Source organism: Dendronephthya gigantea, unplaced genomic scaffold (assembly GCF_004324835.1).
Source record: "Dendronephthya gigantea isolate DGI-Jeju-01 unplaced genomic scaffold, DenGig_1.0 000015F, whole genome shotgun sequence".
NCBI classification, from domain to species: domain Eukaryota; kingdom Metazoa; phylum Cnidaria; class Anthozoa; order Malacalcyonacea; family Nephtheidae; genus Dendronephthya; species Dendronephthya gigantea.
Window position 1 is genome coordinate 1,446,082 of NW_021163025.1, and position 67,692 is coordinate 1,513,773.

At 39.0% G+C, this 67,692-nt stretch overlaps 10 protein-coding genes and 1 non-coding gene across 16 annotated transcripts in view; 8 read left to right on the top strand and 3 right to left on the bottom strand.

The window, feature by feature from the left end:
* The window catches only part of LOC114519947 (eukaryotic translation initiation factor 5-like), a 4,401-nt gene extending 848 nt beyond the window's left edge, over positions 1-3,553 (bottom strand). The window contains exons 1-9 of the mRNA XM_028540133.1: positions 3,503-3,553; positions 3,277-3,382; positions 1,921-2,182; positions 1,722-1,803; positions 1,387-1,559; positions 1,074-1,216; positions 805-937; positions 284-445; positions 2-157 (exon numbers count right to left, since the gene is read on the bottom strand). Coding sequence (XP_028395934.1) covers positions 2-157; positions 284-445; positions 805-937; positions 1,074-1,216; positions 1,387-1,559; positions 1,722-1,803; positions 1,921-1,995 — 924 coding nt within the window. The 5' untranslated portion in view covers positions 1,996-2,182; positions 3,277-3,382; positions 3,503-3,553. The remainder of the gene's footprint in view (position 1; positions 158-283; positions 446-804; positions 938-1,073; positions 1,217-1,386; positions 1,560-1,721; positions 1,804-1,920; positions 2,183-3,276; positions 3,383-3,502) is intronic.
* Positions 3,554-4,145: 592 nt separating this feature from the next.
* LOC114520029 (protein FAM177A1-like) lies at positions 4,146-6,589 on the top strand. Of its 2 annotated transcripts, none has more exons than XM_028540226.1 (4): positions 4,146-4,590; positions 5,426-5,492; positions 5,566-5,663; positions 6,040-6,589. In XM_028540226.1, the coding sequence occupies exons 1-4, from the start codon at positions 4,222-4,224 to the stop codon at positions 6,187-6,189; spliced, it is 684 nt and encodes a 227-aa protein (XP_028396027.1). In that variant the 5' UTR covers positions 4,146-4,221; the 3' UTR covers positions 6,190-6,589. The 2 variants fall into 2 exon arrangements, with proteins under 2 accessions (XP_028396027.1, XP_028396028.1); XM_028540227.1 differs by having other exon boundaries at positions 4,146-4,581.
* A 17,105-nt stretch (positions 6,590-23,694) lies between these two features.
* Positions 23,695-28,356, top strand: LOC114520021 (dr1-associated corepressor-like). The gene is made up of 7 exons (XM_028540217.1): positions 23,695-23,791; positions 23,869-23,941; positions 25,066-25,159; positions 25,690-25,809; positions 26,157-26,274; positions 26,372-26,502; positions 27,446-28,356. The coding sequence occupies exons 1-7, from the start codon at positions 23,753-23,755 to the stop codon at positions 27,579-27,581; spliced, it is 711 nt and encodes a 236-aa protein (XP_028396018.1). The 5' UTR covers positions 23,695-23,752; the 3' UTR covers positions 27,582-28,356.
* A 256-nt stretch (positions 28,357-28,612) lies between these two features.
* On the top strand, positions 28,613-34,803 carry LOC114520175 (putative leucine-rich repeat-containing protein DDB_G0290503). Of its 2 annotated transcripts, XM_028540402.1 has the most exons (11): positions 28,613-28,699; positions 28,837-28,967; positions 29,139-29,278; positions 29,407-29,514; positions 29,777-29,993; positions 30,602-31,491; positions 31,857-32,744; positions 32,863-33,131; positions 33,323-33,559; positions 33,748-34,019; positions 34,098-34,803. In XM_028540402.1, exons 6-11 carry the CDS (start codon positions 31,053-31,055, stop codon positions 34,597-34,599), a joined length of 2,607 nt encoding a protein of 868 aa, XP_028396203.1. In that variant the 5' UTR covers positions 28,613-28,699; positions 28,837-28,967; positions 29,139-29,278; positions 29,407-29,514; positions 29,777-29,993; positions 30,602-31,052; the 3' UTR covers positions 34,600-34,803. The 2 variants fall into 2 exon arrangements, with proteins under 2 accessions (XP_028396203.1, XP_028396202.1); XM_028540401.1 differs by having other exon boundaries at positions 29,139-29,514.
* A 471-nt stretch (positions 34,804-35,274) lies between these two features.
* LOC114520189 (interaptin-like) lies at positions 35,275-37,171 on the bottom strand. The gene is made up of 2 exons (XM_028540416.1): positions 36,090-37,171; positions 35,275-35,673 (listed from the first exon to the last, which is right to left on the bottom strand). Exons 1-2 carry the CDS (start codon positions 37,077-37,079, stop codon positions 35,275-35,277), a joined length of 1,389 nt encoding a protein of 462 aa, XP_028396217.1. The 5' UTR covers positions 37,080-37,171.
* Positions 37,172-38,216: 1,045 nt separating this feature from the next.
* On the top strand, positions 38,217-41,696 carry LOC114520225 (polypeptide N-acetylgalactosaminyltransferase 2-like). Its single transcript, XM_028540452.1, has 6 exons — positions 38,217-38,416; positions 38,844-38,875; positions 39,917-40,117; positions 40,426-40,522; positions 40,677-40,793; positions 40,923-41,696. The coding sequence occupies exons 1-6, from the start codon at positions 38,306-38,308 to the stop codon at positions 41,061-41,063; spliced, it is 699 nt and encodes a 232-aa protein (XP_028396253.1). The 5' UTR covers positions 38,217-38,305; the 3' UTR covers positions 41,064-41,696.
* Positions 41,697-41,835: 139 nt separating this feature from the next.
* On the top strand, positions 41,836-44,674 carry LOC114520088. Its single transcript, XM_028540295.1, has 6 exons — positions 41,836-42,120; positions 42,340-42,371; positions 42,856-43,095; positions 43,375-43,471; positions 43,985-44,101; positions 44,432-44,674. The coding sequence occupies exons 1-6, from the start codon at positions 42,019-42,021 to the stop codon at positions 44,579-44,581; spliced, it is 738 nt and encodes a 245-aa protein (XP_028396096.1). The 5' UTR covers positions 41,836-42,018; the 3' UTR covers positions 44,582-44,674.
* Positions 44,675-44,800: 126 nt separating this feature from the next.
* LOC114520086 (zinc finger C2HC domain-containing protein 1C-like) lies at positions 44,801-49,160 on the bottom strand. Of its 3 annotated transcripts, none has more exons than XM_028540292.1 (4): positions 49,088-49,160; positions 47,135-47,511; positions 45,635-46,917; positions 44,801-45,097 (listed from the first exon to the last, which is right to left on the bottom strand). In XM_028540292.1, exons 2-4 carry the CDS (start codon positions 47,457-47,459, stop codon positions 44,882-44,884), a joined length of 1,824 nt encoding a protein of 607 aa, XP_028396093.1. In that variant the 5' UTR covers positions 47,460-47,511; positions 49,088-49,160; the 3' UTR covers positions 44,801-44,881. The 3 variants fall into 3 exon arrangements, with proteins under 3 accessions (XP_028396093.1, XP_028396094.1, XP_028396092.1); XM_028540293.1 differs by lacking the exon at positions 49,088-49,160 and adding an exon at positions 47,870-48,088; XM_028540291.1 differs by lacking the exon at positions 49,088-49,160 and adding an exon at positions 47,830-48,088.
* A 224-nt stretch (positions 49,161-49,384) lies between these two features.
* On the top strand, positions 49,385-50,674 carry LOC114520087 (cyclin-dependent kinase 2-interacting protein-like). The gene is made up of 4 exons (XM_028540294.1): positions 49,385-49,675; positions 49,823-49,946; positions 50,027-50,156; positions 50,235-50,674. Exons 1-4 carry the CDS (start codon positions 49,386-49,388, stop codon positions 50,444-50,446), a joined length of 756 nt encoding a protein of 251 aa, XP_028396095.1. The 5' UTR covers position 49,385; the 3' UTR covers positions 50,447-50,674.
* Positions 50,675-50,794: 120 nt separating this feature from the next.
* On the top strand, positions 50,795-50,881 carry Trnay-gua. The gene is given in 2 exon segments: positions 50,795-50,831; positions 50,846-50,881. It is a non-coding gene; the product is annotated as a tRNA-Tyr (tRNA).
* A 10,873-nt stretch (positions 50,882-61,754) lies between these two features.
* The window catches only part of LOC114520267 (TNF receptor-associated factor 5-like), a 7,955-nt gene continuing 2,017 nt past the window's right edge, over positions 61,755-67,692 (top strand). Inside the window, exons 1-6 of one of the 2 annotated variants that reach the window (XM_028540499.1) lie at positions 61,755-62,049; positions 64,740-64,794; positions 65,134-65,235; positions 66,086-66,250; positions 66,563-66,640; positions 67,025-67,102. In XM_028540499.1, the coding sequence (XP_028396300.1) occupies positions 61,853-62,049; positions 64,740-64,794; positions 65,134-65,235; positions 66,086-66,250; positions 66,563-66,640; positions 67,025-67,102 (675 nt within the window). In that variant the 5' untranslated portion in view covers positions 61,755-61,852. Of the gene's footprint in view, positions 62,050-64,739; positions 64,795-64,939; positions 65,027-65,133; positions 65,236-66,085; positions 66,251-66,562; positions 66,641-67,024; positions 67,103-67,692 lie in introns of those variants that run through there. The other variant, XM_028540500.1, reaches the window with a different exon arrangement.

The window sequence follows — 67,692 nt, forward strand, 5'->3', positions numbered from 1 at the left end:
CCTTCTTAAAAAGGACGGAATGTTGTGAGATTTGGTTAGCCATGTCCTCTGTAAACAGCAATTCAGCAAGAACCAGAACAGCTTTGTCCATCACTTCAAGGCGTTCTGCCTCGGCTACGATAGCTTTAGCAGCAAAATCATTCAATTTCTTTTTATTCTATACGCAAAATAAAGCAAACGAGTTCAGCCCAAACACAAGACTTTTGCATATCAAAATATCAGGGTGACTTGTTTATTGTAGAATATTTTCCTTTCGAAATTAACAACTCCATAAATTCCACACCTCAACAAAACTGTAAAATATTTGAAGTCGCTGTTGTTCGGTGAGTTCTAGATCTTCATTCATGGTCAGGCCTTTAGTTCTCATTGATAAACCTTCCAATTCTCGTTTCTTGACAGCAGCCTCGCTGGTATCTTCACTCCAGTCATCATCTCCAAAACCATCCTACACAATATGAAAACCGACATTCTTGGAAAATTACCTTCGATATGATGAGTTACAAAGGGAAATCCATTTTTGGGATTATCTTTATAGTTTTAACAGTTGAAGGGCAGAACATACAGATAATAAATTCATGCATGTCTTCTTTGATTTTTTTAAGACTGAGAAATTTCTCTAAATCTAGATTCACAAAATCTTATCAGACCAACAAAGAGTAGAAAATAAGGCTAACAAAACTCAATCTATACTCTAGATAGATTTGCCTCAGAGGTTTCTATTCCATATCCCTCATTTTTTGCACAGGACAATTTTGATATTAGCAAAAGTACAGTACCATTATGCAATGAAAATAAATATCTTACCGAATGGGCAGTTGGTGTGTCAACAACAGGCAACACATCAGCTTCATTCGAATCATGACTGGGACTTGTGCAGCCATTCTGTGTTGACTGTGCATTACTTTGTCCCTTTTTATCACGTCGATTCTTCTTGTCTCTAGACATGAGAATGTAAGACTCCAGTCATTGGTGCTAAACTTTAATCAACCTTAACTATATTCTTGCTGAATTCCAACTAAAACACAGCAATGACTACCAATACACAGCAATTGTTTCCTACGTAGCACACTTACTTCTTTGATGGTGTCACCGTATCCTCTTGTCCCGGGGGATTCTTGAGGATAAACGTGATGAGACGATGGGCAAGGCTTATTACCCCTGAATATCCACAGGCAATGCATGTTTGACCAATTCTTTCTTTCTTTATTTCAACATGCTTTAAAATTATAGCAGAAAAATATATGAACCACAACATAAACTTGTAAACTTAAATGTATGTTTTGAGTATAGCACTTCTATCTATGCATACACAATCATGGCCATATGATGCAACAGTTCAATGTTTTGCTATGTGATGTTTGAGTGTAGAGTATGAGAGAAGCTTACCAGCAAAGTCTCTGGATTTTCACACTCTGGGCACAGTACAAACTTCTGAATAAAATCATCCAAAATATCTTGCAATTTATCGCCATCGTGAGCACCATTCACAATGTAACGTTCGTTCTTGAGGTCAATTTGGGTCTGAGCACCCAACTCACAGCCGAAAAACTTTGTGGGATCTGCATAAGTATGTGAACAAACCTTCAAAATGCTGCCTACTTTTTCTCTATGTTCATGGCTTTAAAGCAAGCATCTCTAACTGGAGGGTACTTATGGAACATTGTCATAATGCTAAGATAGAGGTTCAACTTTGACTATCTTAGATTATTTTCTGAACTTACAAGCAGGAGGTCTTTTCAAAGACTTTCCAATATCCACCATGTTCACAATCACAGTCTTGATACCATTTCCCTTACCTTCAACCTAAAGATATTTGAATTCTTCAATGGAATGTTGTGGCAAAAGGCAACAGCATGTGAACTCTCGTTGGTCTTAAATAAACTCAAGCAAATATACTTGCATATGACATGTGCAACACACCTTAGCTAGGAGTTTGGGCATTTTGTATCTGTAAAATTGATCCGTGTTCTTGCGATTAACATTGACCATTGCCATGATGAGTCAGGTTTTGAATACGAACGACTAGTAGACAAACACAGTTTGTGATCGAAAGTTTGAAAACCACACTTTTTCTTGAACTTTTTCATACAACTTCTGTTCGCAAGCCTCTGTAATTTACAGTTCGCCTGTTGGACGCCTTGTAAGTATATCTTCCTTCTTCGTGGAATGACGATCCCTTTACCTTGATACAAGAATAATTGAAAATATGGCCCCCTTAATACTCCTATATAAGATTGCTGGATAATATAGAACAGTAAAGATTGCTGGATAATATAGAATAGTAAAGATTGCTGGATAATGTAGAATAGTAAAGATTGCTGGATAATAAAGATTACTAAAGATTGCTGGATTGGACAAAGCCTTAAATGTGTCCCTGGTTGTATGTACACATGCCAAGATTGTGTTTTGGCTTGGGCATGGTTTAAGATGTTTTTTGCCACTTTTAGAAACAAAAAATAACAGGAAACCTATTACAATTTAATACATTTCCAAATACATCCTCTTTGCAGACAAAATAACTTGTGTTTTTAACATGCCCAAAAGCAATGTATTCTGGAAATTTTAGGAATTTAGTACAGTTCACAAACTAGCTGAATGTTAAGGGGAAAGATTCTCTGAGTTTTTCAGAAATGTTTTGTGCAGAAAGTAGGCTGCATAATCTTGTCCAACTAGAACTCATATCAATCTGACATGATGTCATTGTAAGCTATCAGAAGAATTTTGAAGGCTGTCATCATTTTGCATGATGCAAGAGAGAATTTACCTACGAAAAACCTACATGAAAAACCTACTGGTATCAATAATTGGTCAAAGCATATTAAGTTATCACTGGAAAAGATAGAAGGTTGTTTAGAAATTCTTCAATGTTCAGCAAAATACTTTAGCCTAGGTTAAAAAACATATTCAGCCATAACTTTTTTCCATATTGACATTGTGAATACCTAATTTTTCCCCGTTCTATATATTGCGCTATGAATTTTCCAATGAAGGCAAAAAAAGAAATCTAAATGTGAGGTCAAAATGCTTTTAAGAAAAGACCTTGGGTGTCAGCAATTTCATATTTGGATATCAATCAACTTGTCCGACATATTAACCTTTAAATCCTATCAATATAGTAAATCTCTTTGTTGTAATTTTGTATAATTAACAAGATGGCGCAATAAACCAAATATTTTTGCCTAATTTTCCGCTTCAAAAAGCCAAAATACTGTTGAAATTTAACAATCAAATGAGACAAACACTTTATATTTCCTCAAAACCTGAAACTTGACTCACCTTTAGTGCACAACAACGTCATAAAAAACTTCTGAAGTGGTCGAAATTTCTGATGTAATAAACGCTTGTGTCCCACGCTTGTATCCCTCGCGAAATATCGCTAAAACTAAAGAAAAATAGAAACAAGTTTACGTCAAGTATATATCTGAAACTACCTTGAAAACTTGCTGCACAATTTGAATGAATAAAAGTAAAAAAAAGTCTTTAAAATGTGTATTAAGTTTACCTTTCTTTGCCGAGCAAAGACAAATATGGTAACAATGGCGAATTTATTTTGTCATGCCTTAAAATCGGGTTCGTTCGCACGGGCGTGTGCAGGTCGAGTTTGTGGACATTGTGGAAGTATGTGGATATTGTGGGAGTATGGGAGCAAATGTTGACAAATTCTCCGAAATTACCTTTCCTTTCCCTTAATATCCTTAGTATCATCGACGAAATTGGCGATGGGCTATAAGTACAAAACTGGACTAGTAAAAACCATATTCCGGTATCATACTCCTGTATATCCGACCATCGTCGAGCATACCATATTCCGGCATATTGGATCATAGTCAAGTATACCATATTCCGGTATATTCGACCATGGTCAAGTATATCATATTCCGGTTTATCCGACCATGGTCAAGTATACCATATTCCGAAATATAGACCCCATAGAGGTGTTGACGTATGGTTCAAAATCTTGCACCACTCCCAAAATACCAAAATGCTGGATCCGTCCCTGGTTAGGGACTGGGTTTAAGAAGAAATCTTTCGTGCGCCTATAAACACGATGAGAATCATAGATATCTTAGACTATAGATATCTATGATGACAGCATAAAGATTATTGTATGGATGACAGTCCCAACAGTCCCTATAATGGTAGTCATGTAAGTTAGGGAAATTGGCCATGTAAAGTGGAAGTTTGTAGCAGGTAAAAATAAAATATTGCTTGTCAACAGTCATGGCGGAGCCTGAAGATGACAAACTTCAAAGCATAGCTGTTGTTTCAGATGGTAAGCCTCCTAGTGTAGCTACGGTCAGGTCAGACGGAGAGCTTGATGATCGGGAAAACAAGCAAGCCGTCAATCCCGAAGGTTTTGTACAAGAAAACGAAAAAAGAGTAAAATTTGACTCGGTGGATTTGGACGATTTTAGTGCGAGTGAATATACAGACGATGATGGTGACGACGAAGGTGACGATGATAGCATTTTTAAGGACAGTAAACAGAGAAGAAAAAGATTAAAAAAGAAGAAACCAAAGCATGTTGTGATCGAGGACGATAGCAGCTCCGATGATGATAAACAGGCTGTTAATACGAATGTAAATCCGGTAGAGTTTGATAATTTCTCTGGAATGTTCGTTCCTTCCCCCTGAGTTAGCATGGAAGATTCTAAGTCCAAAAATGATCAATTTAAATTTGTCGCATTAGTCTGCTACCCGGTTATTCTCCAAATAGCAATGGCAGATTTAGGGGTACACTTCCAGTAACAATGACAGAATTAGGGGGGTTACAACTCCCAGTAACAATGACAAAATTAGGGGGGTACAACTCCCAGTAACGATGACAGAATTAGGGGGGGTACAACTCCCAGTAACGATGACAGAATTAGGGGGGTTACAACTCCCAGTAACGATGACAGAATTAGGGGGGTACAACTCCCAGTAACGATGACAGAATTAGGGGGGTACAACTCCCAGTAACGATGACAGAATTAGGGGGGTTACAACTCCCAGTAACAATGACAGAATTAGGGGGGTACAACTCCCAGTAACAATGACAGAATTAGGGGGGGTACAACTCCCAGTAACAATGACAGAATTAGGGGGGCTCAGCTCCCAGCAACAATGACAGAATTAGGGGGGTACAACTCCCAGTAACAATGACAGAATTAGGGGGGTACAACTCCCAGTAACAATGACAGAATTAGGGGGGTACAACTCCCAGTAACAATGACAGAATTAGGGGGGTACAACTCCCAGTAACAATGACAGAATTAGGGGGGCTCAACTCCCAGCAACAATGACAGAATTAGGGGGGTTACAACTCCCAGAATTAGGGGGGTACAACTCCCAGTAACAGTGACAGAATTAGGGGGGTACAACTCGCAATAACAATGACAGAATTAGGGTACACCTTGCAGTGAATTAAATATTTCTATTTCAGTCTGATTTGACATGGCTGTTGTGGATGTGGTATTATGTTAGAGCTGTCTCAAGTGGAGCACTGAAAGGTATCATTGACTTCAATGACTTGTATTACATATTATTTGTCACTAACACAAGCAACAATTTTTCAATCTTCAGCTGCAGAATTTCTTGGTGAAAAGTTAGCATCATTCTTCGGCATTACAACACCAAAATATCAGTATGTTATTGATGAATACTACAGGCTGAAAGAACTTGTAAGTTTTAAAACTGAAACTTGGTACTTACTTTCAACATTACAGAGCAAAATTTAATGAAACCACACTAATTTTCGTTTATTGATTAATTAGTCATATTTTCCAAGCAATGTTTGCCTATAATACTTTAATATCTTCAAGTGTTTTCCAAATTGTCACACATTGAACTGTCTTGACCTAGTAGCTCAGTTGGAAGAGAATTCGACTAACATGTTGTAATACATGCTAATACATGTTCAAGCTAATTTTTCAGCTTGCCCAGTTGGTAACTCAAAATAGCAGTAGCACAATCATAATATTAGTTCACTTGAATCATATTCTACAATTATGCACTATCAAAGTCAGTTCTATTTGTGAAACTCAATATCTCCTTCAGGAACGAGAAGAAGAAGAGAAGGAATTGAAAGAACAGGAATTTGTTACCCAAAGAAAAATGGAAGAACTTTCCAAAATGGAGGGAGGGGATCCAGAACTTGTTTACGATGAAGTATCCTCCGCAACAGCTCCCCATGCTGCTGTTTCATAATAATTCTCAATCATACACATTTGTAAATACAGTTTTGATGACATATGATGCAGTAGAATGCTAGCTGTCAGGGTATATTCAAAGATATGTTCGCACTGCATTTTGTACGGCAGGTCCATCGCAGATCAGTGACAGTGTTCGTATGTCAGACAAGATTATTTTAAAACGTTTTCTTGAAGAAAAATGTGTCTAGGAAAGTTTTTGAAGAGATACAGGGATTAATCATGCGAAAGACTTTGAAGAAACAGTTGATGTGGTTGACTTGTTGGAGAATAAGAGTTTATATTAGTCTGAACTATTAGACAAGGACCGTTCAGCGCAAAATAGCGAATGATATCACACAATTATAAATTCATTCAAATGTCAACGAATATATTTTTAATTATATGTCAAGCTAAATTCTCACAAAAACACCCTGATTATTGAAGCAGGTGGCCAACTAAAAAAAGTTTTAAAATGTTTTAAAAAGTTTTTGTTAATAATAGCTTAACTGCTTAATAATTAAGGGCTGTTTTCGACTGTCTCGTTTTTTGCACGTACGTACACGCTACACGCACGTAAAAGTTCAAAACCTTCCTAGTTATTATATAATTTATTCTATTGCGGAAAAAAACAACAACCAAATCCTCAACAGGATCCAACCCTATGCGTCTATTCAAATGTAGATTTTATAAGCATGATTTAAATTATTTCAAACTTTACGTGCGTGTACGTACTTATGACCATATTTTGACTTCAGCTGCTATATGGAGATCAGTGGCTGAGCCGCGCGGTGATGCTGGGGGAGGGAGAGTGGCAATTTCGTTGTTTCGGAGTGCGCCGGTAGCGAGCATGCGCGTGTATGTTGTCTCAGAAATACGTGCCAAAGTTGAGTTTAATAAATTTAATAGGATTATACTGGATGTGGTTAAGACTGGGATAAGATACGGGATTAGAATTAGATTCGCACCAGCCTGTTGGTTGGGGTTTCCAGATTTGTATATAAATGAACTCCACCGTCGGTTTGAACATTTTTCGAAGTTTCCCGTTCATTCCAATTGTGAACGAAATAAATTCAGAAAACTTTCATCGCCAACACAATCCGGCTGTACGTAATATTCAATAAATTTTTCAAAAAAGATCTTTAAATGTCTGGAATGTTTCGCTTATGTGATCCTTTTGTGATTCAAATTATATTCAAACAGTTGGGAGGCAATGACGCAAACTCGATCCGTAAATAGTACGGAACGTTTCAAACTATTTTTGCACCTCGTTGAAAAATCTGTCGTTTCAGGAATGTCGGAGTTGAATTCATTACGCCCCCGTGGGCCGGAAACCGCCTGACCGAAATATACTTAATATAGCACCTGGATAAATTCTTGAATAAAAAATGTCAAAAATTTTTGGCCCTCGATTTGGTTCGGGGAAGTAGCAACGTACAGCGCGGAACTTCAGGAAATCAGAAAGTCAGCACATTTTTTATATGATTTTGCCAAGTTGGATTTAAGCTGTGATGTGTGAAGTTTGGATCAACCCCGTAACCCCATGTTGATCCTGTTAAAAGTTCCTCAAGCTAAGAAGTTTTTGTGTATAGTAGGTGTTAGTCGCGTGTCACGTATCGTGTGGTGGTGATCTCTGGTATCGTGTGTCGTGGAAATATATCATCTCAACTGTTCAATATTTACCAATATAACCAGGTAACGTTTTCGTGTTGAGGTTTCATTTATTACAACAGGAAATTTCGAGGGTTTGGGGTAACCCGTGAGCTACCTTGGCTTGGGGATTTTAATTAAAACTGCTAATTTCATTTAACACGTCTCGTGTCTCTCGTCGTCATGAGACTGACGACGTAAAAATTTAACTTAATCAACGAAGCTTTTGTACAATTACTAAACAATTGTTTTAGAAGACAAAATCACATGAATGAATTAATCGCTGATAAACTTTCTAATAACTAAATGCTAGCATTGCTATGCTCTGGTCGATCTAAGAATTTAGCGAATTTACAAATTTCTAGTAATTTAACAATCAGCTTCTGATCGCGGATATCGGCTTATCGTGTGACAATGCTTATCAGATTATCGATTAGATTTCTCCAATCCAAGGACACAGTAACAGAAAGCACAGAAACTGTGCTTCATGTCTAAACGTGGAAATATTGAACCGATATTATTACCGCTTCGGTTTGCCTTTTTTTTTCACGAGATTTCTTATTCGCCAATGTCAAGACATTCGCTATCGCACGACCCTCGACATTTACACCCACGGCACACGAGAGACATGAGTTTCAGTACTGACAGTGTGTGATTGATATAATCTCAGGTATAATCCTTCATTCTAGGACATTTATTTCCTTTTCGTATCAATGACCAGTCTAAATTTAACCGCATTTGTTTGCTGAAGAACTTGCACAATTCAAGCTTTGAAACTGGGAATAACCTTGGAGATACTTTAATAATAATCGTCCCCCAAACTGCTTATTGATTCGGTCAATATTTCCTCAGATCAGGCAATGCATGGAATTTATATATGACATATGCTCGTCAATGACCTTAGACCTTTTTGAAACGGAAAGCTGAGCAGATCGGGTTGATCGAGTTTTCGCATTTCAACTACACGTGGTTGCATTTCCAAGTACACTTCAGTGTTTTCGCTGAGAAGTTTCGATTTTCTTTTGAGGGTCCTCCGGCGGGCGATAAGAAGAGTTGTTTTCACAAAGAATTCCGAATTCGAGGTAAAGTGAGTTCTTCTACTTCAGTCACTTATAGCTGCATGTAAATTGTTTTAGCAAGTTTATGGGAATATATGAATCGCCGGTGTAAGCATGTTGGCAATTATTTGCGCCCTGAGGTATAAATAATATTGATGGATAAGTTCTGCTTCAGTATATTTGATTTCCAATAATTCTGGGGATAGAGTATAGCGACATTAGCGATTGTTTTATCATAATATTTATATTAAATAGTTATATACGGTCGAGAAGAAGTGAAATTGCTCTCTTGCCAAAAATCTTTCATCATCTTACGTTTACAATAATAATCAATTACACCATTTAACTCCAGAGGAATCAATGCTTACATCAGCACATGCTAAATATGTGTCTATACTTTAATATCAGTGAATGCTATGATTTATACTACAATGGCATTAGTTTGTTGCTAACTAGCCCTACTGAGTTCACCGAATCACCACTGGAATTTGTCTCAAAATCGTCTTCAAAAATCTGTAGACCTAATGGTGTATATGTCACGGTATATCCGGCATTGACTGACATAAAAGTCGCGGTAGGTTTTAGCTAATTATGAATGCCAAGGCTACTACAGTTTATATTGCATTGGTTGCTCTTGAGGTTTTAAATATTGTTCCTGTAAGAGGCTGTATCAATTCCGGAAAACCAGTTCCACAATCCTAGAATATGAAAGCAGAACTTCGAGCAAATTTCAGTCCCTAAAATTAGCACCTCGTTGATAACATTCGCAAGCTTTTGTACACTCTGAAGGCTTGTTTAGCAGTCATTCGTGACTTTTTAGCTAAACATCACAATAGCAAGATGGCAATACGAGATTTTAGAGGTAAAAAAATGATTCTCCCAGAGGGCATTTATAATAGCGTGCTTAACCGTAATCGGAGAATTTTTCCATTAGAAGGCAAGATTACATACAGTTGGGTGGGAATATAAGCGGAGAAGAATTCCCTATATGCGTTGAGTAGAATTGTTTTCGCTATTTCTTTGTGGAGAAGACAATAAGGTCCATTAGAAACGATTAGCGTAAATGACCGGTTATCTTCATGTCGCCGATCAAGGCCAGGGTTAATACATGCAACATTTTCTTTATAGTCTGACCATTTAAATTCTTCCGTGGCGAACAATTTCAGCCATTTATTAATGCATTTTGCAAGTCATAAAACTCATTCATTTCATTGGACGATCACGGCGACCAATCAAAAGCGAGGAAAATTAATCCGCATTGTCTGGCATTTTGACGTTATCAAAAGGTGTTTAGACACCAGTGTTTGCTCGGGAAATTTCATAATATCAAAAAGCAAACATTTCACGGTAAACCGCGTCTAATAATATTTTCTCATTATTTTGTTCTGCTTTGCGGTTGTGACGTCAATTTGACGTCATCATGTGGATTACTTTAATTGGATGCACACTGGCAAAAGAAAGGATTAGCCATCTCCAGGCCGTTTTAAACCCTCTTCCTGTCCATTGTATTCGACCTCGAATTGAAATGTCACCAAATTCCTTATGATATTTGCCACCAACGACAAAGAACATACTTCACGAGAAGCAGCATTAAAATTTTTCGTCTCCTAGCAACAAACAGTTTTTAAAACTGTACAGCTACTGTGCATTTCTCCCGAGTAGGTCGTGTGCTTGCCCCAGTGAATGGAACTGATTGATTTCCTCGGTAAAATGCGCTCTTTTGTTCGTTTGATCAACAGATAACAGATGTGACTGTGGTTGTTTGGAACATATAAGTCTTAATTTTTAAAGCGTAGGCTGCCGGATGTACCCTAATATTCAATACAAAACTTAGTCAAAATTCATTCCCATACAGTCGTCTGACTATCCTGTTCAAAAGGGAAGTATCTGTGGTATTTCCACGCACTTTTTATACCGTAGCCGTTGGGATAAAAAGGTTTTGCAAAACATTTCATTTAGTGTTTTCCTCTGAGGTATCTAACCTTATATTCTGTCATTAGGATAGGACAGCTACAAATTACTCAGCCTTACATAACTAATCTGAGTATAGGGTGTTTTCAGATATTCGACCTCCACACGAAAAAACACCCACCTTTATCACGTATTCTGACGCCCCTACGTTGAAATTGTGCATGGATGATTCAAGACTCAAATTTTTTTTCATCAGTAAGATTATTATTTACAAAACGAAATAAAATATACATAGGTTTTTGAATATACGCATGTGGATTATCAGATTGGTCTGGTTTATGTTAGTGCACGGCAAACGAAAGGAACAAAAGCTTTGGAGTTGGTTCAAGTATTTGACATGAACTCGAGAGATCGGAACTGAGGTCATTGCGCATGCTCACTACGGCTTCGTACTTCGAGATAAAAAAACATACGACATGATTGACATCGAATTTACTGAAGCCAGGTGCATCGGCATATCAAGGAAACCATTTGTCAACATGTAATTTTCATCTCCCAGGCTTACCAAACTGTTTGTGATTCCTCTTTTTAATGAAAGCGAATCAGCAGGAACTGACGCCGATACTTGAGATATAAATGAAAGACAATATTTCGGTTAAACAAAGTCTGTGGTTTTTTAATTTTTCCGGCTCAAAATCACGCCAGCTGCGCCTTCATCCGCATTCCTCGAAAGATTTCTGGAGAAATACATTATAAATTTGAACCTTCTCCATTAGTTTGGACTCTCAATCCAAGTTTCGCTAAGTAGGAGGTCTCATATTCAAAACACATTGCAATTTGGGTTACCCAAAATTATATTCATCATTTGGAAAACACAGGACTGAGTCAAACACGTATCTGCTTTTCGCTTTTTTAGATGATTTTAACTACTTTTAGAGGTGTGTACTAACTTTTTATACAAGCACATTGTTCACAAGCAAGTACTGGCACAAACACGCACGGGGCGGATCGATTTTAATAAATAGTATTATATAATATTTTAATTTCTTATGAAATAAGCAAATATAATCAACAGTTTACAATGACAGTTTCTGTTTGGAAAATTCAATGTCTGCAGCCCATAAGTCATGAGTTTTGAATACTTTATGTGAAAGGTGCATATAGAATAAACCCCCCCCCGGAGTTGGGTGTTTCACGGTTGTAACTTGCGGTTCCTTGTTCGACTGATTTTCCGTGTTTGATCTAAAACACTTCTGATTTCCTTGAGTGTCATGGAAACGTATTTTATGTTGAGGTTTGCAAATTTATAAGAATTCTCAAAGGTGTATTCTAAAGCGAGCCAAATCGCTGTAGGAGTTTCCAGCGTTTCCGTTAAAACGTCGTAAGCAGCTTTTTAACTATAGTTGCGTGGCCTGACTCGCAAAGAATGATAATTATATAAAATTAAAGGAAAATACCGTAAAGAAATGCTTTTAAAATCTCAAACAATCGTTAATATCTGACAGTTTCAGTATAATTAGACAACTTTGAGACCCCACGGCGACATGCATGGAAAAGATATTTTCGGTCCGCATCGTTGAAATCTTGTCATGAAAACCTGCTATGAGATTGTCTATCGATCATTATCAACAATAGGTCAATTTTGACGCGTACCAGACAGTTTTGGAAAGTTGAAAGGTTCGACAAGGCACCCTTTACGGAGTCGAAATATTTCCGAAATATAAGGGCTGATAAGTGAAGTGGGTGTTGAAAGATTGCCTCATTGGAACAGTGTCAAAAAATGTGTTATTAACTAAGTGATGCTCTTTTCATGTGATGCTTCAACACTTTGGTGCAAGGTCTGCATGGGTGATGTTGTCATTGAAGCTATTAATTGATAAAGTCAATATATTGGGATAAATCACGCGATGTAACTCGAATTTATCGGGAAAACAAATTTAGGACATAACACCGTCATCGGGTTGCTAAAATGGTTTATCAGTATGGATCGGAGCCAAAAATTTTGGTAGGATAATAAGATATAGGACTCATAGAAGCCAGGTAGGCTTTTAAGGTTTTAAAAAGTAGGGATATATCTTCAATGTTGAAGTGATTTCCCGCTCTGCTCCAACATATTGTTAGCGGCTATATCTACATGTAACTCAACTATAAAACGGATATTAACCGTCAGATTTTACATTCCTAGCGAGAAATTGGTCGGCCGAGCCATGTTGGGCAGGCTCGCTTGTAGAAATTTTAAATCCATTGCCATATATAGCTATCTAGCTATCTGCGACTGGGGATTAGGCATTTTTCGGGTCAAGAAATGCTTATATACCTGCAAATTGAATTCCCAGGACTAAACCAATATTTATTTTCCTTATAAAAGTGCTTATCTGCTTCATATAATAACCAGCGTGATTGGGTCTATCGTTTTTGCCAAAGGCGTATTGATGATTCTTTGTCATTTCGCTTGGCCTTTTTCTGGGTTTATCATTTGGTTCTTAGCGAGAAAGGTGAAGATCGAATCAGGTAGATCTGCTGCCTAAAAAAATTTAAGCTATATCGGTGTTCCCAAACAAAATAGATCTTTAATTGTCGTATAAATATATTCTTAACAAAAAGTAAGAAAGAAATATGGCCATAACAATATCAACACATGCAGTGTGAAATCTTAAATAAAAACAACGAAGAACTGAGTAGGTTAATTGTTCATGTTTACAACTAGCTTGAGAGAGGAAGGGAACTCCTCAAAGTCAAAGAAGAATAGCTTTCCTGTAAGTGTAAACAGCAAGTGACGCTAACTTTGTTCAAAGCAGTCTCCTCGGCCTAAAGTCCTGTGACGTACAAGAGACTACAGATAAGCTCTTTGTTTAGGAAATCTGATTCAATCATATCATAACAAATGACTAAGAAACTGAAACACGCTCTTAACATGAGAGCGACGTGTGATAAAGATTCTTTCAATATGAAACTTCCTTGCGCACGCGATCTCTGACAGAGTTTGCAAATATTTTCATGACTCATGTCATCCAGACCTTGCCGCACTCTCGAATATTCTGTCTATAGAGTATTATAGCTCATATGAGTCAGTCGTGAGGCTCCGATGGTTTCAAGTTTGTTCTAGATTCTAATAAATATCTGCCTATTTTATAAATTCACGAGATCTCAAGTATAAGGTATTATACAACGTCATATAAATTTCTGAGGTGGCATTATGAGTAGTTAGCAGTTACCCTTAGCTTCGTGGACCGTCTGCAAGCACCATATGATTGTATCTTACATTGTCGCGTGGAAGAGTACGTTACACTTTTAACACCTCAAGAACTCTCCAGTTGGCCACTGTATTTTTTTCCGTTTCTATATCATCTTTCGTCGAGAGTTCCTGTCGAACAAGGATGCACCCTAATCTCAAAAAGCCCTCGAGACCATTGCTGGATCGAATGACTTATCTCAAATTGATTTGGTCTGGGGGGGGGACGATTTTACCAATGCCCGTCCATCTTTCCCCCCAGTTCTATAAACCTCGGATGCATGCTTAGACTGTCAGTCTGATAAAATTTACTGTGAGAGAAAGACGTGGGAATAAGGGTGTAGCTGTCACCTTGGCACCAAGGCCCAAACAAACTTATATAACTGTATAGAGGAAACAGCTGCCGTTTCTATATTCAGGTACCCTGCATGGATTTCAACTTATTTCAATAGTTTTGTCCAAACATGGCGATTTTTACTAGGGATTTAGACAGATATATGTGGTCAAGCCCTGTTTCTTTGCTGCTAAGAGCGATGATGAAAGGGTTTTTTCGTATCTCAATTCGCAAATCGATCGCCACCTCGTATCTTAAGTGCTGAATGGGGAAACAAGGACTTCATGTTTATTGAAGAAGGGTCACAATTGACGAAAAATCAACACATTAGATCTATTTCGAATTCGAAGATAAATCACACGATTCATCGTTCAAAATACGTCAGAACGTAGACTGACCTCTGGGTTAATCGGTTTCACAATCAAGGCAATGTAGCAAAGATAACATCAATTTCAAGTGTTTAATCACTTTGTTAGTGGCAAACGAAAATATTATGTTTTAAAATATTTTTGTTCTATCATTTTTTTATATTCTTGTCTAACTGCATGTGGATATAAGCCACCGATATTTCTTGCAATCATATTCTGGTAATCTGGTTTATTTGTTTAAAAAATAAAAAGTTCTCAATGTTCTTCTCATGACGTTTAAACTGAAAGCTCTCGTAGCCTCTAGCTATTAATTAGTTCTTATCTATTTCATAAAATTCATATTCTTTTGGCTGGCTGACGTGATGGAAGTAAGACATTGTTTTTTTTTTTAAACGTATTCTAAATATAATTTGAACGTGACCCTACACGTAAACGCTTCCAAACCCAATGTGAACGGATATTCTAGCTCAACAAAGGTCTACACGATTAAGAATTATCTTGCAGACTGTATTGTAATATTTCGTCGCGAGCCAGGCAATTATGACCGCGGTTAAGCCAATCACTGTATGACTCGACCATTATATGTATCAATTACGAACGATTTGTCATCATTAGGGAGCAAATTCGAACATAGCGTGACGTCAAAACAAGGCGGGTAACTTGCACCATACAAACGGAAGTGATGTTTATAGTTTTAAGTTCACTGCGACTGTGTGGGCTGAGTTTGTGAGCACGCGCGGGTTTGTCTATCACTGACCACTGTATTTACATTGTGTTAAACGTCTAGGCAAACACTGTCTTAGTATAAAGCATATATCAAATCCGGTAAGTCGCGTCCTATAAACAATGCTTGTAAACTGTATTATTTACGGTTCTGTCTCGTTCTCAACGCTTTTTAATTGGAAACAATTTCATTTTCATAATTATTTATCTGCGATCAGTTTCAAAGATAAGTGTGGAAAGTGTTGAGCTCGAGATTGTCGTCATAATCCAGCTGTTTCACACGGCGTGGGTCCAGTGTATCGTATTTTGTGGTTTTGCCCAGGCCGGCCCCGGATTTCCCCTTAGGGTTTTGTGTACGAATGTCAAGTGCTCATATTTATTCATTTCAGATATACAAACCGTGTGTTGGCAAAGCATCTCTAGAGGGAAGCTGTGAAAAGGATATAGACAGTAACCACAGCACTAAAATTAAAGTTACACGTTTTTAAATTCGACACAATGTCCTCCGCTGTGCTTGGTATTTTCCTCGGCTTCTTGCTCGTGAATCCGACCGCTACAGCGAAACAACGTGATGATTCTCTATGGGCTTTTAAACAGCCAGGAGACGTTGTAGTCCACGGACTCTTCCCTATACGAAAACAAACCGACAAAGGCTTCGCGTTAAATTTCGAAGGGGTCGCGTGGATGGGTGCGATGATACATAGAATCCATCAACTGAACAAGGCAAAGTCCCTACCTGGCAACATGACGTTCGGGTACTCGATTCACGACACCGCCAGCGAGGTTAAAATCGGCCTCAGACAAACGCTGTCGGTTTTGAATGAAATATTTAATAAAGAAGACGTTCGAGACAAAGCGTTGCATATACCGGTCGTAATGGGACCTGCTATGGACGAGCTGGAAGATCGTGCGACAGAGTTGTATAAGTTATTCCGTGTGCCGAAAATCTCTTACACAATCACAAGCACCAGATTTGGTTACAATACACTTGGGAAAAACCGTGTTCGAACGGTACCAACCGATGTTGTGCATATCGAAGCGCTGCTGAGAACTTTGAGTTACCTTAGAGCACGCGAGCTGAATGTTATTGTCGCGAACGGCAGCATTTGGAAAGAAAGATTGGAGATTTTTAAAGCATCTTTGAAAGCCGAAACGAACAGTGAACTAAATCTGAGAGATGTTTTTAATTTGAATACAATAGACGATATTAGGAGCGTGCATGAACGCATCAACGCCAAGTTTGTTATTATACTCGCCCAGTCTAATATAAGCAAGTTGATTATCCGGCGTGGTGGCATGAGATCAAAAAATCTAACGTGGATTGTGATGTCTCGATACGACGACCCCCTGCTGAAGATATTTGATACCTTTGGTGGCAAATTGACGGGGAAAGTAATAATTCGCGAACAGAGAACCGAAGAGGTCAGCCAATATCAAAACGATTTGGCTGTCACAGAATTTTCAAACGGCAAACCAACAAAGCGAAATTGGCTGAGTGCGGTGTTTGAAAAGAGCTGCTCAAAGGAAACTTCCGTTCAAAACAAAAATGGTTTAAGTAAGGAATGTAAGAATTTTCAAAGAGGGATTCTGTCAATGACACAGCATGAAAAATCTCGTTCGTCTGTGACACTGCAAGGCATCATTGATGCTGTTAATCTCATTAGCACTGCCGTAAATGATACATTACAGAACTGTGGTCCCACCACCCCCCGGCGCTGTGCGAAATTGTCCGGCTCTGCCCTGTTTCAGAAGATCAAGGCAGCCATCCAAACGGACGATTGGAATTTGGCTAACAGTTTATACGACATAAAATTTGTGCGGATTTTCGCGGATTCGAAGAGTTCTGGAAGGCGAATGGCTACGGGGGTAAAAACTATGAACATGGCTAAGAAATGGGTTGTCAGAGGATCAGAATTGCGTGATAAACTTAGAACATATTGGAATAATACGAAGAAACTGGACAATGATATCTCTCCTGATATTGATCAAATAAATGACAGTGTAAATTCATCACGCGCTTGTTCCCATTGTGGCGAGTCAACGAACCAATCACATTGTGTTTCCGACAATGTCGTTATCGCGTGGGCAGACTCTCCGGCAATTGCGTTGTATTTTCTCGAAAGCTTGTGCCTTCTTGCCGTTTTCTTGACGTTCGTTTACTTTTCCCGCCACAAAAACTCGCCTATCATGATACTGTGCTATTCATGGCCAGATAACATCGTCTTGGTCGTCCTGTGCGTCTTCTCCCTACTACCCATGATGCATCTCGGGCAGATGGGACCACATAGATGTACCACACTTTGGCCGGTTGTAAACGTTATTTTCGCCTTTTATACCGGACTGTTGTTGACCAAAACGTTATTCGTACAAAACTTACTAAAGTGCGAAGTCGCTACGGAACGGCCGGGCAGGCGAATGACATTTGCTGCGGTTGTAGCTTTCCTGCAACTCTTTATTCTCACGAGTTTGTTGATATGCGACTTCCCGAAAACCACGCATCTCGCGTGCTTGCCACGCGGGACCTTCACGCTATGCAACATCGAAGGAAATATCGGTATGTTGATTTCCATGGCATTTAATTGGCTTCTGATGTGCTCGTTGTTCGTGCTGTCCCTCGTGGAAACACGCAAACAGAAACAGAACTTCTGCAGGACGGAAAACCTTGTTGCCGTGGCAACGGTGGCGTGGGTCTCCTACACCTGCCTGGCTTCCTTGGTGTATTTCAATATTCGCATCGAGCAGTTTCTAGTCGTTGTGTTGATTCAATGTGCTATATATCTCCTGAACTCCGCGGTGTGCCTGGGGCTGGTATACATTCCAACGGTTCGCCTCGTTTCCACGTGGTTACGTCAGCATACGCGTCAGAAGAAGAACCTCACTAGCATCAAACGCGCGCAGGTGATGTCATCAAAACGTCAGTCGTCGCAGCCAATCAGAGACTCGCTTTTTGGCGCAAACTTTTCAACCGACCAATTGGCTATTCCTTCCGGGCGACATTCGGGGTACTACTTCGATCTCCGACCGACTTCGGCCATGACCGACATGTCGTACCCGACGTCGCTTGTACGAAGTGTCCACGAGCAGACTCATGTCGTCTTCGGCTACGGCCGGAGGGGAACGACCTCGTTGAATGGAGGTACCAGCCTCGAGAGCGTCCCGTCTATGGATTGGCTGGAAGCACCGAGTCAGGCCCACAGCGCAAGCAGTAGTTACGACAATTTATCGCAGGCAGCAGAAGTGACAGCGGACGAATTATCACCGCAGGAACTACTTCATGAGATCTCAACTTATTGGGAGCGACAGCGTAGCAGTGATGTAATCGCGAATGGACAATACGAGGACAATATAGAAACAAACAAATGGCCATCTTTAGAAAACCTTAGAACATCAGATTTGTAGGCGATCATACGTTAGTATGGTCTGGTAGTTAGTTATAGCTGGTAGTCTGGGAGAATATTAGTAATTAATTTATCCGTAAATATGGATTTTGAGCTAAATTGTTGTGAAAACCCTGCATTAAACGTTTTCTGGTTCGGTATTTTCCGGCCTTCCACCGTTCCTAGTTTTTCAAAGTTGCCAAGAACGTTACGAGATTGCAATGCAGTTCTCATTGGCATTGCAGCTTTTTCACAACACAACAACTACAAACAGTTGTGGATCTTTGTGATCGACAAAAACCACTCGTTCTGACGCATCGACGCATGATCTAGATTCATTATAAAGTGTATATTTGACATTCAAAATGATAAGATTTATCTGCTTACATGTATTTATTAATATTTCACTTATGCATTTACCGCTCACTATGTATGTAGAAAGAGGCTAAGAAAAATAATATTTATACGTACAATAATTTGTTCTGTGATTCACTCATCTTTTTACATATTTTGCCGGTGTGAACGTTGTCGGTTAGAAATCGTATCCAATCTGACTGGAAGATGTCATAAGGATATCAGATTGTGAGAATGTTTTTACAAAAGAACTATAAAATATGAAATATTCATAACTAATACCAGTTGTGCTTGTGCCAGCCTAAACGTCCGAAGTTTTAAGGCATTTCAGAAATTCCGTCATTTCTCTCTTAATTCGTCAAAAGTTATTTCGGTCAATTCGAAGCCACATTCGCTTTGATCATCTTCAAAACTGGCAATGCTTAGTGTCGTGAGCGTTGATTGGCTGGCTTTATCCCAGGGGATGATTGGCGTAAAAACGTTGTCATAGAGACTGGGCCGGCGAAATAATTGCCGGTACCCAGTCTCTTTCGCCCTAAATAAGCTCGAAACAAGTTTGATTGATTTTGGTATGTTGAACAAGCGTGAACTTGCGCTGGAAAGAGAACTCTCAGGACGAGATGAATCGTGATCGAAGCTCGCGTGTAGTTCCGCGCGTTTTTCCTCGTGTTCGTGTTGTTCCGTATTATGTTCGGCGTCAGGCGAATAATTAACAATAACGTCACCGACGGAATGTCGATGGAAATGCCTCAAGACTTTCTGGTTAGCCCTGGACGGTTTTCTAAAGCATTTCAAATGGAATGAACATCTAGTAATTTGTCGCACTTTAGGTACATAGAGGACAGCAAGGCATATCGTAGGGTTAATAAGGATAATTAGATACATAATGAAGTCAAACCAGCCTGAGTCGTGGCTGCATTGGGGACTCAAAATCGAACAGCAAAGCAAGGCTGTGTATGACAGAAATTCGACGAAGATCAACCACGGAATTTTCCAACTTTTTTGAGCTCCGTGATTCTCGGTCAACGCTGCCACATTGAGGGATAGAAGTAGACTCCAGGTGTAAGCTGTGGATGTAAAAACGCTTGCATCTCTTAGAATGGAACACAGCTCAGTGCGTGAGAAACACGTGGGATTTTCAACTTTCGAAACGTTTGAGAATGGAATGGTAACCATGGTGATCATGACTGACAGCATTACGAAGACAAAGGGATAGACGAATCTCCTGCGTGCCTGCAAGGCAGATGACTGCAATTGTTTAATGATGTGGCCTGCCTGTTCGCAGGCTGCCTTGCGTCCCGAGCGAGTTCGGGTAAAATACGGTATTTTTGTGAAGAGCAAGCCACAGTATATCGCGAACATGATATTTTGAACTAACCACCGACACAGGCACTTCAAATAGGACATCTTCCCAAAGTGAGTAACTGGTATTATGCAAAACAGAGCCGTCAGAATTAATATCCCATTGTCAATATTCGAATGAGAAGCTTTGACCAAGGGCGACCCACGATATCGTAGAAAGTAAATTAAGCAAAAAAGTGCGGCAACAAAAATGACGAAAGCCACAAAATAAAGCGGGAAAATCCAAACGATGCCCCAGTGCATTGCGCCGATGAACTCTTCTGTATTGGAATTTCGACCAGGAGATAAGATGTTGCGGAGTGTTGCTTCGAATCAACATCTACCAACCAAATGTTTGCTTTCTGCTGCACATTTCAACAGAACGCTTATGTACGTCGTCTAAATAATTGAGGCTTTAATTGGCAGAATGATATATTATACTGAGGTGTTCTGTTAAAGTCTTATAATTAACAAATCCACTTCGCCGAGCAACTTTGTTGTTCTAGCATAAGCGGATTCCAAAGTTCTAAGAGGATTTCATTAGAACCGCTTTTCCAATTGCTTCGAGCTATTCTTCTTACAGTTTATCTCATCTAAGCTTTCGCTGACTCGTATAAAATAATTTTTTCTAGACCCCTGGTTGGGCCTGCTATGACAATCGTGCTATTTTTGGATTTACTTTCCAGCCAAATAACCGCATATCAGATAACACGAATGTGGAATTGTGGAACACAATGAATCGGTATTGTGGGCTGAGTTTCACCAGAATCCTCAGGAAGCGAAGTCCATCTGGAAAGGGTAGTGTCGCAGCTCCTCGCAAGAATGATTTTCATTGGCTGAACTTTACAAAACATTTCTGTTTCAACCATTAGCATAGCTTCGTTCTTTGGAAACCATAGAAGAGCATCATCCAATTGGACGAAAGCTTCCGAGAGCTGCGACATGTCCCACTGGAAAAATTGTGTAAAAACTGCAGAAAATGTTACTTTCTCTAACCATCTAAGTTAAAAGATATTTTTTTATACATAAGAACAAAAAATTGTTCAAGGAATCCTTTTCAAGTTAGCGTGCAAAATCTTCATTGAGTGGGTCTGGCAACTATTCAAAAGCCTACTACTTTGTCGTTCACAGTGTCACCGTAATGTAATCCTTGTGTGTCACAGATTTATTGCACCTTTCTAGGGCCATCTTCAAAGATCGAAATGTCAGGGCCACTTTAACACAATAATACCATTGCGAAAAGAAAATCGTTATTTGACATTCACGCATGTCGTAACCTTTGCAGTTTAATTCCGAGAAGTTTAGAAGATTGTAGCTGTCTAAATCGATATCGTATAATTGTTCTTTGCGCTGAACAAACTAATTTGACAGATTTGATTTGGGCGACACTGGTGTCAGGACTCAGGAGAATTTACAGATGGTAAACATTGTCGTTTGGTAGCGAAAGAAATCGCGGCTTTTGTCATGTCAAGACATGTTCACGAGTATTACAACGAATTAGCAGTTGGAAACGTACGTCAAACTGAGCCCGTATAACAGCTTTTGCACAAAGCCTTGATCCCATGCAAACCTGGGAAGTCGCCAAATCTTCGTAGTCTTGGCAATGACAACTTATGACTGATTTTTTAAGACGATTTACTTGTATAAAAATCAACGCAGTTCTTAACTCACAAAAACGTATTCAGCTGGGAACGATGACTAGGGCCTGAAATGTGCGCAGTTTTCTAATGAATGGATTCACATTATGGCTTATGCATGTCCGGTTTATTTATGATTTGTCCTCAATGTGCATTTCACATCAACTTCACCGCTTGCACGGTGTATGGGGTAGCAAGTAGCAGCTAATTCTGTCAACCAAACTCCTTATCTGAGCACTTTAATAATCCTCTTCCGTCCTTGCACACGAAATTTCTGAGTGGGCAAAGATACGACCATTTTTAGTCATTTTGGACTATCGTTTTAAGTGAAGTACTTTGTGAATAGTTAAACTTGCTGAATGATCGATAAATCTGTTCGCAGACTGAAAAAATTCAAACACGAACCGACGAAATATTAACTCTTCAAAACCTAAATGCAATGGCGTGAACAGACTATCATGGGATGATGATTTTTAACTATCGACCGGTATACCTGGCTTTAAAATTGTTTTCCTATGGAAAGTATGAGTTGGACAGATTGGAAGAGCATTCGTATATATCACTTGAGAACAAGACTGCTTCAAATCTTTCAGCAGACACTTGATCTTCCGCCTGATATTAATGCAACTACCGTCTAAGTCGATCGGAATTCTGCACAAATAAACTGAACAAATTGATCGTGTGTGTAAGGTATATAATTAGGTGTGAATGTGGTTGATAAATGTGAGAGTGGGAAATTGTAAATGCAATACGATCGTCATCGTTAAAATTATAACAGATGGTTTTGTTTTCCACAACTATCTTGGCTGGACCAATAAACAGCTTATTGTATAATACTACCTACACTGTAGTGACTGGACCACCACGTTGAAAATATCTTTCTCAGGTAGTTCAGACACAAAGCACAACATGTTATTGTAGACTACCTACACCGGACCATCACATTTGAGATATCTTTTTCACGTAATTCAGACACGAAGTATGACAGCTTAATGAGCTTCAGTGTAGAATACTACCTACACTGGACCAACACATTTGAGATATATTCAAACACACCAAGCCATCAACACTGGGCTGCCAGCTGTAAAATATCATTTTAAGCAGGAAATTCACACACGCATGGCAAAGAAACGGGACTCAAGGACTTTTGCCAATTTTGTTCGCAGCCATTGCCTAAATATAATTTTATTCACAGCTATTGCTTAAATGTAAAGTATGCAAGAAAACTTCTCGGATTTTCGGCTGAACCTTTATCAGGACTGTTCAGAAGTTTTGTTGTATATTTAAGACAAAATTTCATGACAATTTACGTTAAGAAGCTGTCACAATGCAATCTGTTTATCTTGGAACGTTTTCATATTAGACATTGCATTCATGCGTTGTGACACAGACATTTATTAATCCTAGTATCCCACCTCGAGGCGTGATTATGGGCGTCACCGTGACAGAATAAAGTTACGAGATGAAGTACGAACGGATTTCCGGGATACCGCTAAAGACCACAGCTTTAGACTGAGGGCTCAAGCAGGTCACCTTTGAAAATTCGAAAACAGGAAAAAAGTTGATTGTTGCTGGAAATACGCTTTTGGTGAGCAAAATGCCAACGAAAAAGAAGTACAACGCCAGATTCCCACCAGTATGTTGTCTCTACGGCATTCAGCCTTGATTTTACAGCCCTCGATCGTGTGATCATCGTTAATATTTCTCCTTCAGGCTCGGATCAAGAAGATAATGCAGACGGATGAAGACATTGGAAAAGTAGCAGCACCTGTTCCGGTAATCCTTTGTATCCTTTTCAGGAAATTTGTTCGTTTTTTCCTGCAATACGACTGTGGTATATCGCTGTGGAACATCATTGTTTGTTTTCGCAGGAAGTGTATGTACGGGGATGTAAATGCGATGCTTTGTTTTGATTGCGTTGAGTGTTTACCTTCTTGTAATATTTAAAAATATAATTAACGGGATGTTAATTGGCACCGTTTGACAGATGAAGTTTCTGGCATGTGTCTGTTTGATGCCTGTCGTTTGATTCCTGTCTTTTGATGCAATGATAAACAGTATTTGACGATCTAATCATTTCTCTTGATTGGGAGATTATATTCTCTTGAACTGTCATGAAAAAAGTTTAGACAGTGCAAAGGTATAACACTCACCCACTTCCCCAGTCCCCACCCTACTCCCCTTTTCAACCTACTGAATGTCAGCCAGTTTATACTTCTCCAGAGTACAATGATCTCTTCATAGCAGACTGGCTTTTTTCACTATGGATAATATTTACATGTTAAATGTTTGCATGCTTTGGTAGTTGCGTCCGCATCCCTCCTTGGTAATGATTTGGTAGACAGTAATGGTATCTGCTTATGGACCATCTTCCTTTCCCAATCAGGCTGGGTTTATTTCCAGCATTTTTAAGCTTTGGTGGCCAGCTCCAAGGATTGCTACTTGAATCTCTCTGAGCTCTGCCTGTGTCTTAGAAAGACACAATATTAATAATGTGCAAATTTTCTAGGTGTCTGGGGGAAACCCCTGCACCTCCTACATCCTTTCATTCTTAGAAAGTTATCTCTTGTAAAAGAATTGCAAACCCTGTGTAAGAATCTGCATTTCCAGTTGTTCAATGAATCTGTCTTCTTCATTGGGTAAATCAATGAATATATTGTATCACTTCACTTAGTGTAGGATAATTGCTGAAGGGTTAAAGAGTCTTAATTTTGAGTGTAAATCATACACATCTCAAGTTCAACCATCAGTCCCCTATGACACCAGTGACCCATTTTCTCAGCTATTGCTAGTTTGAAATAAAGTATGATTTTCATTCCAAAATAAGGCCCTTTGACACTAAAGGTACCATAGTATGTCTATTCACAGTATTTGCATTCTATTCACCAATATTCCTTAACCACATAATAGCTAAAGCACTTGAAATATTTATGCAGTCTTTACTTGAGACGGCTAGCAAGAGCACTCATGCAAGACATGCAAAGACAATGTCCACAGCTCACTTGTATGTGTATATTTATTGTTATTTTAACAAGTAAAATAACTGTGGAGCCATTCACAAAAAATGTGATGCTCTGAGGTGTAGAGGGGAATGTGTAACAGTGTTGGATTTGGACAGGAGTGATGCGGTGTCACAAGTGAGGCATCACAGGTGGGGCATCACAGATGGGGTGTCACAGGTGGGGCATCACAGGTGGGGTGTCACAGGTGGGGTGTCACAGGTGGGGTGTCACAGATGGGCATCACAGGTGGGGTGTCACAGGTGGGGCATCACAGGTGGGGCATCACAGGTGGGGCATCACATGATGGGGATGGTGCCAAAACGATGGAACTGCTAGGACATATGTACATGGTAGAGATTGTTGTTAACTATCCTGATGTTGTTAACAGCCTTATGTTATGCTTTTCCCACGAAGAAGTACATGTTGACAAAACCTTATCAAATTGGAGTTACATTGCTATTTATTGGGTTAACATAAAGTCTCAACAACCACTTCCACTTTTATATAATTTTTATTTTCTTTTGCACCACAGAAAGCAGTGCATCACCTCCGAAAGCCAGTTTGATTTTTTGAAAGAACTTGTGGAAAATATTCCTGACCTTCCAACAAATGAAGAGGAAGCAGAAGATCTTGATGAACCTAAGCCTAAAAGGTTTGATGTGAAATCTTGCTGTAAACTTGTTCATTTAGGAGTTGATTTGACCAAATTTTTATCTTAGTAAAAAAATACATCTCAAAAATGTCTTCATAAAATTAGTGAAATTGCAATAGTTGGTTGTAAATTATGGATGATGGGGAAGAATATGGACTAGTTTTAGTAGCTTGTTTCCATTTGTAGAAATTAACTTGAATTATGTACCGGCTATTTGTCCGTTTATGAAATGAAATATAGTAGCAAAAGAGTTCATTTAATACGTTCATCTACCCCCAAATGAGACAGCCATTAAATTAACGGCCTTAATCTGCCTTTTTGTTTTGTCTATCTCATGTACATCATAGGAAAAAAGTGACTTCTGGTGCGACGAGCACACGAAAGGAAAAGGGGCCACGAAAACAGAAGATAAAAAAGAACAAAAATGTCGACTCTGATTCCGATGAAGACGATTACGCATCAGATGTAAGTACGGTTGTTTTGCGATAGCTTTCTTTTGTGATTTGTGTTATCTTTAAACATGTGAGGATTAAAGGTTTAATGACGCGTATTTTCTTAAAAGGAAGAGGGAAGCTCAAATTCTGCGGGGAGTAATCCTCCTGTCGTGCCAACGCCAACGACGAGTCGTCTGAATACGAACCCGACAGCAATAAGCAATACGTCGACGTTTACGAAATCAATGATTGAGAACCAGTGAGTGAAGTTACGGCCTTTTACGGGTTTTTATGTTAAATTATACTTGATGAGATTTCTGAGCGTTGTAAAACTCAGAAGTGATTGTCCTCAACCCAAACTCAGGGAGGAAAATATAGAAGCCATGGCGCCAATTTGCAGTGCGATTTATTTTTTTTTAAGTTTAAGATTACGTTTTGACTTTTTAGCAGTAATACTAAACACTGGACGTTGTTTTATTTAGCAATTTTAAAACTGTTTTTGGTTACGAAAACGTCAAAACTAAACTTCAACTAAAGCCTAAATATTTGAGAATCTACATAAGTAATTTCCTATAATTTACCGGGTATTTTAGCCGCATGGCAGTTGTTTATATATTTTTTAAGATATTCGCATTTATGCTGAATTCTTCAAATTGCCTCACCTTTTGAGGTCAAGCAATTTTGAGGTCAAGTATTTCAGTTCAAACATTTTAGCCTCGGGCAAATATGGAGAGGTTTACGTTCCAGTTATATTAGTCTTGAGTGGGAATAGATGGAAAAAAAGCTCCCATTGTAAAACCAGCCTATATTAAGGGGCTGTTTACATGAGCCCGGTTACCCGAGATTCAACGAAGCGTGAGAGGACTTTGAGGTATTGAAATAAGTCTTTATGACACCAAACAAGCATATGCTATTGTTGTGGTGATTATTCAACTGCAAGGATCATGTTATCTGCTCATTTCAACACCTCAAAGTCCTCTCACGCTTCGCTGAATCTCGGGTAACCGGGCTTATGTAAACAGCCCCTAAAGCCGGTTTTCCACTAGCGATATTTTTCGCGCGAAGCGACTTTATTCCTTTGTATTTGAGCAACTTGTTCTAGATGGTTGCAGTTGAGAGCTCTGAAACAAAAGTAAAATGTCGCTTCGCGCGAAAAATATCGCTAGTGGAAAACCGGCTTAAGACTCATATTTCTTATCTAGCGCTCTCCCTGCAACTCCAAGCAACTTCCTGCGGCCGTCGACATCAGGGACTGCTCTACAGCTGCCAAATTCCAGCGTTCCTGCCTCGTCTCTCTTCAGAGCAGCGCATTCGGAGGACGACGACTACGACTCGTGAAAATGTTTTTATTTTATCGTGCAATTCCTATCGCTTTTCGGCGAAATTCAAGTTTGTCCAAATGGCACAAATGGTCCACTTTTATTCGTTGTAAAATAGTCTGTTGACCTGCCTATTTGGGAGGAATGCGTGGATGATTTTAAACAGGGGTGGCGCCAGAGGGGGGGCAAGGGAGGCTACAGCCCCCCCGTCGGGGGACTCTAGCCCCCCTGTCGGGGAAAATTTTAACAATTCGTCGGGGAATGAACGGGAGATATATTGAGTCGCCCTCTATTGTTTTTAGTTCTCCCAAATAAAACAGATAAACTTCTTCAAAATTTAACTTAGTATTTTACATTGTACATGGTTTGTAGCATAAAAATTTTCATGAAAAAGTCCGTGATAAGACTCTGAAATGCTAATTTCCAAAGATCTAGAACAATCAAATTTCAAAAATTTTCTTCCTCGGCGCCAACCAAGGTGGCGCCTCGTGAGCTTAGGCTCCAAATCTAAGCCATGGGACTGTAGCAATAAACCAAAAACTGGGAGTTCAGCCCCCCAGCCCCCCTGTCGGGGACCTTAGCCCCTGTGACGGGAGAATTCCTGGCGCCACCCCTGATTTTAAATTTGACGAAAACTTGGAAAACTGTGCGAACTTTTCATACTTTCATAACATATCGGAATCTCACTAGGAGGGACTTAATTCCTGCACTCAAGGCCACAGTTATGTAAAATATGACTTTACAAGTATATGTCACTAATGTCAGGGTATTTGTCAAAATTATTAGTGCTGAACTGTGAATTTTGTTTCTTGAAATATTCTTCTTAGCAGTTCTTCTTAGCAATTTAGCCCGATGCTAAGCAAAAAAGGGGACAAAGTTGTACAGTTAAGTAGTCAACTGCTGAGGGGGTAGAATCTCAGAGGAGGGGGAGAAAGGGGGTCCTCCCTAGCTTTTTGTCACGCAAATGCGCAAATTATTCTGATTTTTGGCGCCAAGATTTAAAGTTCCAAGCGGAAGGCCTGGTCCCTGGGCTCGCTGTGCATAAACAAAGCAAACATGGCTGCCAAGCCTGACGGAGAAGAACATTTTTTGCAGTTGAAAAACGAGGTTGAAAAGCTGCGAGAGAGAGACACTAAGGTTGGTTAAAATACTGGATAAGAAAAGGGTTGTGTGCGTATGAAATATGAATTTCGTTGGGCGGGTGTAATGGTACTTGAGGTTGAGGAGTGCAACACTTGCGTACAAATTTATGTACATTTGGTTTTTGATAATAGTTAAAAAGTCAAGAAGTAATATGCCAAAAAGCAAAAGAGTGGTTTCTGAGTAAAAAGTCAAAGTCTATGAAAGTCCTTTCGGAGGAGAAGACCTCGGAGTTTGAGCTGCCCGATGAGTGCAAGTCCGATGTGTAAGCCTTTTTCATGATGATTTCTTTGTAATATATGACAGCAATGTAATATCACTAGTTCGTTAGAGCAAAGTTAGGTAGATCTAGATAGCTTTGGATCAAATAAATTGTTTAGTTTGACAACGAAAAATATCAAAATTTCTTGATTAAAATGTTAGTTTTCTTGTTCAGGCAATTTTCTGAGATTCTTGGTGTGCTGACAGAAATACAAAAGGAGCAGAAACGACTTTTGATGCTGAAATATCAACTTCGTGAAGCCCAAAAGGAACAAGAGGTTGGATTGATCAATGATATACTTCTGAAACAAAGCGGTAATGTATAAATTTTATACGAAGGTCCTCTTGAATCACTGACCTGAAATGGTTCAGCATTTTTAACTCCAAAAACATTATGGACAATTCTCTTACATCATGCATCCATTAGTAATTTATGTTTGCAGGATTCCTCCAGAATACACAGGTTCGTCCGAAAAACAAACCACCTCTCGCTGTTTGGTTCTCCGAAATAACACAATCTATAGCCAAAAACTCGGCAGAAAATCCGAAAGGTACTAGATTTTCGTTTATTTCCCCTATGGAAAAAGTGCAGATATTCTGCAGATGTATGTCTTGAATATACCTATTTACTTCATCCTAAACCTGATTTATAGGCATCAATCGATCAGCTCAGGGTTAGAATTATTGTCTGAATTGATTTCGTGTTAGCATCAGGCAAAGGACTGTGTTTTTAAATTGCCGAATTTTCATCACCAGTAGTGTTGCAGGTGTCATCAACAGACAATGATTCACTTTTTAAAATTCACCTTACAGAGGATCAATGTAGCAAAAGAAGTCAGTTATTTTACAATGTGCATTATCTTGATGGCACAAGACAATTGCCACAAGATTTACTCGCTCAGACAATCTACAGGAAGAAAATAAAGCATGGTTTGAAAAAGGAAGATTTCTTTCAAGAGGTGCTGCAGTTTTCAACATGTCATAGAGGACATTGTGTTTGGATCAAAATCACAAACTATCAAGGCAACAGGTATAAACCTATATCGATCTTTTTGGTTGATTCGAATGATTTGTATTCCATCAAATACAGCTGTCAGCGAGATTTCTATTTGTTTGTCACTAAGATTTTCCATTTTGCTAGATCACCTTGAAATTTCAACAGGGAACGCCCTTAAAAAGTGCAACTTTTCTAACCGTATTGCTTTTGGAAATTTCGAGATTTAATCCAAATTTTGAATGCCTAAGAAGAAAACAACTGTCTAAAATTTGAAATAAACTCATATATGAACTTCTAAATTTATTAATTAACAATTATTGGATCTGGTTAAGTGTGATATCGAGAATTATCAAGCCGAAGTTTGCGTAATTCGCTGAGGCGGATAACGCAAACTGAGGCTTGATAATTCTCGATATCATGCAAAAACCGAATTCAATAAATGTTTTATTATTATGTATTTCCTTTTTAGAGAGGAAATGTGCCATTATTTACCACAAACTAGCGGCAAAAAATTACGCCACCTACGGATAATTTTCAATGTCGTGTAGATGGCAAGACATTGAGAATTATCTGTAGGTTTTTAGCCAATCACAATCGAGATTGCATTAGTAATGCATAATAATATAATTTCTTTTGTGCAGTCAATATGTAGAAAACAACGACTCTGCTGAGAAATTTAATCCATCTTCGTATCATATTGACACTGATATTCATCTTAACGGATTAAAAGAACGCTTAGTGGAATTCCTTGCGGCGAAAAAATCACCTGAAGATTATGTCAGGATTTGCGTTTGGAAAGAAATCGAAGAATTGCCACGGTAACACGTATTCTACAACGAACTGTGATGGTTCGTGGACTGTCTACCTGAACTGAACTACCTGAAAAAGAACTCTCGAACGTGGTGGTCCAGTGTTGGCAGTGTAGCTAGTATTCTGTAATAAGCAGAGTGGGTTACCGTTGTTTGTGTCTAAACTAGCCGAAAAGATTTCATATTGACGTGGTGGTCCGTGCGTTTATGCATTCGTTGAAAAAAAGTACCACTATGTTTCCCGCGAAAATGGAAAACTAATTAACAACGTAATTACCCACTAATGGCCCCGTTTTTGTCATTAAATGTAACGTTGCCAAGTACCAATTATCGTAAACAAATTATTATTATCAAACACAAGAGTTTGTTTTCGCTTGTTAACGGTAAATATGGTAGCAACACTGTAGGATATTCATCCATATATTTCTCGTCACATTCTACGGTGTTCAAATGCATTGAGCTCGATTCAGCAATGGCCTTAAAGCTCTCGCAAGTTTTGGATTTAGCGATAGGAGTTGATAATGCTTCGGTGAATTTGCTACATCTTCGTGAGGTTCTCGTTACTGTGATTACGACTCTTGATATCGGGCACATTGGTGTGAAAAATGAAGTGGACGAAATTGATGAGCACGTAGTGGGCGATGATAAGTTGGAAGCGTTTGATGATGACCAGTTGACATTGCTGGAAAATGGAACACAGGAGAATACTTTGCCTGATCAAGGTTGGTCTCGTGCATGTGAGATTATGTGTAGTAGGATTTTTCGTTTTTTCCCTGTCTTCTTCAAGTACCATCTTATGTAGGTTTTTTCTTTTGGTAATTGCAGCTTGTACTGTTAACCTGACTGAATCAGTGGATGCTGTCTAAAATTATCCTTATTGCTTTGTAATGTTTCTCTTTAAACCATTGCAGTTGTGCTAATCTGACTGAGTGTTGACTGTTGCTACTATAATACCAGGTCCAGTGCTTTCTGCTCTGCAATGTTTTATTCAGTGTTTCACTTTTAATCTTTCTCGATGCTTGTGAACCTTCCTCACAGATGCCTATCATGATCCACTACAGATCCAAAGAAGTTTTTTCATTCTTAGATGAGCTGTCAAGCATTCGTTCCGACGTTGATACAACTGCACGCAATGATGAAAACACGATCATCGAGGAGAACGAAGATTACTGGAATGAGCACGAAGATTACTCGAATGAGCACGATGTCTCCAATCACAAAACGAACGACGACACTGGAAAGCACAAAACGCAAATGCAAAAGGTTCGAACTGTCGAACAGCCGAAACTGAAACGAAGCGAAAGTGTCTTATCGAATGTTTCTGCGCATGCTCGTAATTCAACATTGGCAAGCAAAGTTTTTGGGCTTGAAGAAAATTTGAAACGCTTACAGAGCATTGTGGGTAGTTTGATATCGCAAGTCGATCCCAATAACAACGTATTCAACTCGAACCCAGGGCAGTTTGCGGCGAATATAGAGCACTCGATACCATTGGGAGACATTGGTAATAGTTCTGTTCAATACAGTGAGTGTGTCACAAGCTTGGAACCTGGACACGAGTGGATTGATAACTCAGTCGACGATCCAAACCGCCCGGTCACCCAGCCCGTGCTTGCGTCATCAAAATTGGCACCAATCCCCACTCGATCAAAAACTGCCGGGTTTTCAGCTAAGAAAAGTAAACAGTCACGAAGGCAAGGTAGTTTGCCGCTGAAGTTGAAACCTCGTCAGTTTGTTCCCACCATTGCTGAGGAGACACAACGGGGTGAACATGCGATACAAGTGGTAAATGAGGATAACCAAGGCATTAGGGATGGACATGGGATAAAGGGAGTGACCAAAGATAAGCAACTCTCCAAGGGGAGTTCTGGAGATATTCGAAAAATAGCAAAGATGAATGCTGGAGATAAGCAAGACATTCAGGGTGAAGAATGGATAGGTGATGATAACTCTAAGGACAAAGAACTAACTGAAGGTATGGAAAACTAGGGATATAATATAGGCAACCATCAACATTCTGGTAAATATTTTGCAACAGTTTCAAGACGTTGCTTAATCCGTAATGAAATTATCTTTCCCAACTTTTATTCTAGAATACTTGCTATCTGATGACGAGAGCGAAGAGCCGGAAGAGGATATAGAGGACCGCATAGAACAAGTATTCGAAGCAGCCCTAAATGATACCAGTGATCCACAGAACGTCGCATACGCCATGCGTCTTGGCTTAGAGCAGATGAAGCGCATGAGGGAAGAATTTCAACGCGCTCAGGAAAACGTCAGATTGGAAGTGGAAACATGCCGGAATTACATTCAGTCTTTTCGTGAGGCTATTAACGTCTTGAAGGGGGAAAAGAAAAACCAGGTTGGTTTGTCTGGATCACTGGATGTAGTTATTTTGAAGCTCTGTCAACATTTGAAAGCAGTGTCTAACCGATAACGCTTGATACATTATTAAACTGATGTGTCCGGAGGGTGAAAAAATCTGAACCGTTTTACTTTATCTTTGTGATGATACCTTGAGATCTTAACAACTAATTCTGTCGTTTTTATCAGGAAACGGAGCAGTTCAACGCCTTACACCATGTCCACCGTCAGATTAATGAACTGGAACAGAAACAGACGAAACTCAGCAAGACCGTGAACGAACTTGTCGACGAATTCAACCGACACGAGTCGGCGTTTTCCGACATTCAGAATTCGTTAGATGAAATGAACGAACACAAAGTAGACAAAGTTTTCCTGTCAACGAAGTTCGACGACAAAGCGAACAAAGATGAGTTGCGTGATAAGGTGAGGATTCCAGCATATGGTCATTATAAACCGCTTTTAAACCGCGGTTTTTTTAGCTAAAGTCTTGAAAATTCTACACTAATTTAGGTTTTCCATATACCCCAGTCTCATACACACAAGGTTCAGTCTTATATACAGTGAACTTAGTGCCTGTATCTTTGATTTGAGTCGTTCATATTTGTGTTTAGGTTAGTCTGAGTGTGTTTGATGAAAGTTTTTCGCTGCTTGACCAAGCTTTGGGCGACGCCCTTGAGAAAATGGCGAACCAAATGAGCTTGGAGGAGGCGATGCGAGAAACGTTGAACGAGATGCAATCCGGAATGGCAATGAAGTTGAACCGCGAAGATATGGAAAGTTTGAAGATTGAGCTGGAAGCACGGATTAAGGAAGTTCGCGCCGCCCAAGAGAAGGGACTGGTTGCCAAAAACGAAGTGCCGCGTGATCCCGCGGGATTTAAGAGGTACTTGAGGACCCTAGGGGACCGTATTATAGGTAGGCGGGCTAATGGAATTGATGTTTTGTGATTTCTATTCATTAGATACGTCGAGAAGGCTCGTTGCATTTCGTGTGATCAAGACGTCGAAATCGAACCGTCCCAGGCCTCGGTTCGACCCTCTCTCCCCAAAAGTCAACCGCTGGCTCGAATCCCGCGATCACGTGATGTAAACAAGAAAGTTGTCGATGACGAGCATCGAATTTCTAAGCTCAAGGCAGACATGATCCCGGGGACTGGGTTCCAAGATCTCACATTGTTTCCGATGTCTCAACGATTCTGTGGCGGACGTCACACGATCACACGCGGAAATAAACGATTTCTGGGGCCGACACTGAATGATTACATAGTGATTCACGAATCCGATCACGTCACATTGCCCCCACGGGAGTTCATCGTACAGTCGAGGGATTCCGGCGGCTTACGAAGGTTAACGAAACGGAAACTGCCGGCGATTAACGATCTCAAACATCTGCCAGACATTCGGGAGGAAGGTAACATTTTGAAAGGAAACAGCGATTGTGAAAACTCAAATTATGAGAATTGAAACATAAATCGACTTGTACTTTCTAGTGACTATTGTATAGATCCTGGTTAAGTCATGCCCGTACTAAACGAGCAGAAAACTATTATTTTGTTTAAGAGAAACCAAATACGGCTCTGATCAAACGTTTTTCAAATCCTTTTTCACTCAATTGGTTTTATGCTGAAACATAAGCCTTAATTCAACGTTGAAACAACGTCGATTTTTGACGTTGAAGCAATGTCTTAAAATCAATGTTTAATTAACAATGTCGTATGCCCACTGGGATAGTCAGACAAGACGAAGACATGCGCGCGGGTTGACGAGGCTATGTTTGATCAAAGCCCTCAATTCACTCTCATACCCCACAAAAATCCCTGGAGTTCTCTCGTGGGTATTATGAGAAAATAACCCTGGGTTTGAAGTTCGAGAAGAAGTCTAATTGGCACTAGCCCTGGGTTGGTTTGACTCGTAAGAGAGTTATTTCTCACTATAGAATTTTCGCATAACTTTATCTTTGTCTACCGAGTTTAACCCCTGCAGTTTGGCTGTGTAAACGCAAGGTTTAAAATCCCTCAGTCGCAAAAGAGCAAGAATCGTGAGGATTATTTTATATGCGTGCCTTTATTCAAGTAAATCATTCCTAAAACTTGCATTCTTCCAATGAAATAACCAACACCCAAAATCTCCACTGTGCATTCACACGTACCCGTGTCCGGGGTAAACAACTTCCCCTGCGTACATTTCCCCGTTAAACACCTGTTTCAGCTGACTATCGAGCATGTTACACTCCAGAACCTTGTCCTCGTACATGCTCTCTGCGACCTGGAGACGAACTCGAAACTGATCGATCTGCTGACGAAAGCGCGTGTTCCCGGATGCCAGTTGTAATGTGGCCATCTGAACGTGGTAGTGAAGCTCGTTGTTCTCCCGAAGCACTTGATTACGGTGCTTCTTCAAATGCGCGAATTGTCTTTGGATGACACTGTGTTCCTCGTGAAGTTTGTCGTACTTTTCTTGCAGTTCCTGGAGGGATTCCTCGTCCACAATGTTGGCCCAAGATTTGTTCTCCGTTTGCTCTTGTTTCGACTCCATTGTCTAAGAAATTCAATACATATTTCATCACATAAAAATAAGTTGGGGATTAAATATGTTTTTTCCCGACTCAGAACTCGTTTTATCCCAAGAGTACCAAGGATGAAACAGGTTCTGTGGATTGAAGAAACATATTTATGACTAAGGACACCAACTGGTGTTGTTATTCGAAAGATTCTCTAAATCGTAAACAAATTAAACACAGAATTATTTTGGATTGAGCTAAAATTCATTTAGCTATTACAGTGTTCATCGTCCATCATGGAAACCTCAAAACATGAAGGATAAACAGATAACGTGTTTTGGGTAAACGACTTTCCACGAAAAGACGTTCCTGAATTCCATGCCGTCATGGAACTATCTGATTGTAAACATTCTTGTAAAACCTCAAACATAGGAATAGAGGTATTCCGACTAACCTTGTCATCCCTTTTTGAGAGTTCCATCTCGCTGTCCGTCAATTTCTTCTTGGTCTCTTTAAGTTGTTCGACCAACTCACAAATTCTCGTGTCTTTTTGATCAATCAGTGCCTCGTTTTCCGAGCGCAACGCTTCGAATCTTCCTTCGAATTTCTCGGAATCCTTCTCGACGTCGCTCAACTTCTCACGCAGATCCTCGTTGCATTTCCTTAGCTGAATCACCGCTTCTTCGCTTGTGCTCAACTTCATTTCGAGCTCGGAGATGTTCGTCTCGGCTTCGTCGCTCAGCCTCTTGTTGATGGCTTGCTGCTCGGAGATCTTCTCCTCAAGATGGCGGATGCGTCCGGCGCTTTCTTTCTCGAAGGATGCGAACTGCGTTTTCTCCTGCGCGAGTTGTCTTTTCAGCGCAGCGAGATGATCCTCCCCGATGTTCGCACGTTGCATCGACTTTTGAGATTCGTTATGCAATTGCTTCTGTAGCTCTTCGTTGTCCGACTTCACTTTTTCCAAAGATTTTTTAGCCTCGCAAAGTTCACCTTCGAGCTGCTGTTTTCTCGTTTTCTCAGCCACGATTTTATCCCTCAGCTCCTTCGCCGTTTCTGTGCTGCGGGCCTTCTGCTGTTGCAAGCTTTTCATACTGTTCTTATGCTCCTCGATGACCGTTTCCATTTTCTGAATGCGTTGCTTCGCATCCTTGAGTTGTCGTTCAGCGTGAGTCTTCACGTCTCTTTCCAACAAGCATTTATCCCTCCACTCATCGCGCTTCGAACAACTCCGTTTCAAAGCCTGCTTTGTATTTCTCATTTCTTTCTCGGCCTTTTGTAAAAGTTCTTGAAGTTTCTGCTTTTCCTTTTCCATTTCGGTCAAGCTCGTCTCGCTCAACTTTTTAACAAACATCATGCATTCCTCCATCGCATCCTCCATTTCGGTCACCTCAATAACCTGATCCTCCAGGATGGAAATATCCACAGGCAAGCTTGTTCCGGCCATGTTCTGTTTTTTTTCCGATCTAAAAACCTTGCTTTCAACCTTTCCCTGGCGGCGTTATTATCTTTTCGTAAAATTCCAAACTGTATTTTTCAATTCATGACGCAATCAAAATGGCGTCGACCAGCGTTTTTAACGAATTTGCGCGCGCGCCACCGAGCTACATAATAATATAGCTCAGTGGCGCGCGCACAAAAAGCCAGCGCGCGCGAGTCGCCCTTGGCACGGAGGATATATTGACAGAGGTGTTTCACGCGGCTTTTATAATGCGAAATAATGCGAAATTTCGTGACGCTGAAGCAATGTCTTAATATCCATGTTGAAACAATGTCGTATGCTCACTGGGATCGTGAAACAACGGACGAAGACATGCGCGCGGGTTGACGAGGCCATGTTTGATCAAAACCCCCAATTCAGCTGCGTACCCCACGAAAACCACTGGGGTTCTCTCGTGGGTATGATGAGAAAATAACTCTGGGTTTGAAGTTCGAAAAGAAGTCCACTTGGCACTAGCCCTGGGTTGGTTTGACTCGTAAGAGAGTTGTTTCACATCTTATCTCGCGGCAACGTCATCAGTAAAATCGAAAGAGTCGAGCTCTGTCCATATCTCCTCTGTACAGAAAGCAGAAGATTCGAGAGGGTGGGGGGACTAAAGAGGCTAAAGATGGCCCGAGTACATGTACTTTGTTCGGGGTTTAACAATTGAGTTAAACGAGGGTTTTGCGTGTATTTCTTAACTCGAGCAACATTCCTAAGTGTTTGGATCAGATCATCCAAACACAGAAACCATTAAGTAATCAGTGTTTTATAAAATAACAAACCATAATAAATTTGTTTTTAAATTTCCGCGAAATTTCCGTGTTTGGATGGCCTGATCCAAACACGAGCTTCAACCAATCAGAACACGCGTTATATACATGTTATTTTCTAAACAGTATTCTTTAATATTTACGACTAATTATATTCAATTTGTGTATTCAATCGATACCAAATGATATTTTCCTGCCGTTTATATTATGTAGTTGTTCTCAAGATTTTAATTGTTTTCAATTTAATTGTGAGAACTCGACCGTGGCGGCTCACACAAAACCGCTTTATGCAGATACACACACAGCTTCCTTCAAGGATTTGGGTAGACAGTAGACATTTGTAGACATGTATGCAAGATCCATGATTATGGAGTCCCAAAGCAAATATGTTAGCAGAAATTTGCGTTAACTAAACTGAATATGAATTTGGATAAAAAGAAGACTCAAGTCATATTGTTGTTTTTAGCTATAATATTAGTAATTATTCTACTCCAAATGCAGTCGCCACGTCGTCCATCTGAGCTACTAAAGGTAACACAATTACCTAAATACCTTGTACGCACATCACTTAATAGAGGTCTTTAATTAATCTTCAACTGCGAAGTTTTCGGTCAGTGAGATACAACACTACTACACTACTCGCTGTCGCTGATAAATGCCCGGGTTAACAACCGAAAGTTTATTTTGCAGTATTAAATACTTAAATGGTGTACCTACAGGCTACAAGTTATTTATTTATATTGTGATATCACCATGCGAAATGCCAAGAATATTGAAATTCAGATACACTGTGAAATTCATTGGTTATTATAATATGACCTATGAATAATAAGCCTCATACTAACTGTCATCAGTGTCATGGATAATAATTTATATTTGCCTGCCACTGTAATGTAAATAAATTATAATGCCAACGTATTATTAAGAACGTTTAAATTTTATTACGATCTCTTTATAGTCTGAATATGAAGCTAAACAAGAGCTGGAAAGGTAATGCGATGTTACATTGTCTATTGATAGAGTCTATTCTACCATGATTTTGTTCAACACGAGAACAGGCTGAAAGTTCATTTAGCAAAGCCGATGTATCTTACGGTTATTTTAACTGAAGGCTGTTTGATTCATATACATAGCCTTAGGATAATAACATTGTGGCTAGTTGACCTGGGTGAGGTAAAGCTGGAAGAGAGAAAATTGCTACTTGGCATAGCGTTTATTGACAAATATATGACATGTTGTAACCAAAGGCAAAGTTTCGTTTGTAGTGTAAATAAGCTGGTACCTTCGAAACATTATAATATTTTATAACCTGCTTAGGCTTATAAACAGGAGCTATAAACAGGCACCTAACTAAAGCTGATCTTGGCATTTGAATTTTTGATGAAAAGTATATGTATTCGAATATCAATCTATAGTTCTATGAAACCCGTTGTCGAGAATATCCATGTGCAACGCCTTTTATATTTTGCATTTCACCGGCGCGTGTTTCTGTTTTAATACGATATTTTGTCTCGTGGAAGAAATATTGACCGAAGGTGTCTTGTGTGCGATTTCGGGAATGGAAACATACTGCTTTCAGAGCAGGGAAGATGTTTTGTCCAAATGAATTTTGTATCAAAAAGGTTTTTGCCCACGATAATTCATAGGAATATTCATATTTCTTACGACTTTAGTCATTATAAACCTCAAGATAATTAAAGATTAAGGTAGGAAATATAAGAATTTACCTTTCTTTACACCATTGTTCTTCTTTAAGTTTGTAAAAGATCGCCAAATCTTTGCAAAAACTTCCTGTTTGACACAAATCTCACTTTTCGACACATTTTCTGCCAGGCGAGTTTCCCGCCTCGGCCTCTCGCGCGTGTCCTCACGCGAGACGATAATATACGCACTAAAACAAAAACACGCGCCGGGGACGAGGTAGTGTATGGGCTGGCTATGGGCTGAAAAGCGAAACGATAGTGACATGCGATATTCATTTCCCGGCTGGGAGTATAGCTGCCATTTGTATCATGATAACTGTCCTCAAAGGTTTCAGGAGACTGTCAGAAAGTTTGTGAAATCGAAGGCCGAAATGGAACAGCGCTTGGAGAAGATTGAGATAAATCAAAATACTGTAATGAGGTTGATGGATAGGCTTGACGGGAATTCTCAAAATGAGAGTGCAGTAACCCAAGCTAACAAAGTTGAGGGAGAACACGAAAAAGAAGTCGATCCTTTCAATTTAACTGGGTGTGTATCTAATGTGATATTCTTGGAATTTTGCATAGTGAATTAATAATTAAATCCTTATTTGGTGGAAAACACCACGTTTATTAGTTTTATGCAGAGAATTTGACCCGTTAACCCAAGCCTTAAAATAGTTAATTAAAAGTTAACATAACTAATTAGTTAGTTCGTTAAGTTAGTTAAGTCAATTAGTTTGTACTGATGAAGGCCTAAGTTTATAACGGACCTAAAGCTCTGCATAAAATTAATAAACGTGCATGATGTTATCTACAAATTGATGTTCTAATGCACATTATTCCTTACTTTCTCAGTGAGATAAAACGAGGAGATCATTGTTTTGATTCTGCTGCACAAGGACTTGGTGGCATCATTAAAACTTATAAATGTCATAAAAAAAGCCGAAATCAGGTAGATGACTCAATTGCTACCCACTGCATGCGTTGCTAATCCTATTTTGTTACAATCAATTTCACTATTGCTACTATTAGTCAAGTGAATTATGCCAAGATAGTTGTTTGAGACACACAGTGTCTTTTAAGTCCACTTGTTTTCGTATTTCAAGAAATTCCGAATGGAAAATGGTAGTATAAAACATAAACGTTGGTGCCTAGCTGTGAAAGTGCTTACAAAAGGAGAATTCATCAAGTTAAGAAATTGCGGTGACAAGAGATACTTACAAGTAAGATAGAAGATCTTGCAATATTACAATGGTGAACTTTAATTAAGCATGAAAGCAGGCACTATTACACTGTTTCCATACAGGCATGTTTGGAAGTTTGCAAATTTTTTTTCTTTTCCTCGCATATAGAAATGGAGTTTCCAAGATAAGTTCATAAAAGCTGCAAACAGGAACTTTTGTATGTCGGAAAAATTGGGTTCGGCTTCGGCTGTTGCCTTAGCCATATGCGACGAAAATGATGAAACGCAAAAATGGGATCTGAGTAACTGAGTTAACGGTGAATTTGGACAGACTGACAACGACAACAATAATAAAGACTATGTTATCAATCTCATGTGCAAGTATTATGATAAAAGTTTTCGCTGGAATGCAATACAGTTGATCAATCAAGTGGGATTTAACGTCGCTTCAAAAAAAGGTGTGTCGGTCAAATCTCAAATGAAGACAAATGACTTGGGAATCACTACTGGTAAATAAAATGGAAATAGACTGATATTCTTGATTTTTAGCCATAGCTAACCAATAACGTAAAAGTAACGTTCTCACGGGACAGTTGCACGGTTAAAATCCGTTTATCACTGATTTAGAAAAATCAATTTGAGACTGAGACTGGCTTAATAGGGAATAGATCTGTATTCTGTCCTATCAAGCAGGACAGGGGTGGATCCAGCACTAGTGCACTAATTTGCATCATGGGATTGTTTTTTGTGGACGGTTTTAGTCCCCCAAAACAGCCTCATCATGCTCTAGTGCGACTCAAATATGTTGAGATTTTTAAAAAATACTCTCATAGATCCATCGTAATTATCGCTTAACTTCAACTCTCATAGATCTTGTGAATGACTGAACCCGCATCTTATGCATCATGCATTTATGTTGCAATAATTAAATGTGTAGTATGTACTTCCGTTGACAATTAAAGCTGTTGTTCAATAAATAAATTATTTTGTTTTCCATTTTGAACTTTAGTATCCACCGTTTAAGGCTTTAAGCTAACACCTTTCGAACAACCTCCCCCAGAATTCTAAGCCATAGCAGCGAGTCTTCCGCAAAACCGGAAATGGGTATACTTCACGTGTATTTCGTCAAAGACCTTTTAACCAGATTTAATAATACTGCATTAACTCTTCAATAAAACCGAAATGCAGGACTTTTCTATTTAAACATTTTTATCCTTTAACAGTGTTTATAATTTTTAACTTTGGCCGTTGAATTGTTTGCAGTTATGGCCGACAGAACGACGGTTTTGCTTTTCTTGTTCTTGGTTGCATTATTGTTTATTTTATGGTTCATGCCTACCTCGCGACCAGCGCCAGAGGGGACAAAGGTAATCAATAGATCATTTGTGCTGTTTGCGGATTAAACTAAATACCAAAGTAGTGAAACGACTTGAGATGTGATGTTGTTAAAATGAAAATTACTTCCAATTTCCAAAGTTGTTTATGTAACGAGATACAAATTAAATCCACTCATAATCTAGCTTTAAAATGATGTTAGCAATAAACAGTCTTATTTTGACCCTGTTTGTTTTCCTTTTCTCAAATAGTTAGATCCTAATGTTGGAAAAGAGCTAAACAGGTAATATGCATGAGGCAGCATGATGCTTTTAGTTGCTAGGTCAGGTTAATTTTATTATTCTTTGTAAATATGGAACTCTTTATATGCCAGTTATTCGAGTCTTCTCCAAGGTGATGTCCGGTAGGCAGGAATGTAAACAAACGCTCGTTTGCATTAAACTGCTAACAGTCTGCTATATTCTCATGTCCCAATTCTCATGTCTACCATACATCACTGTTCATCATTGTGCATCATTGTGCATCTGAAAAAGTAAAACCAGCCTTGTAAAATTTGTGCGATGCTTGTAAAATGCTTGAAATTGTCTTGTCTCCTATTGTGAGAACACAGAACAAGTTACATTTTCATCATTTTCACTGTGTGAACATCCAAACCAGACAAATTTAAATCCATCAGAAGATTGTGCGTGAGATGTCTGGTAGGGTTACATTCCACCACCAGTTGTTCTGTTGTTGCAATGTGGATTAAAATGTAAGTGTGTTCAAAGATTTCAGGAGACCATAAAAAAGTTTGTGAACTCAATGGGTGAGATGGAAAAACGTTTGGACAATCTTGAGGTCAATGTCCAAAATATCCAGAAGAAACAAGAATCATTCCAAGTAAATTCTGTGAATCCACAGATCAGTAAAAGACAAAGCCAAGAACCTGTGAACCATGATGCTGAAAAGGAACCTGTGGACCATGACACTGAAAAAGAGCAAAAATCAGAAGCTCCAGATTTTATCGGGTGTGTATGTATTGTGTATTAGCGAGGTGAGGCTTAACTTGCACTTGTTGTTGGTTAGTTAAATGAGGTTCCTGAATAGGGTGAAATCGGAGCTCTGGGATTGCACAGCTATTTTTACACTGAGAAATATATATATAAATTGAAATACATAGAAAGTGAACAGTTCAAATTTCGCTGGGTAACCTGAATGCAAACCATTGCAAAATCATTATAATGTTTCCAGTGGTACGTAGCTTGTGTTGTATTGCTCTTATGAGCTTTATTCATTTGATCATTCAGGGAGATAAGACGTAACAATAATTGTTTTGATTCTGCTGAGCATGGCTTCGATGGTGCCATTGAAGTATTTGAATGCCATAAACAAGGTAGAAATCAGGTAGGTTACTGTAGAGGATCAGAGACAAACCTTATTACCAAATATTATTGCACAATGAAGCTCCTAGAGTATGCTAACTTCACCCAGTGCAGAAGCACAGCTTCACTTTTCCTAATAATGTCAGGCAATATATAACAGTTAACTTATCTGCAATTGGAATACTCAGTGAAATATGCATTTAGGAGGGTGGACCTACTCCCAAAAAAAAGTCAAGTGAATGATATCAGCAAAAATTTCAAGTACAAATTGCCTGAACTATCACTGACTTTAGCAAAAATTGCCCAAATTTTGGTAGAATTCGATAAAAATTTGCCCAATTGACTTTTCTAGATTCAAATGTTTCTGGGGGGAGGGGAAGCTGTCCCTGGCTCTCCTGCCTCATCCTGGTCTAACTGGGTTTCTTATCAAAATATTATTCATATTTCTACTTTATTTAACTTATAATAATTACAATCAGTGTGGTACAATGCATTATAGTTGTATTAATTTAATTGTTTATCTTTATTTGTTTAGGAATTTCAACTGTACGGTAATAAGATAAGACATAAACAATGGTGCCTGGTGGCAGAAAAGGCAGAGGAAGGTCAAGCTGTGCTGTTAGGGAACTGTGGTGACAACAATCCTCTACAAGTAAGAATTCTGCAAAACATGGACTTAGTTTGATAAACTGACTATGGTTTACACACAATGTTATTTCACTGTTCATTTAAATATTCCAGCTGTAAGCAAGGCATTCTGAATTAAAAAAATGTGATAAATCCAACAGCTAAGCTAAAAAAGGATATAAAATGAGTTTGGTGGCAAAATGTTGTAAATTGGGGGAAATATATAAAGTCCACAAGCTTTGTAAGACTATGTAGCTATTACGCGCGGGAAAATGGTTGATTTTGTCAAAAATGGTAATTTTTTCCGCGCGAGATGATACAAAGGTTGAAAAAGATTCTTCTTTCTCGTGTATAGAAATGGCAGTACCAAGATAAATTAATAAAAAGTGCAGAAATGAACTTTTGCATGAGGAACAAATTTGGTCGCGGAGTCGTGTCGTTGGCCGAATGCAATACAGAAGATGATTCACAAAAATGGGATTTGGAGAAGAAATATGGTACATGAGTTATACGTATAGAATAGGCTATCTTACGATTTTCAATGATCTTATGCAAATACAATGTAAATTAGTTTTTTCTGTGATTGAAAGGGAAAAACCTGTCTTGAACTACACTTGTTGTTTTGCAAAAGTCTCGTAATAATGCAACGGTTTAAACATTTTAACGAAACTCTAAAAGTGCATGATATATGATATATTATATGCAAAATCTTTTAGTCCACAAAAACACATTTTTTGCATTCCGTATGTATACTATGCATACTACACTTTTTACACACATAAAGTTTTAATTGTTATTTGTTAGTCTAGCGCCGTGGGGGTCTGGGTCGTGCCCGGGTTTCTTTGCATCTTGGGATATGTCTCTCCGCCACGGACGGTTTGAATTTTCTTTGACAATATGAACACTCGATGTAATCGGGGTTGGTCAGCGGAGTTGGTGGACCTGGTTCTTGATGTCTTGCCGAACGAATTGACTGAATGAAGTTTTCGTGTGTTTTCCTCCAGTCGTTCTTCTTCTTGTCCTGCGGGAAATCAAAACAAACATTGGTGACATTATTGGCCCGGTTGTTTGAATACCTTGGGCCGGTTGTATCAAGCCCGTTTAGCTTAAACGGTGGTTAAGTTCAAAATAGAAAGCAAGTCTATCATTTTATTCAAGAAGCAAACTAAATGTTTTTAACCTTAATACAAAGATACTGTTTACAACTACATATTCAGTGCATAATATTTAAGTTGACTCACTCAAGAGAGTTGTATGAGTGTTATTTAATTTTAACTTATCCACCGTTTAAGCTAAACGGGCTTGATACAACCGGCCCCTTGTCTTAATCACAAATAGAAATCCACTCTGGACTCTGCAGTATTCAATCGATTATATCTTTTGCCATTCTTGTGATTATGTTTAGTTATAAGAGTGAAGCTCGGTATAAATTTGAAACCGAAATAAAGTATATTTCAATGACGTTAGGTTGTTTCAACCGGGAAATGGCCGGATTTTTACTTGGCAAATCATCCCAGTCCTTTCCCGCCATTTCAGATCTCCCGGAGAAATTACTCACCTTGTATTTGGAGTCATCGCTTGTCTCCTTTCCCATAATAAGATATTTTTCCATATCTGTGCCTTCAGCTCTCTTTCGCTTGGCATCAAACGGTTTCTTGATTCTTGCCGATGCTTTTCTGCACGCCTTTTCATGCTTTGCGATCCTCTCTTTCATAAAACCTCGGCCGCAGTTTGGACATGTTACCAAATCCTGAATAACAGAGCCTGATGTGGCATTCGCATTAGTTTCTTTGTGAATGCTCGACTTCGTTGTAGAATCACGACTCGTTTGTGTTCTTCCAGTAAGTTCACTGACTTTATACTCGTAAGAAACGGATTTTCCCCGACCCCGCCGGAAATCTTCTTCGTTCGTTCTTTGATATTCGGCATTTCGATGTTGTTTTGACCGCGTTTCCCGCTTGAAATTTCCATCCTGTGTTTCGTTTGGAGATATCTTCACCATATTTGCTTCCCCTTGCCTTGTTTCTGTTGATCGGTGCTGTTTTTCTCCGTTATAATTACGGCTTTCTTGTTCCCGCTTTTTTCTACTCCGTCTCCCCATACGTTTCTGTAGCTCCAAGAGTTTTTTCTGCTCACGCGAAATCGTTTCGCGAAGTTCCGTCTCAACTCGACACATCTCGTCAAAACTTTGCGAATTTCCCCTGGCCCTGGGCGACGACTGTTTGTGGCTTTCATTTGCCGCGGGCCTCGCCGTGTTTGACCGCAGTATAAGCTCCTCCGTCTTCCTCCGGTGAACGAGCTCTTTTATCTTCACCAAACTTTTCGACACCTCGCTGAAAGAACGTGCTAAACATTCACCGTTTCCCTTCTCGTTTACGTTCGTTTCCGTGATGGCTTCTTCGTTTGCGGGTTTACTGCCTCGTTTGTAAACTTCCCTCGATTTCACCCCCTTCCGTGCTCTGAGTTTGTTGTTCTTGGCGGCGAGCGATGCAAAGACTTCGTCATTTCTGTATTCTGTTCTGTCGTATTCGTCAGACGGTCGTTTCTGGCGCTTGAATACCTCTCTTGATTTTACTCCCCTTGGCTTAGTCGAATAAGCATTTCCACCATCCCTGTCGACACCGTTTGCTTCATAGGTCGATGAAAATTCGACTGTACTTAACTTGCTTTCCTCATTCTTCGCGAAGGCAACACCGGTTCGGGATTTGCGATTTTTCTTTCGTAATTTGTCTTGTTCGCTATGGTTCTTTTGTTTTTGGTTGTTCTTAAAATAGTCGATTGCTTCTACTTTTTCCTTCTCGCCTCTTTTCCCGACAATTCTTGTCTTATCTCTTTGTTTACCTGTAACGAGTCGCACATGACGGTCAAGTTTGTAAACATTGATTGGGATTGCATTTGTTTTTCCACCCACGAGAAGCATAGGCCTAGCGACTAGACACGTTTTCACCTATTTCTTCACAAGCATCGTTTAGGAACATTGATTGACTCATGAACTACCGATAGATACGTAAAGTAAATATTTCAATTTCGATTCTTAAAAACAGAATAAATGATTCACCTTCGTAACGTGTGTTTGACGTGATCGGCGGGAGATCTACAACAGCATTGCAAGCTTCTGCTGCGAGCATTCTTCGATTCAAAAAAAATTCCCGTACGCTTCCTTTCTTGGGTAATATCTTAGCCCTCACTCTTGTCTCAAACAAAGCGTTCGCCTTCTGTTCCCTTTCCCGTAACAGCCTGGAACGGTAATCTTCCTGAAGCATTTCTAACCTCGTTGGTTTTTGACTGTCGGGTTTTGTCTTCCTCATCGTCGCATGGTTCTCCGTAAAATTTGTTCTGTAAAAGTTATATTCAGTTCCGTGGTCGAATAGCGTGTTGGCCATTTTAACACGGTTTGCCGTATGTTCTTTCAAGCACAACCAGCGATGATGTTGCCTGATAGAAATCACCAAAAATAAAAAAAGAATTAATACTTTAATAGGTATATCTCGCGAAGGAAATAATTTATAAATAAAAGTTCAACGCTGGTTCCATTTGAAGAGACTGCATGCCCACGCGGCTATTTGATTGTTTTGGCTCTTGTCAGTCTTGTAGATTCACATTGGATCATATTGGAGTTTGGAATCGAACCAGCTAAAACCACGGGCTTAAATTTGCACGGTTTCTTTCGCAAAAAAGCTTATGTAAACAGAGACTTGATGGGAATTCATGTTAGAACTCTTATGAACTTTGTGAGTATTAAACATATCTTACATGGACATACATATATCCAATTACAAAACATGAAACATACGATATACTTGACCCAAAATGGCTGCACTCTCGTTTAAAGTTTAAACCAAACGAAAACGACTAATTTCAAGCGTCGAAACAGAGGCAACTCTCTTATAACTCCTCACTCGACCTTGCGAGTCCTGACACGGTGTACATGTTGTTATTCCTAGGATGTTCTCTAACGGGTAACGGACAATTACGCTTCGGTCTATGTTTGAGCGTGCTTTTTAAGAGGATTACTTCGTTTCAAACAATTCAAAGCCGGATATCGTAATGTAATTGGTCCGAAGGCGTATTGGATTAGCACTATTGATGCAATGGTCTAAAAACGGAAAATTTTACTGTCTGGCTCGAGTACGAAGTACTTGATGACATACGGGCAACGTCATCGCCAGTAATTCATGGAAACTGCTCAGAGTCTGAGTTGAAACAACAATTTTTTTGGTAGGACGTGTAGGCTTAAATAAAGATGGTCCTTTATCATGCAAATGATATCCAAGACAAATTACGAGTGTCAGCAATTGCTAGTAAACATAAAACATTGTACTTCATATTCTGTGTTCACAGCAGAATACCATAGTAACCCACCGACTCGAGCCTTATCTGATTTCCAGATCCATTTTCATAATTTTTATCGCATATTTCGTCAGACATTGCCCTGTCAATGTTTCGTAAAACGTGTGCCGAAAGAACAGTAAAGGACTAGCCATCTCAAGGATGTTAAACATTCAAGGCAGCTTTCTAATAGTTATCATATAAACTCAGCGTTAAAAATAGTTCCAAATTCATCACTTGTTTTTCTCGGCCAGATGTTTCAGCGATAACTGAAATGATATTCCCACTCAATGATAAGATTTCAGTGGATATGAATTCGAATATTTTTATTGTATATCAAGGTCCTATATCATAAATCCTGTGGGACAAGTTTGCGCTTAAAAAAACATTAAATAGACCCATTAGCGAAAGTAGTTGTTCCTGGGAAATCGCATTTGACCGCGAAATTTTGCGGCGCCAATTAATCCAGATATGAGGTTCGTTCTGAAACCTCCCCGACTTTATTCATGTTAAATCACGAACATGCGTTAAATGCTGATTTACAGCAATTTAATTGTACTGGTTCAGACTCGAGTGACTTTGAACAATGCTTTTGTTATCCCCGGCAAGCGATTGGTTCAAATTAACGGCTTCTGCGCGTCGCTGCGCTGCAAGGCATGAAATAACGATAATTTTGACTTACTTTTGACTCTGAAAGCTTCAAGTTGGTCTGTAGCTGTATTGTTCATTACAGGTATTTCTCCGATGTTTTCAAAATACTTGCAGCCGGTAATATTATATAAATTCAGTTAATCTCTTCCGTAAACTCTGTTGCCTGGCGACGCGTAAACAATTTGCTCACGCGCTGGGGTCTTTTTTCCGACATGCGAAATCCTTTTCGGTCCACGCTCCGATATACAAGCTCCGGTATGGTATTTACCCCGGATCATCTATTTTCCTATTTAGGAAAATATTTTCAAAGGAAAACATGAGGAAATTTAATGGCGGGAAACGGCGGGAAAATCAATTCGAAAAGTGGAAACTTGTGTTCGAAATTCCAAATGTCCAAGAAAGCAAACAAAAATACTCCTGGAAAATCTCGGAAATCGAGCAGCGAATCAGCAAGAAATAGTTCTCAGAATCTTGGAAAAAGTCAATCAGGATACGACTATGCTGGAAGAGTAAGAAAATGTTGTTTAAGTTGGCATGAATGTGTGCAGAAATGGTTGAGTGAAAATAGCTGTGGCCTGGAGTTAGCCACGAAAATTGTGAATGGACAGCTGCAAAACTCGTAAGTAAATGTATTAATATAGATCATAATGAGTTGAAGAGTTCAAATAACAAAGGCTTGCTCTGCTGATTTCGAAGAGCATTTGATTTAAACTATTTCCTAATAATTAGCTTGCACAATTCATGTTTTTTTCCTTGTAATTTTTAGATCCTCTGATGAAGATGGTGTGGACGAAACATCCTCAAATCCTGTTGTGTTTGGAAATCCTGATGATGAGGATGAAGTGATTGTTAGCGACAAAGAAAAGCTTGTGAAAATATTTGAATCAATGGTGAGATGGGAATATCTTGTAGCAAGAACAAGGTAGCATGTTGCAGAGCCAGAGTTATAGCATCACTTGTTTGTGTTTAGAAAGACATACACAAAAAGATGTGTTCTCTCACTTCGAATTTCGAAGCTATATCCTCGCTTCGAACAATGAAAGAAGGTGAAAACCAATCTGAACAACCAGTCTTTGAGACATGGCCACTGGCCAACTATGGTTAGTGTGAAATTATAGTTTTATTTGTATTATATAAGTATATATAGGTTTAATTTATTAACTGCTTTTGTTTTGCAGTGAGCTTATCAAGAAAGCTGGCAAACATGTTTGAACAGGAGCTGAGGCTGAAAGAGAGGCTGGTTGCAATGGTTTTGAGAGAAGCAAGTATCGAAGACAGAAGTAAACTAATGGCATGTTTGGCCATGTGGTTGCACCAACCATATATAGATGACAAATATCGACAAGAGATAGAGCTCATGTTGTTGGAAACAGGACTGCGAACAGCATGAATAGTGCTAATCTAACATGAATCCACTGTTTAATATTTCAAGATAAATAAATCAATGCAAACCTACTAAATATTAAAAATATCTATTGCCACTTAAATTTCTGACCTTGACCCAATACCACAAACACAGATAGCAGAAATAGAGACGTTTTGTAATTGTATAGAATGACAGAAATACTGAAATACGTAGATTTTGCGCCCAGAATATAAAACATCAGAATATCTTCGGTATTTTGATCTTCGATTGTTAAAAAGTGGAATAAGTATTGCTTTATTAGGGTAATTGTTGCCCTCAGGTGGTGTGGATGACCTAGTCATAATGGCTAAAATTTAAAGCTAGGCATCTGATCCTTCGATAGCTCAGTTGGCAGAGCGGGGGACTGTAGAGGTTCAAATTGACATCCCTAGGTCGCTGGTTCAAATCCGGCTCGAAGGATATTTTTCTTCCACATTTACAAAATCTCTAAAAATTTTCTTTCTCTTTCTATCTTAGACATTTACTTATAAACTCCATTCACGTTATGTTTCATCGAAATCGTATTCTTATTCCTAAATTTTAAAACGAAAAAATATCACAACATTAAATCCCGAGTTCCGGACCCGGCCCAGTGCTTAGTCCTATCACGCGGTTTGTTCCGTTCTGTGCCAGCGGTACAGACAAAAGCGAAACAGCATTCAGCGGCCAATCTCTAAAAAGTACATATTTGAAATTTTTTAGATTCTTTAGATCTTTTAAAAGATTTATCTTTTAAATATTTGTTCGGAAAACGGGAAAAACTCTTGATATTACACCAAACTATGAGAGGAAAACAAACGATTTCGTTATTCGTTTTCATCGCTTTTTTATCAAAGCTTGGAATTAGCTTCTCTGCTAAAACGTGGCGGTAGGTTTAATAATTGTTGTTTTTGGCAATTGAAAAGGCTTTTTCCAGTGCTAAGCTCAAGGCAACTTAATTTGCAGTTATTATCCGACCGGGAGAAATCATCATGGGTATATTTCAACGAAAACTAAGGTATGTGTGCACGACAAGATGGAAAAGGATCGCAGCGGGTTTCAACAGCGGGTTTTTATTTTTAATAGTTTTAACTATAAACATTGATGTCAACTGTCGGAATGACACAAGAACGTGGGGAAACTTGTGGGGGGGTCTGGGCCGCCCAGAGAAATTGTGGGGCCCGGGGCAAAATTTTTTTGTGGGGCCGTATGACGTCATGGTTTTAAATATCTGCGAGGCATAAAGTACTTCAAAGCGTCGTGCAAAAGTTCTTCTTCGACCATTGTCGAGTTCGCCATAAAATGGCGAATTCGACCATAGCCGAGTCCTCCCGAAATTGCCGTATTCGACCCTGGTCGAGTCGGCCGGAAAATGGCGAATTCGACCATGGTCATATTCGCCGGAACATCGCAAATACGACCATGGTCATATTCGCCGGAAAATGGCAAATACGACCATGGTCATATTCGCCGGAAAATGGCAAATACGACCATGGTCATATTCGCCGGAAAATGGCAAATACGACCATCGTCATATTCGCCGGAAAATGGCAAATACGACCATGGTCATATTCGCCGGAAAATGGCAAATACGACCATGGTCATATTCGCCGGAAAATGGCAAATACGACCATCGTCATATTCGCCGGAAAATGGCAAATACGACCATCGTCATATTCGCCGGAAAATGGCGAATTCGACCATGGTCATATTCGCCGGAACATCGCAAATACGACAATGGTCATATTCACCGGAAAATGGCAAATACGACCATGGTCATATTCGCCGGAAAATGGCAAATACGACCATGGTCATATTCGCCGGAAAATGGCAAATACGACCATCGTCATATTCGCCGGAAAATGGCAAATACGACCATCGTCATATTCGCCGGAAAATGGCAAATACGACCATTGTCATATTCGCCGGAAAATGGCAAATACGACCATCGTCATATTCGCCGGAAAATGGCAAATACGACCATCGTCATATTCGTCGGAAAATGGCAAATACGACCATGGTCATATTCGCCGGAAAATGGCAAATACGACCATGGTCATATTCGCCGGAAAATGGCAAATACGACCATGGTCATATTCGCCGGAAAATGGCAAATACGACCATGGTCATATTCGCCGGAAAATGGCAAATACGACCATGGTCATATTCGCCGGAAAATGGCAAATACGACCATGGTCATATTCGCCGGAAAATGGCAAATACGACCATGGTCATATTCGCCGGAAAATGGCAAATACGACCATGGTCATATTCGCCGGAAAATGGCAAATACGACCATCGTCATATTCGCCGGAAAATGGCAAATACGACCATTGTCATATTCGCCGGAAAATGGCAAATACGACCATCGTCATATTCGCCGGAAAATGGCAAATACGACCATGGTCATATTCGCCGGAAAATGGCAAATACGACCATGGTCATATTCGCCGGAAAATGGCAAATACGACCATGGTCATATTCGCCGGAAAATGGCAAATACGACCATGGTCATATTCGCCGGAAAATGGCAAATACGACCATGGTCATATTCGCCGGAAAATGGCAAATACGACCATCGTCATATTCGCCGGAAAATGGCAAATACGACCATGATCATATTCGCCGGAAAATGGCAAATACGACCATGGTCATATTCGCCGGAAAATGGCAAATACGACCATGCGAGTTGGCAAATACGAGTTGGCCGGAAATTGGTGAATTCGACCATGGTCGAGTCTGCCTGAAATTGGCGTATTCGACCATGGTTGAGTCTGCTGGAGATTGGCGTATTCAAGCATGGTCGAGTTCGCCGGAAAATGGCGAATTCGACCATGGTCGAGTTCATCGGAAATTTGCGTATTCGACCTTGGTCGAGTCCGCTGAAAAATGCCGTATTTGACCATGCTCGAGTGTACCCGAAATGTGTCATTGTCTTTGATTTTAGTTTACTCTAGAGCACACTGGATCGAGTGCGGAGTGGATTTCAAAACGCTGGTTTTCTGAAGAACATTGTATTGTACAGAACAGTACCTCTCCAAAAGCAACAGCAGTTTGCTCGATCGCTGGGTACCACCCCTTCGGGATTCTTGATCAATTTTTTAACAAGATGGTAACTGTCTGATCAGTTTGTTATTTTGCCAGAATGCCTGGATCATTTCATTCCTATTTCCAAATCATTTGCAAGAACACCAATTTTTGCTATTTTCATTTACAATAGGACGTTGAAAATATCCTTGTTATCAAAACTCCGTATTGTTACGAGTGGCATATCGCATTGTCTTCAACTTTTGATAACAGATCTGCAAGATCTGATGGGTAATGCTTCAACACAGACAGTATTTGACTGAGAATTCGCATCACATTTTAAAAGATTTTGAACTTTTTTTCAGTTCTTTTCGCCTGAAATTTGATCTGTGGATCCAAGAACGAAGCGAGTTTGAACAAAAAAGCACCAGTCTTTTTCCGTCAAAGGTTGTATCATTTGAGATGTGATATAATCACGCTATTATATGATTCTGAAATATCCTTTTTGAGCTGGTCCTCTTCCAGTAAAATTGTATTCATATATGTTTCTAGGCTTCCAAACGCGTGACCAAACTATTCCACCAAGTCGGTCAAGAACCCTCGATCTCGGCTTCAGTAGGCTATTCAAATGACAAAATTCCATTCGTTTTTAAAGACGTTGAATTCTCTTCGAATGACAGGTGAGTGGTCCGTTTCAGTGGCGTGGCCAGCATCGATAATATGTGAGACTCACATTTTATATTAACGTTTACTAACCGTAAAAACAATTGAATAATGTAGTGTTTGGAATGTCAACCTTGTCCTGTCAACATTAGAGTTGGTGAAGATCAAAGTGGATGAGTCAACTGTTGGCTTACTCGATTGCTTTATAAAGTAAGTGCGTCCAGGGACCATGGCCCAGTTGCATACTGAAAGGCTAGTTAACTTTTAACTGTAGTTCAGGACAGAATTGGCCAATCAGAGTCATGTATTTCTGAGTTTACTAGGATTTAATTGCATGAGCAAAATATAGTGAAAGTGTTTTATACAACCCGCCCCAGAATGACACTCTTAATCTCCAACACAGTTCAATAACATGCCTTTTGTAATATAAATTTCATTCCAGGGCAACTACATTTGAGATTCCAGACAAGACATTCGCTGTGGCTAAAATATTGAATATTTCCCAGGTAAAGAATAAGTACGAAACCAAACAAGTTTTATATAGTATTTCGGCGGTTGATGCCCAAAGTAGCGCTTTTTTTATTGCAGTTTTCACAAAATGATGGACTGAAACTGATCCAGGATGACTGTAGTCCTAATGTTTTGATTATTGCTAGGTCAGTTGAGCATTAAGAATTACTAAAATGAACTGAAATATGTTAGCATCAAATGTGGTATAACAACTGCCTAAATAGACAAAACACTTCTCGACGTTTCGACCGGAGGGCCTTCGTCAGGAGAGTAACTCTCCTGACCCTCAGGTCGAAACGTCGAGAAGTGTTTTGTCTATTTAGGCAGTTGTTATACTACATTTGATGCTAAGTTGTTTGAAGACGCTGCCACGCTGCTCCTTGGTTACATTGGAACGGAAATATGGTTTATAATATATCATTATATAATGCCTTCTAGGAACGATCATTTACTATGGACTGATGACTACTTTGACACGAGCTTGGCATTGGTTGTCCCGCAACATCTGCTGTCTGTAAGTACGGTTACCTCCTTAAGTTAACATTCATTGCAATGGTACTGCTGAACCTTGATGATGACGTTCAAAACACGACCAACTTATCAAAAATGATTGACCACAAAATTGAAATATACTTCTTTGTAAGTTCGCTGTTTCATTCTTACTTCAGAGTACACCAAATGGTTATAAATCGATGTTCACTCGTCTGAGAAATCTCCTTATTCACACTGGTCAGGAAACTTTCATGGTGGACAAAAATTCTTCACAGATCTCTTTAATAGAAGGTACAGACTGCTCTATTACCAGGTATAGTAGACACTTGTCGAAGTGTTTCCATCAAAGTGTTTTCGTCTTTGGGGGTTTTTCCTGGAAGTTCTCTTCCTGAAGCGTTTTTTTCTGGAAGTTGTACTTATCACCGTCTTTGACGCTGCAATCTGTGGCAAAACCCCCAAACCAAGGATCAGTTTTTGGTGTTAGGATTAAACGGACTGTTAGGTATCTTTTATAGCTACAAGCCCCGCAAGCCAGGCTTTTCTATCTAAGGTCCACGGTCCACGCTGCGTGGCTTGCGAGTTGGGAGTAGGTAAAGTCATTTCAGGTGTTTACAAAGATTGTTTTCACCCAATGTTTATTTCACAGGTTTGCCAAAGGGGAATCAACTTGATTTCAGCTCACATCCTTGGTGTCATCAAGATAACCTGCTCGACGAGGTAAGAAATACGAGTTCGAGGTGAAACCGTGAAAGGTACATCAGTTTTATACAACAAACATCAATTTCTTCCTAGACAATCTCAGACACATTGGTAGCTTGGGTTAACCAGGTGAGATATCCACATTTGTGTTTCATTTTCAACCATTATACACGTCAGCTCAGACATCATTCCTTTTTCCATCCATCTGTCAGAGTTTTGTTTACCGTTTCGTGAACACCTCACTCGGATTTCTGCCGGTAAATGTACCAAATTACTTCAAGGATCAGGTAAGATTCGAACCGGAGAACCTTTCATCCAAATCCTCCATTGAATCATTAAAACCTGGCAAGACATTCATCATATTTTTCAGGATTTTAGACTTCTCGATGCTAAAGTCAATGGAATATGTCATTGTGTATTTTATCTGATCGAATCTTCAACATGTCCTGCTTGCAATGGTTCGAAGGTGGTGGAATATACCCTTTATAAAGACACCGTTTTTACTATTCGAACTGTATACAAGCTTTCTTTCATATTTTTTTGACAGATTATAGGTTATACAACGCGAAATGACCAAGCAAATAGTTGGGAGAATGTGACCCAGCTACTGCAGGAGAAAAGCTACCTGGATGATGGTAAGGGGACATTAGAATTTCGTTAGAAAAAGCTATAAAGAATTTTCCGGACACACGCTATCCAAGTTCAACTCACAGATGATTCTTGAGAAATGAACTATTTCAGTTTTTTAACTTCGCACAGGTTCCAAATGGTCGTTCCAATTTTTACCACCCAATTCATTTTCTATGCTCCTGTGGAACTCGCGAGATGTGTTTTACAAGAAAAGTAAAGGTTGGTTCTAGAGGTGCAACGATGTCCTTATTGGATCATAACATACAAGAAGAAAAGCACTTTTATACTTGCTTAATATTAAACAACACTGAATAAAGAGAACTTTAGCAATATTCTCTGCTTTTGGGAATAATTTCTAGGAGAGGCGACTGCTGTTAGAAAAAAGAAAGGCTGTGGTTTATCTTGTGGATCGGAAAGCATTCTTGAAGTCGTGACATGTATATATTTCACATTGTGATTTCTTCACCCGTTTCATTTCTTCATTTTCAGACAATGGATATATTTTTCGAGATGATTTATCTGCTCCCTATCATTTATATTAGCAAGCAACGGCGAATATTTGGTGCTCTATGAAGACAACTCACTATTCTATGGTAGAATTGGAGTAGATTATATCATTCAGGTAGTAAGGAATGAAGAAACAATTTGACCAAATGGGCGCAATATTTTTCGGCTACTGTCAATTTTTTTCCCGTGAAATTGAATTTTTTCGACCTGCAATTCCAGCCGTCGAAGGAGCAATATTCTTTCAAATATTTCTTAACACAGTAGAGAACACATTCAAAGTTGAGTTTAGTTTCTTCAATTTGGTACCATTCTGATGAATATACCGTGTTTTTATTCCAGCTGAATTCCAGTTTTCCTAACAATCTTGAAACCAGGCTTGTATTTGACCTGATTGGTAACGCTTACGTCGTTTCGTTCAACAAAAGGTACTAATATATTCATCTGTGCTGATATATTACCACCTGTGCTGATATATATACCACCATCTGTGCTGATATATATACCACCCGCCTGAATCAGTGTTGCTCATAAAAATCTTACATTCTTCGCGTACAAACAGCTCGTCGTCGGTTGCAAGGAAAAACTACGCTTTGGATAACGAGATCTTTAATTCACTTTACCCTGATGTTCTCTGCCCAGTGAGTTGCGAGTAATTTATTTGTGTTTTGCTTATTTTACTTCAATTCTATTCAATATTAACAAGACACAATTCTTAAGTTCGTTCAGTTCTCGTTTGGAAATTTATCTTCAAGTAATGTATTAGATAAACGGGAAAGTTTTGAGGTAAATATCTCATTGATTTTTGAAAGACGTTTTGTTTTACTCGAGGCAAATTTTGCACGGTGTTTGACACGATTCTTACGTATTACATGTGATGCTGTATGCTGTTTTTATAGATCTGGGGATATTTGGTGTTCCAGCGGATTTATCTAAATGATATTCAGGTACGATTTTATTGAAGCAGTACAATTTTATTGACGAATTCCTGGGAATGTTTCTTGAAATCATTATTGTGATTTCTGTTGCAATTTTGCTACAGTTGATATGGAATCCAAGTGAAGACCTACTTTTAACAACGTCAGAACAGAAAGAATATTACCAAGATGTTATCATAGTTAACAAGGTGAGTGGAAATGCATGGGAGAAAAGCTAGTAGGAACAGAGGCAAAAGCAGTATTCCTGATCTGGGAATTAATTAAGCAGCATTGTTCTTTGGGTCTAACGACAAGGTCATCTTTCTCATCAAAAATGATGATTTTATGTGATTAACTTTCACTTTTTCCGTACAGACGTTCAAATTTAAAGAAAAGAGATCTGAAAATGCGACATTCCCCGCCACCTCTTCAAGGTTAGCTGCATCAACCTGTGCTAAACAAGGCTATCGTATAGGCCGGTCATCTAACATTACTGTTGCTGTCTTCCAGCTTTTCAGTAACTCTTCTTCCAAAAATAAACAGCATGACGTGTACGCGACCATTTCATAAGGTATGTTGTGGTTTTTGCCAAATTTTTGATCAAATGAGAAATGCGGAAAAAGAAAAATCAAAATCTCCATGTTCTGTGGAATGGATGAAATTGTTTAGCATAGTTTATCCACGTGAGAATGAAATTTAAAAATTTTAGGTGTTTCACTTCCATGTTGGCTGTCCACCAACGAGACGAGTGTTTATCAGGTAAGAGATGATTGAGTTGACCAATCTAAACGTTTTGTCCATACCTATTAATGTATTATATTATTAAAAACGGTTGAAATGACTCACAAAAACTGAATTTATTTTGGTAGAGATGCGAGATCCTCTGACCTATCATTTTCTGAGGTAAGAATAAAATGATCTATATTTAGTTGTTCACTATCGATAAGTGTTTACAATTTTCATTTACCATTTCTTTTCAAAGGAGCAGAAGAAATTTTGGCTAAGGTTATCCACAGGGAATACGTTTCATCCAGTCATCTCTATGTAAGTGCCTTAGATTTCCCGGCTTTGTGGTAGCTATGGAGAGATCTATAATGTACATTTTACTAGCATCAGTATCTCAAGGTATCTTAATAGTTAATATTTACTTGGTAGCTTAACTAGCTTCTACGTTCGCTTGACTGTGTTTATACGAGCTCCATATTTTCACAGCTCTAGCATTCTTCGCTTAAATCAATGTATTGTATTAATCAGGTACAATGAGAACGTTTTGATCAGAAGGGTGTATTCTATGTTCGAGATTGTGGAACTTGATGGAAGGACAGATTTTGCTGTTAGGGTCGAACAGGTCGGAAGATGTGCAGGATTTCAAAGCTTGCTATACATATATATATATAATCATATTTGGTGTGAATTTTGATGTTTTATAGCAAAATAACCAAGACAGGACGATCATGTCCTTTGATGGTAGTGGTTCTTTTAAATTTTCACTAGTTTTTGAAGACAAGAATGCCAGGTAAGCGTTTTGAATCGTTTGAATGTCCTTGAAGGGAAAAGATTAATTCATAGCAATTAGTGTATTTCTCATTTTCCTGAAATCAGTTCTGTTAAATCTTGCACACTACATAGTAATTCTGCATGATATTTTTTTACACGGCGTAAGAATTTTACATATAGCATGTCAACATTCATGCCAATAATATTTCTACAGCCTCTGTCGTACTGCTGTCGAATTTGATGTTGACGTGGAGGATGAACAGGACAGCGACTATTCCTACCTGGAGTTCGCATGTGTAATATTGTTTACAATTCTCATCATTTTATTTCTCGTGTCAAACTACCTGCTTTATCGCAAGGCATTCTTACAACGACACGAGGAAGATGACGAGGCTAAAAACCGCTTGCAAGAGCAACAGTACGTATTGTAATAATTAGACAATAGAATGAAGTTATTTTGGATACTTGAAAACACTCTTTGCCAAGTGTTTACAAAGCATACATATACAGATTACGGACCAGAAACGCACACAATTCCACGTATTTGTGGCAAACGCGTCAGGCTGGTGGCACCAGTGTTGTTATATAGAAATGCTGTTTCAGCTGTGAGGTAGTTTTTTGGCTCTGCTCTCGAACCAAAGAGCTGCCTTAAGACCAGTTTACACTTGCAATTTTTCGTATGCGATTCTTTTCTTTTGATAGATGTGAACGAGTGAACTAGTTACAGCTGTTCAAATAAGAGCTCTAAAACATCAGAGCATTCGTAACTAGTCACTCGTTCACATCTACCAAAAGACGAAATTCGCAGATAAAATCGCACTGAAAATTGAAAGTGTAAACGGACCTTAATCTTGCAGGGCTAAATCCGGGTTCTAACAACATGAATTTTTCTATCTAGATACCTGGCCCAGCTACAGTATTTCCGCCAGGGTGGCGCCAAGGCCCCACCTTCTTCTACACCCGCCAAACCACGTGATCCCGAGCTACCCCAACGTCGCACAGCCGTGGTGGCTGGTAAGAGTGATCGTCGGGGCATCCGTCGCTCCTCGGTGTTTGAGAGGGTCAGCAAGGGAGTATTTGAGGACCTGAAGGTACAAGACAGGTCACAAAGCTTGCAAGAACCGCCACGAGAACTTGAGGATTTCGGCGAATCGTCCGCTGCGTCGCGTCGACATACCATCGCCCAGTAGTCGATTTCTAAGCTTCATTTTCGATTATGTTCTTCGTTCAGTGTATCCATTTTTACTGTCGGATGCACTGTCGTGAGTTATCATATTCTTGTTTTTATGTTGCAAAGTTACAAATAAAAATACGAGAAATCTCCTCGATTAAAACATTTCGGATTTGCCACCGGCCGTCATTATTGTTACCACTAGTTTGCAAACTATTCGTCTTCAGCTTAAAAAGCATTGAAAATGAGCACGTAATTCTTGCTTTAAGATGCATGAAACTAAGAAATATTGCACAATTTGTTGTTCATTTTTCCAGAACGTTTTGTGCATCATGTATACGATATTTTGCTATTATTTCTCACAACAGTGATGCCACAATTTGTGCACATATGTTTTACTTCAATGTTATTAAATGTTGTTGAGAAAAATTAATCGTGTTGCTGTCGTTTGAGACACACTTTCGCCTTTCTTCGTTGATGGATTTGAAAGCTCTAGCTGCGCTTAATTAATTTCTTCGTTTAATGTCACCTGTTGATTATTACATGAATAAATAATGTTAACCTGCAAATGTAAATTGATTCTATTGCGTGCGTGCAAACTGATTTAAACTCATTTTATACTTGTATCTTAGCTTGCTCACAAGTTTGTTGACATGTCTCATTGTGTAGCAACACTGGATCAATAAGAGATGATCCTTACTGGACCTCTAGGAAGAACAGTTTAGAACTGATAGAGCTATCCAGTATAAATAAAGTTAGTTTAGTTTAGGTTTCCTCCTGTAGTAACACTGGATCAATAAGAGATTATAATTACTGGACCTCTATACGAAGAACAGCTTAGAACTGATAGAGCTATCCAGTATAAATAAAGTTAGTTTAGTTTAGGTTTCCTCCTGTTGTAACACTGGATCAATAAGAGATGATCCTCCCTGGAGTTTACTGGGTAAATGTCTTGCCGGAGAAACGCTAAATTGATTTGCTATCATTAAAACACATTCTTTACATCAGGCCCTCTGCAGTTTGCACGAGAAGAATTAAAGATTGGACTGATTTGGCCGTGTAGCAAAATAATTCCAAGTTTAGTCTAAGTGAAACAATTGTCACCAGGCGATCTTCACGCCGTCATAACCGCATACCGCAGGTTTCAGGTGTTAGCAAGCCAGAACCAATCACATCCAATCCTGTCAGCCAGGGCCTCCACCGTTACCAAGACGCTGTGACAGCAGTTCATTACAACGCCGAAGTATCTCTTCGACACAGAGTACACAGTACAACAGTTTTTGAAGCGCGATTCTTTGGAAAATGCCAAGGCTTCTTCGTAGAGAGTCGTACAGTCGGTCGGACGTACCTCATATTTTGGACAACAAAGTATTTGATTTCACAAGCGAGGTTCCTCCTGACTACAAGTGTCCGTTGTGTCACAGTCTTTTGCGAGATCCCATCCAACTCAACACTTGTGGACATCGGTTTTGTAACAGTTGTTATTTACGACACCTTGGGTAAGTTATTTTGCGATTACCTTATTCAACGACATTACCTATCAACATTAAAATCTTTCAAGTCAATCCAAACTCTTTAGAGCCGGTCACTTGCTGCCTGATTCACATTGTCACGGCTTCAAGCTAACTATAACTATGTCGGCTTTTACAATCGATGGAGTACATTTTTTAATTCTATAGGTATAATTATAATAATTTAAGTGTTGAACTATAAGCTTTGCAGCATTTAAACTTGATGTTGTGATAATGCGAATCAGGTAACTATAGGAGCTTTTGTCGCCCTATACGACCCTTAGGGATGCTAATTTCCACAACCTGCTAACTTTTTTTTTCTCCAGTATAAAATCTTAACTTTCTCAAATCATTACAGCAGAGTTCTTTTTGTTTTTGTTCGAGTGTTCGCCATTATGTAGGCTTACAAATTAAGTGGTTGAAAGAATTTTGTACGATAAACGATAATTCGTGATTAGCAAAGACAATTATATGCATATTTTGTTTGCCAGATTACGACGAATTGTGAGCCAAATCCATTCTGTTATAGTAGGGAACCTAAAATGTCGGACAATCCACCTAGGGCTAAGTACATTTGTACACATACTACGCGTAGGGCATTTTGACTTAATGGACATGTTAAGAGCCCTTCAACAGTTCAACTCCATTTACAATGTTTGTAAATATCATTTTTCCTGTTTGAAACTAAAACTAAGTACACAAGCTACCCTGCAAGCAGAGCCTTATTTTCGTTTCTCACAAGTTGCAACGCTTTAAAATCGCTTTTTCGCATCAGAACTTGTTACATAGGCGAAACCGCGAAAGCATTCGCTAGTCAAAGTCAAAAATGACAAAAGGCCCTTTTAGGAGTCTTTCTTCCTGTGCCTTCTGGGGTCAGTTGTATTAAAGCCGGATAGCGCTATCTGCCGAATAGTGATTTTTTCAATCGCTTCAAAAATCTTCCGTTTTTTGCTATAACTTTGATTAAATCTTAGTATTCCTAAATCGAGGACCCTCTTGAATAATTGTTGGTGCCAGAGGTGAAATTTCATTGCTTTTCAAGCATTTTTAGAACGATTCAAAAAATCACAATCCGGTGGATAGCGCTATCCGGTTTTCATGCATACAACCGGCTCCTGCTGCTTGTTAACTTCAATCTATGAAGTAAGACTTTGACGGAGGCCGGGATCCTCTCATGAAATACACTTCAGCAATTTCTTAATATAGCTACAATATATATGAAAAATATATCATATTTTTCGATCCGCTAATGTCGCCACCAGGGGCCGCCTGTTGGAAAGGCGTTTAGCTTGGACAATGGATAAGCCAAAATTTGAAAATACTCTCATAGATCTTGTGAATGACTGGACCTGCAATATGTCCTTGAGTCCTTCCATTGACAATTAAACTATTAACATCGAAATATTTCAGCTCGGTTGTTGAATAAATAGATAATTTTGTTTTCCATTTTTAACTTATCCACCGTTTAAGCTAAACGCCTTTTGAACACCGGCCCTAGGAGAGTAAGTAAATGAAGATCGAGTAAATTTGAGTACATGCAGTTGAAGTATTACCATGAATGTAATATGTAATGGGTGGGAATTTAACTATACTCGCTAAAATTACCAAGGCAACGTTACTGAAAACATTAACGACGCTTAAAAAATATATATGTCAATAAAAGCGAAAATTTCTCTGCAAACAAAAGTGGAATACATTCATTCACCCCTGCCGCGATATGACGTTATTAAACTCCCATATATGCAGGTGTGCTTCGAGTTTATTGGACGAAAATTATTTAAAACTATAATATTTAGACATGCATATAGTTAAAAAAAATTGAACTGGCTGCCTTTCATGCAAAACTTTTGAATTTGCATTGAATTAACCTAAATAGACTTGACTCCATTTTGGGAAAAGAATTAGAGACAAAACATACACAAGATGGCCCCTGAATTTCAGTTTCTGTGTTTCGAAAATCAAAAATACAAATTTCGCTATAAAGGATGCTTCATCGTTTATTTTCAACCTTGTGATTTTCGTTGTTAGAACTGTCAAATTACTGAATAAACATTCTATCTGCATTTACAATTAATCTTTAGTGTTTGAATGTTTTGTTTTATCAAGCGTTATTCCTCTCAATATAATGTGTTTGCTTAAGTTAGTCTTACAGTAAACGAAATTAACGAATTATTGGCAATATTGACTATGTACATTAGACTTACTTGCTTTTATGACAAACATGGTTATCGGCAAAACACGCGATGAACCTGTTGCTAAGATATTAAAACAAAATTATTAAAACATTGTCATTATTCGTGCATGCAGACACTACCTGTCGTCGTTCCTAATTTTGAATTTTCCAACCGATAAACAAAAATAAAAAATTGATGAATCTATATATAGTGAAAGGTCTAACGGACGTTGATAAAATCCTGCCTATAGTATCGGCAATGATATACAAATTTCATGCCGTTGTATGTCCTGCCTATAGGCTATAATATACAAGTTCCATGAAGATTGCCTTTCGTATAGTTCTCCCCAACATTTTTTTTATTATTTAAGAAACCCCCCTTAATGTCGCAAAGTAAACATATTTTGCGAATGATATTTCGGGATGGCCTCGTATAGTTGTGAGCCCTTACAAACTCTTAAACACGTCCAATTTTCTCTTATTGCAATAAATATTGTTTTTTTAGCAATGGATCCAGTAAGCTTTGCCCGATTGACCGAAAATCATTCAAAGAAAGCGAGGTATGCTTTGGTAATTGCACAACTAAGCCTCTTTTTATCTTTATATAATTAAAAATTAAGCATTTACGTCTTCGTCTACGACGTGACAAAGCCTTTAATTACTTCATCGATTCGATTGAGGGTTTATATGAAGATATCTTAAGTCCCTGGTCTTAACGATCGAGATAGCGTTGAAAATTTAATAAATTCGTCAGTCAATTTTGCGATACGAAATAGATCTTGCTGAAGAAAGGTAGGCGAAATTTCGCAATATAAAGGACATCTGGAACTCGAAAGGACATCCATCGAAACAGCAAGAACTTTTCAAAATATTTCATCAACTCTTAAAAATTCGTTTAGGTTTTCCAGGATCGAGCGTGGCGCAACACAATCATGTCCCTTCGAGTGCGATGCAAATTCAAAAGCTGTCCTTGGACTGGCACGTTGAATTCACTTTTGGAGGTAAACAGCTGAAGACGACAATCTTATGTATCATAACCGTAACAGGCTATTCGAGATCGATGTTGTATCATGAATAAATCGGGAAATCAGGTTAACTTTCCTGTGCAGATCATAGTTTCTTTAAAACATAGATTGATTATATAGATGTAGACAATCTGAAAAATTTAAGGAAACCGTTTGACGTTTCTGACGAAGTCTGCCATATGGCATCGTAGTTCGTCATTTGACGCATCTTTGCTTGAAAAATCCAATTCTTTCCATGCAGGCCGTGTATCATATCTGATCTAATACAAAGAGAATTGCTGTAGCACTATAGATAAGGAATAATTTCGCATATAGCATTAGATAAATCTGTTTATAGATTTGATCGGATAAAAAGTTGTACTTTATCTGCTTGTCGGTCAGATACTTGGATGAAAACTTTAAAAAGCGTGCTAGGTTATTTTCGATATAAATCGTATGGACACATTAGCTATTACCCATTCAGTTTTAAAAGCTGTAAGCTAGTACAACACCACATCAGGTTAACGTTGACTGCATGTCGGCTTTTAATTAACCAGTCCCGAACAGAGTTTCCATGGTTTGTGCTCAGATCCTGCGAACGAGGCTGTATGGAGACGAAGCTGAGCCGTTTATCGCTTTCATTGGCGTCACATGACTCACTCATGCATGATCAAGAAGCAGAGAGATTAGATGAAAGGGTTATTTGTAAAAGCGTCCCAAAGGAAATAAGTTAAAACAAATAACTCAGGTCATATTAGCATTCGGCTGAAGTCATAAAAGGCACGGCGTCTGAACTGGACGCATAATCGTCTGTTACACAACTTTCAAGATTCATTTCTTTTTTCAGGACCACGCTGAAGAATGCGAATATGAAGACGTGAAATGCCCTGATCCCAACTGTAATGTTGTGATGGCGCGTAGCCGAATTGAAAATCATCAGGCCAGAGAATGTCAATGGCGTGTTGTCGTCTGTGATTACTGTGAGGATAAATACGCCGTTTGCAAAGAAGAGGTAATTCCGCCGTTTTCAAAGATGAAGAGCTTCAATATACGAATTATTGAACCGATATATAATCCTGCTTGTCTCGTCCTTTCCACTCCCAACAAAATACAAATAAAACTATTCGCTTTAAACGTCTAGTTGATGAATTGTTACTTTTTATTACTAACTTTGAAAGCTTGAAAACAATATGGCTAAATTGGGCCTTCTGTAGAATCATGTATCATTTATACGAATCATATATGGTTCAAACATGTTTTTTGAGTTACGTGTTTCGTTCGTGTCAAACAAGACAAAGCTATGAAACTTTGTCCTTTCTCTTAGGTTCATAAAGCTACGTGCCGTGGAGTACCAGAGAAATGCCTTAATGGTTGTTCATCGAGAACTATACCTCGTGGACAGGTCTGTTTATTTTGCTTTCTTTTTAAACTCGTATTCCTGGAAGATCGTGAACATATAGAAGGCACGCGTGTAACCGATACACAGCTAAAATTGAAAGTATCAGATGCATATGGTGTACTTCTAGGAAATAGAAAGAAGTTACAGTGAGGCTTTTGCTGCATTGCAATTCTAGGAAAGGAAGGGATAGAGTTATCCTGTCGAAGTGGTGCATATACTATACCAACTTAAATTCTTAGAAATAGAAGTGATAATTTTAGAGCCGCATGACTGCAATGCTATTCTAGGAAGGACTTTTTCTCAGAAAGAGTAGACACAAAAACACGAGTTTTGCTGCCTAACAAGTCACCTGACATTTATGATGCAATTTAAACACTTGTCTTTTAGATGAGAAAACATGTCGAAAATGAATGTCCGCTGACTATATTGCCATGTCAGTACAGGCACGTTGGCTGCGATGACGAGGTATACTTATTGGGATGGATTATTGTTATTATTGTCTTCTAGTTTCAAGCGTAGAAGGGCAAGCCCGAAGGTGTAAATAAATGTGGTTCAGGGTGTTTCAAATAAAGACAACCGATATAGGAGAGGAACAGGTCCCACACGTTCAACTTAGCTCAGTCGAAATATGTTTACCAGATCATGCTTAGATGAATAAACACTCTTACATACATCTTAAATATTTTCTAATTTTGACTAAATAACCGTTTAACAATGAATTTGAAGTTAGCAAGTTCACGGTAACCAAGGGTAGATTGTATAAAACTCTTTAAGACTTTAACTACATTTTGCATAGTTAAATCCTAGTTAACTCAGAAATACACAACTCTGATTGGCCAATTCTGTCCTTAACTACGATTAAAAGCTAACTAGTCTTTTATACAACTGGCCCCAGGTATTTATTCCAGTGTTATTATAATTGCTACACTGAATATGAAAGTGGGCCGAAAGTATTCACGACACTTCACAATGACTACATTCACGACCTGGGTATATATAGTTTCATTATTTAAACTGAAATAATGGTAATATTGATGAATCGCTAATTATTACTA

Excerpts from the sequence above, each read along its gene's own strand:
- LOC114520029 (XM_028540226.1), top strand. The coding sequence starts at position 4,222 with ATGGCGGAGCCTGAAGATGACAAACTTCAAAGCATAGCTGTTGTTTCA. Across the intron at positions 5,493-5,565 it reads CTCAAGTGGAGCACTGAAAG|CTGCAGAATTTCTTGGTGAA; the intron begins GTATCATTGACT and ends TTCAATCTTCAG. Across the intron at positions 5,664-6,039 it reads ACTACAGGCTGAAAGAACTT|GAACGAGAAGAAGAAGAGAA; the intron begins GTAAGTTTTAAA and ends TATCTCCTTCAG.
- LOC114520021 (XM_028540217.1), top strand. The coding sequence starts at position 23,753 with ATGCCAACGAAAAAGAAGTACAACGCCAGATTCCCACCA. Across the intron at positions 23,792-23,868 it reads ACAACGCCAGATTCCCACCA|GCTCGGATCAAGAAGATAAT; the intron begins GTATGTTGTCTC and ends TTTCTCCTTCAG. Across the intron at positions 26,275-26,371 it reads AAGACGATTACGCATCAGAT|GAAGAGGGAAGCTCAAATTC; the intron begins GTAAGTACGGTT and ends TTTTCTTAAAAG.
- LOC114520175 (XM_028540401.1), top strand. The coding sequence starts at position 31,053 with ATGGCCCCGTTTTTGTCATTAAATGTAACGTTGCCAAGTACCAATTAT. Across the intron at positions 31,492-31,856 it reads GAATACTTTGCCTGATCAAG|ATGAGCTGTCAAGCATTCGT; the intron begins GTTGGTCTCGTG and ends TTTCATTCTTAG. Across the intron at positions 33,560-33,747 it reads AAGATGAGTTGCGTGATAAG|GTTAGTCTGAGTGTGTTTGA; the intron begins GTGAGGATTCCA and ends ATTTGTGTTTAG.
- LOC114520189 (XM_028540416.1), bottom strand. The coding sequence starts at position 37,079 with ATGGCCGGAACAAGCTTGCCTGTGGATATTTCCATCCTGGAGGATCAG. Across the intron at positions 35,674-36,089 it reads TCTCAAAAAGGGATGACAAG|ACAATGGAGTCGAAACAAGA; the intron begins GTTAGTCGGAAT and ends TGAATTTCTTAG.
- LOC114520225 (XM_028540452.1), top strand. The coding sequence starts at position 38,306 with ATGAATTTGGATAAAAAGAAGACTCAAGTCATATTGTTGTTTTTAGCT. Across the intron at positions 40,118-40,425 it reads GATCCTTTCAATTTAACTGG|TGAGATAAAACGAGGAGATC; the intron begins GTGTGTATCTAA and ends TTACTTTCTCAG. Across the intron at positions 40,794-40,922 it reads GTGACAAGAGATACTTACAA|AAATGGAGTTTCCAAGATAA; the intron begins GTAAGATAGAAG and ends CCTCGCATATAG.
- LOC114520088 (XM_028540295.1), top strand. The coding sequence starts at position 42,019 with ATGGCCGACAGAACGACGGTTTTGCTTTTCTTGTTCTTGGTTGCATTA. Across the intron at positions 42,372-42,855 it reads GTTGGAAAAGAGCTAAACAG|ATTTCAGGAGACCATAAAAA; the intron begins GTAATATGCATG and ends GTGTGTTCAAAG. Across the intron at positions 43,472-43,984 it reads ATAAACAAGGTAGAAATCAG|GAATTTCAACTGTACGGTAA; the intron begins GTAGGTTACTGT and ends TTATTTGTTTAG.
- LOC114520086 (XM_028540291.1), bottom strand. Across the intron at positions 46,918-47,134 it reads GTCAAACACACGTTACGAAG|GTAAACAAAGAGATAAGACA; the intron begins GTGAATCATTTA and ends GACTCGTTACAG. Across the intron at positions 45,098-45,634 it reads GCGATGACTCCAAATACAAG|GACAAGAAGAAGAACGACTG; the intron begins GTGAGTAATTTC and ends GATTTCCCGCAG.
- LOC114520087 (XM_028540294.1), top strand. The coding sequence starts at position 49,386 with ATGGCGGGAAACGGCGGGAAAATCAATTCGAAAAGTGGAAACTTGTGT. Across the intron at positions 49,947-50,026 it reads TGAAAATATTTGAATCAATG|AAAGACATACACAAAAAGAT; the intron begins GTGAGATGGGAA and ends GTTTGTGTTTAG. Across the intron at positions 50,157-50,234 it reads ATGGCCACTGGCCAACTATG|TGAGCTTATCAAGAAAGCTG; the intron begins GTTAGTGTGAAA and ends TTTGTTTTGCAG.